This window comes from Ylistrum balloti, unplaced genomic scaffold, assembly GCF_031769215.1.
Source record: "Ylistrum balloti isolate Yb309-2 unplaced genomic scaffold, AGI_CSIRO_Ybal_v1 Utg370058, whole genome shotgun sequence".
In the NCBI taxonomy this organism is placed as follows: domain Eukaryota; kingdom Metazoa; phylum Mollusca; class Bivalvia; order Pectinida; family Pectinidae; genus Ylistrum; species Ylistrum balloti.
In genome coordinates this window covers 227,884-299,972 of record NW_026782107.1, presented here as the reverse complement: position 1 = coordinate 299,972, position 72,089 = coordinate 227,884, and the positions used below count along the sequence as shown (strand labels likewise).

The 72,089-nt window shown below is 34.3% G+C and overlaps 7 protein-coding genes across 12 annotated transcripts; 6 read left to right on the top strand and 1 right to left on the bottom strand.

The window, feature by feature from the left end:
* The first annotated feature begins 12,756 nt into the window (after positions 1-12,756).
* LOC132549440 (uncharacterized) lies at positions 12,757-20,660 on the top strand. Of its 5 annotated transcripts, none has more exons than XM_060213381.1 (4): positions 12,757-12,809; positions 17,440-17,488; positions 17,941-18,001; positions 18,487-20,660. In XM_060213381.1, the coding sequence occupies exon 4, from the start codon at positions 18,488-18,490 to the stop codon at positions 19,490-19,492; it is 1,005 nt and encodes a 334-aa protein (XP_060069364.1). In that variant the 5' UTR covers positions 12,757-12,809; positions 17,440-17,488; positions 17,941-18,001; position 18,487; the 3' UTR covers positions 19,493-20,660. The 5 variants fall into 5 exon arrangements, with proteins under 5 accessions (XP_060069364.1, XP_060069363.1, XP_060069366.1 ...); XM_060213380.1 differs by lacking the exon at positions 12,757-12,809 and adding an exon at positions 13,936-14,006; XM_060213383.1 differs by lacking the exon at positions 12,757-12,809 and adding an exon at positions 13,936-14,006 and having other exon boundaries at positions 17,440-17,513.
* Positions 20,661-22,790: 2,130 nt separating this feature from the next.
* Positions 22,791-23,935, top strand: LOC132549493 (uncharacterized). The gene is made up of 2 exons (XM_060213437.1): positions 22,791-22,813; positions 23,215-23,935. Exon 2 carries the CDS (start codon positions 23,216-23,218, stop codon positions 23,933-23,935), a length of 720 nt encoding a protein of 239 aa, XP_060069420.1. The 5' UTR covers positions 22,791-22,813; position 23,215.
* A 16,145-nt stretch (positions 23,936-40,080) lies between these two features.
* LOC132549458 (uncharacterized) lies at positions 40,081-41,052 on the top strand. The gene has a single exon (XM_060213402.1). The coding sequence runs from the start codon at positions 40,081-40,083 to the stop codon at positions 41,050-41,052; it is 972 nt and encodes a 323-aa protein (XP_060069385.1).
* Positions 41,053-44,179: 3,127 nt separating this feature from the next.
* Positions 44,180-48,253, bottom strand: LOC132549486 (solute carrier family 52, riboflavin transporter, member 3-B-like). Of its 2 annotated transcripts, none has more exons than XM_060213425.1 (3): positions 48,220-48,253; positions 44,804-46,116; positions 44,180-44,517 (listed from the first exon to the last, which is right to left on the bottom strand). In XM_060213425.1, exons 2-3 carry the CDS (start codon positions 46,046-46,048, stop codon positions 44,320-44,322), a joined length of 1,443 nt encoding a protein of 480 aa, XP_060069408.1. In that variant the 5' UTR covers positions 46,049-46,116; positions 48,220-48,253; the 3' UTR covers positions 44,180-44,319. The 2 variants fall into 2 exon arrangements, with proteins under 2 accessions (XP_060069408.1, XP_060069409.1); XM_060213426.1 differs by having other exon boundaries at positions 44,804-46,093.
* A 4,640-nt stretch (positions 48,254-52,893) lies between these two features.
* On the top strand, positions 52,894-54,546 carry LOC132549457 (clumping factor A-like). The gene is made up of 2 exons (XM_060213401.1): positions 52,894-52,973; positions 53,529-54,546. Exons 1-2 carry the CDS (start codon positions 52,894-52,896, stop codon positions 54,544-54,546), a joined length of 1,098 nt encoding a protein of 365 aa, XP_060069384.1.
* Positions 54,547-61,898: 7,352 nt separating this feature from the next.
* LOC132549494 (uncharacterized) lies at positions 61,899-62,785 on the top strand. Its single transcript, XM_060213438.1, has one exon. The coding sequence runs from the start codon at positions 61,899-61,901 to the stop codon at positions 62,772-62,774; it is 876 nt and encodes a 291-aa protein (XP_060069421.1). The 3' UTR covers positions 62,775-62,785.
* Positions 62,786-68,615: 5,830 nt separating this feature from the next.
* On the top strand, positions 68,616-69,494 carry LOC132549443 (uncharacterized). Its single transcript, XM_060213385.1, has one exon. The coding sequence runs from the start codon at positions 68,616-68,618 to the stop codon at positions 69,492-69,494; it is 879 nt and encodes a 292-aa protein (XP_060069368.1).
* The last annotated feature ends 2,595 nt before the right edge of the window (positions 69,495-72,089 follow it).

The window sequence follows — 72,089 nt, the reverse complement described above, 5'->3', positions numbered from 1 at the left end:
GTCAGACAAATGAATACACATGTGTAACTTAATGTCAGACGAATGAATACACATGTGTAACTTAATGTCAGACGGATTGATACACATGTGTAACTTAATGTCAGACAAATGAATACACATGTGTAACTTAATGTCAGACGGATTGATACACATGTGTAACTTATTGTCAGACGAAGGAAGACACATGTGTAACTTAATGTCAGAAGATTGGATACACATGTGTACCTTAATGTCAGACGGATGGATACACATGTGTAACTTAATGTTAGACGAATAGATACACATATGTAACTTTATGTGAGACGGAAATGTACAAATATGGCTGAAAGGAGAGAGATGCTTGACGAACCTTTCATATCATATACATTAACTGCCAGTACCTAATGTAGTAAGGTCTGTACACAGGTTTCTTGTGTTTGTAAAGGATTCTTAAGAAAAGCCAGCTTAACAAACTTGTTTGCTTATATTCACGAGCCTGTTACCAGCTACAGTTGTGTTTTATAGTACTACCAGGAGAATGCCTACAGCAAAGTCGAGATATTTTCCAAGGCGCTGGGATTCTCATTTCCAGCTGTAAATTACTAGCTGACTATCTCGAACTGTGCCGAAATTCTCATTACGAGTTCAAAGCTTTCAACAGTTCCAAAATTCTCATTAAGTGTCCAAAGTTTCGAAATTCTCTTTACCAGTTCTAAATTCACAATAGTTCCGAAATTCTCTTTATCAGTCTGAATCTTACACACGTTTTCTTATCAGTTTTAAGCTTACAACAATTCCGAAATTCTCGTAACCAACCTAAAACTTACAACTGATCCAAACTATTCTCCTTACCAACCCAACAAATTTCAATAGGTCCAATATTTTCGTACCTGTGCAAGGTTTGAAACTGTCCCGAAATGTTCATTCTCACCTAAAAGCTTGCAACAGTTCTAAAATTCTCATTACCAGCCGAAAGCATACAACAGTTCCAAGTATTATTCTTCCCAGCTCAAAGCTTACATCAATACAGAATGCCTCTCATTTCCTGCCAAAATCCTTCACCCATTCTTAACTTCCACCTCACTAGCTCAAAGCTTAAATAAGTACCGAAGTTCTCATGCCCATCTGAAGCCGAAAGCTTAACACCAGTTCCGAATGCCTCTCATATTTCCTGCAAAAAGCATACAGCCATTGTTAACTTCCACCTTACCAGCTCAAAATCCCAAAACAGCTTTAACAGTTTTATAATTCTCATTACCAGCTCAAAGCTTGCAACAGTTCCAAAATGTTCATTCCCTGCTATACGCTTACAACAATTGTAAAATTCTCCTTTATTAGGTAAAAACTTAAAACAGAGGTTAAATTCTCCTCACCAGCTCCAATCCCCGGATTGAAGTGAGATTTAATTCCAAACGAATGTTATCTTTCTATGTGCTAACATTAAGTTTATTACTGACGGTAGACACGTGCTATTAATTTTTTTTCAAACAATTTCTATTTGATTGCCATAATTACCAGCAACAGCAATTGGGCACAACGTATGACAGTATTATTTAAGCCCTTTCTCGAAACAAATTACAATTACAGCATTTAGCATATACACACTGCAAAGTAACATTGATCTCCGAAATAAGAAAACAAACTCAATAGTAAATTATAATGTATTACTAGACTTAATTTTTCACTGCATATTTCTAGATATAATTTCTTCAGTTATGTTATTACCGAGAAGCTTAGTGCCTCTTTATGTGTCCCCCTCTTTCTGTCCACACAATTCACAGAATTCTTTACCAAACAAGTATGTAGATTTTCCTTGGGCGTTTCAAATTCTCAAATATACACGCAGCTGGATGTGGAGATTTCTATAAGCTCGGTATTTGTTTTCACATCTTTTGTAACAGGATGGTGTTGGCTGAAGTATGTTTTAATCATATTTCTGCTCTAATGATTTGTGCGGTCTGTTGGAAATCAGGAAATGTCTAGGGATGGTTTGCAGGCCAGAGTCGAATACTTTAGAACAGACTCAGTCTTTATCTATCGTCCACAGAACATTCAGGCAGTGCGTATGAGCAGTAATGTAATATCTCGCAGAAGGGTTTGTCTCCGGCAGTCAAGATATAAATATCTTACAAAGATGTCAAAAGGCCGACATCTCACCATGAATATTTGTTAAACTGACATGTCTACATCATTCAAAATTTTTACAAGAGAAAACTTAAAAAAAATCTGATTGGAATTATTTACTATGAAATAAAACAAAAATAGATGATAGTGGCCTTTCATTTTATTTCAGATGTCACTCGATCTTTGATGAAGACAGGCCTTTTCTCACATTGTTTTTTTGATTGAAAAAGTACTCAAAATGAAAAATAAACTGAAATAAAACAATAATGTTAGTTATTGTGTTAGTTAAAACAGCTTTATCGATTGCGTTACCGAAACGGATCGTGGGCGTCATAATGTTATTCTATCATAGCTCTTTGATATATATATATGTATATATATACGCTGTTTTCTGTGATGGGGTTACCTGTCGTACCTTTGATGTTCACCTAGTGTATCTTTTATATATTCACACGCGAGATCCAACAGATGATGATATTATTTTTTTCATGTTTGCCCTCAGTACATCCGTGATGCTAGCCCAGCATAATTCTTTGATATATAGATGTTGTATTTCTTTGATAGATACTGGCTATGCCTGGTTCAGTATTACCTTTGTAACTCTTAATGTTTACCTGTTGTCCCTGTGGATGTTTAACCACCTTCTTCGATGTTTACATGTTGTACTGTTTTGGAAGGTACTCGCTATGCCTCTATGAGTTCTACCTATACTACCTATACACCTCTTAAATGTTTACCTGTTGTCCCTGTGGATGTTTAACCACCTTGCGTCTTTGATGTTTAACCACCTTGCGTCTTTGATGTTTACATGCTGTACTTGTTTGGGAGGTACCCGTTATGCCTCTTTAAGTTCTATGTATGTACCTCTATAATGTTTACCTGTTTTCCCTGTGGATGTTTAACCACCTTGCGTCTTTGATGTTTACATGATGTACTTGTTTGGGAGGTACCCGTTATGCCTCTTTTAAGTTCTATCTATTTACCTGTTTAATGTTTACCTGTTGGCCCTGTGGATGTTTTCCTGCCTTATGTCTTTAAAGTTAATCCGTAGTACCACTGCGATGATTTCCACCTTATTACCGTGATGTGTATTCACGCTACAGCTTTGATACTGTGCACCTGTATTTTTGCCAAATTTACGTATAAATTGTATCCTTTCTCGCTGTCCTGTTAAGTCGATATCTCGACCTCTATTTCTATCCAATTTCTGTAATTTCCAGATGAAAGAAAATTCATTGCGAATTGTGTAGTAATTTAGGCTAATTAAAGAGAAACCTTCAATTTATACTGTATAACATAATAATCAATAAAATCAATTTTACCTTTAATTCTAAATTCATATCAAGTGCGTCAATGATACCACTATGTATCCCATAATCGGCCCCTTCTGCACTGAATTCACTCATGAAATGTTTCTGTCATTAGTATAATATACCCTCGAGCGTTTTCCATTGGCTAAACAATAATAAATCGATTATGACGTCATAGCATGGACAATGACGTAAATCGCGCAACAAAGAAACTGCCTCCAATTGAGTTTGTCCTCTATGGTTTGGTTGAAAACTTGTAAAACATGGAAACTCGTCCTAAATTTTTAATGTTTGAGAGTCATGAAAACGAAATATCATATAACATGAGAACTCACATATTTATCATACCAGTGAGTACAATGTATGATAATTATATAACATTGTAGAAAAATATGATGGGATATTATTGCATTCAATATACTGACAGTTCAAACTTTTACGAGATGAATTATAGCCAACATCTGCCTGATGTTGTCCTACTTTTTAGACATTTGTGAAACATCAACCATGTAAAATTTTAAATGTGTTGTATGTTAGCTTCTATCATAAAATAGCGACGCTCAGTCTCAAATTTTTTCACCTTTCTTGCTATGTAATTGTTTTGCATGCTTTCTGCCTTACGAATTTTATAGTCCTATCTCAGATGTATTTATTCGCATTTATTGTAAACGTGGATGGTAACGGCATGACAACGGAATCCCAACACTTCAATCCCTGCCCATTTCCATCCTTCCCCGTGTTTTGTAATGGTATTAGGTTGGTGCCTTCCTCGCTGGTCGCTGAATATTTTACACCAAAGTTTGGCTGGAATATCCAACTGTACCACTCTATACAATTACAGGCTGAATCTGACATATGCTCTCTGCGACTAGCGTTGGAATTGATGGCCAAACCTCTTGTCGCACCGATTACCATTATAAGATTTCAAATAAAACCATTTCCCTGTTCAGACGGTGCCTTACGGGAATTTGACTGCAGATGCCATATCTGACAGCTAGCGCGCGCGATGTAACAGCTTTGACTGTGAGTTGTTATAACGTTTAAAGCAGATGACGGTTTATTGTTTGAACGCAGTAGCAACAGATACCTGGCAAACCAACGACTGCTTTTACTACCATAGGAATCACGGAGCCCATGTTTATCTGTAACTACTTGATGGCGGTCTTCTACTGCCATAGTTGTAGTGCCCTGCAGGTACGACATAATAATGGTCCCTGCTGCATCCATGCTGTGATATGTATGACGCGACTAAATTTTAGATCTGATCTTCTATCTTCGTTCTAAACAATTCTTTTGTTTCTAATGTCTCCTTTTACACCGACTCACGTTTTTATTCTTAAATTTAGCATTCGCCCTTTATGAGGAAATCTTTTGGCACTTTTCCTAGCTGAGATATATTTTTAAGAATTGTGCTTACCAATCCCCTCTGAAGCGATCGGCATTATGATAGATTAACGGCTGGTTTGTCTGTTGTCTGTATAATGTAAACGGGTGGGGTGTATTGCTTGAAGCCTGGGGCTGTGTATTTCAGTGTGGTAGCACTATAAAGTCGGCTTCCGTTCCGCATAAACACAAGGAGGCTTAAACGAATCTATCGCAGTCTCCCTCTGATACACATATTCCAAACATACACTTACGTTATCTTCATAAGGAGGCCCTCTTTAATATGATCATATATGTTGCCAGACGCTTAAGAATATGAAGCCACAAACCCTTATCATCGGGTTTTTATACCGTTACGGTAATATGTTTACCAAGGACGGATTGAAGATTTCATTAATCAAGTGTTGCCTATCATCATGATCTAGAATCAATTTTTAAGTGAGTCAAATTGTCTTCTCTAATCTCTTCTCGTTTCAGTCTGTCAAATTTTTGTAATGTTTTTTTCCCTTTAATCAACTTTCTCTCTTCTGTCTTTGCGTCCGTTATGTTCACGTCGCTACTTGCTTTTAGGCTAAACGTTTAGCTCCTGATTTCAGACCTACCTATGAACAATAAAAAAACTTTCAAAGTTTGTATTGTAAATCAAGACACATAAATAATGTATTAAGACTAGGCATACTCACAGTTTTGTTAAATAGTATAAATTTAAATTTTCGTTTCTCAATGCATTGAGCTCTTATTGTCTCCATCGCTGTCATTCTATTTTCTTTTCTCGGTTTATTGAACTTTATTGTCTCTAAAGCTACCAAAACTGTATCCATTTATCAATTAAAGCTTTATCCTTTAGCGACCTTCAGTCCAAAGGTAGTTTGTAAACTTTTTTTCAGAGACTTTAATAACAATGTATTGTTTGGAACACCAAAGGCGTTCATAACCCCACTTAGTGCATTGCTATTGATTCTCGTTAGTTCTCATTCCAACTTACCATCCGTTGCCCTTTCGCGACATATTCTAGGCGCATGCGCGTTCTAGGATGTGTGTTGCATTGGTTTGGCGCAGTGATTTACAATTATTGTAATTCCAGCAACTTCGTCAGCATTCATTTTACAATTCAAATACGTCATTCAAGAATTCTTCTCATTTGATGTCGTAACTAGGCAACCAAATCTTTTATGATTAGATCTGCCGAGATCTAATGATGCAATATGCAAAACATATTAAGATTTATTATTAGATTTAATTGTGTCAACAGAATGTCGTCTGACATTTGACGAGTAATCGATATAAATTTTACAATTTCTTAGCTTGAATTGAAGCTTATTTGACAGTCATTTTGCGAAAATATTTGTTCTCTTACAAATTTGTCTCCAGATAGTCTAGTGCTTGATTTGGCATTTTATTTTGCTGACGATGCCGTATTTTTGATGACTGCATTGTCTAGTTTAGTAAGTGTATTGAAGGTAATATGAACAACTGTCCCTGATTGTATTGCATTTAGCCATTGTCTGCCTCATAAGGTAAGTAATATCAATGTTCCTACGCATCGTGTTGTAGGTCTAATTGTACTTCCCCATGGTAGATTATAATGATTAGCAGAAACATTCATCTCCTTAGGGGATTAATAGAATCTCACTACACCGGAAAAGATTATTAAGTTGACAAAAGAGACGCTTGCTGAGTGATTGCCAACCTAATAATCACCCTGAGGACGGAGAATACCTAATCTTACCATCAAGGGACTGAATTATGACTTTTCGTTTGCTCATGTAGGTTCCTATAATGTAATGTTAACTCAATGCTTGACATTGGTGATTTGGGCGTCAAACCGTTGTCATGGCAATAGAGCCCCTTTCTCTCTCCTATCTCCCCTTCATGGAATCTCGTCCAATTAATACACCTGTCCAGGTTAAACGGACTGAAGATCAAAAAATCATGTTTTCTTGAATAACTAATTGGAAATCTCCTATAGATATTTATCTGCAATACGTTATCACTCCGTCCTCTATATAACTTATTGTATAGTCTTACAAGACATCGTTAAATAAGGTACACAAATGTGTATATATACTTTCACTGTTACGTATGGTTTTTAATTGGGTTTCAATTTAGACGTTACATATATAAAAATATATACCATCCATTCTTTGATGTTTCCTGACGGATCAACTTCTCAACGTATCGATAATGTTAAACGAAATTCAAATATAATGAAAGGTTACTAACACACATGGGGCCTAGATTAGACAATAGCGGAATTCAGATTTGATGCTAATAGAAAACTGAGCGGCAGTAAGTCATAAAAAATAAAGAAGAAAAGTGAAATCAAGTGTTTTAGGTATGGCTTGAGTATAGTTACGAAAGCTCGGTATAGATAGCGCTCACTTCCATTTGATTGTTTGGGGAACTGGTTATCCACTGAAATCTTCCATTCGGATTCTTTTGTCAATTTAGATTACAATTTTCTCCAGTATCAGCCAGCACATTTTCCTTCAGACTACCCAGCAAAGAGGTATATACATTGTCTGTTGAAAATTCCTCTTTGAAATATATTCACTTTCTTTCCTCACAAGATTATCAATTCTCTCCTTTCCTCACTATATGGAGAGAGATGTATCTATTTAAGCCAAGCGGATCTACTTTTTTTTCTACCCGCATACGTTGATAACAGATATTTATAGGTTGTCTGTAATGTCTTGGCTGTGATGGATTCCAAGGATTGGTTAACTTCCACCATTAGCAATATTTAAAAGATGCATTTGTTTCTAAATTTATGTACAGTCTATAATGTGTAGTGGCTACTAATGATCATTTCAGATGTGTACATTTATACAACCAAAGGAATGATAATCATATACCGCCTATTTTATTACCAAAGCTATTAAGCTAGCATTGTCTTTCCAGTAAGAAATTATCTATATTTCAAATTAACTTGCACATATTCCTAATGCATTCCTTACAGTCAGATATTCTTTTCAAGACAGATAGTTATCAACTATAAACAAATATAATGGATGTTATTTGTTTCTGAATGACAAAGTGATCTTTTTAGATAAATCGGTCTGAAAAGAACGGAGGTAGCTTTTAGAAGACCTGTTTCGTATTAGCAAAAGTACAGGTAGATGAAATGAAACGTTTTACAATTATATAACGATGTACATGAGATCATGCATTAAATAACACTGTTTAGAAATCATATGAATTTTTAGAATGAGTCATGGAAGGCTTTTTAAACACCATTAAATAGCACGTAAACTTAAGATAATACTAGTACATGTTTGAGGAAAACGAATTTTACGTTCTTAATGTGTCTTAAAGGCATCTAGAATTGGTGATTATTTAAATGTAACAAATTACAAAGAAAATTAGTGTATTGGAAGCTAGCATATTGATAAATTAGTGTACCAAGAAGTAGTGATAATAAATAGCCGTTTATTAACTGGTTAGTGTGTTAGATAGTAACATATTGACGTTGCATTAGTGTTAAGCAATTAAGGAATAAACATTTATCAGCACTGGGCTGGTTTATAGCTGGAAACTAACTCCCCGATAATATGTAAGTGTTCCATACAGATTTGGATGAGTTTCAGACCAAGAAACATTAATATTTCATGTTTGTAGTTAAGTGCACAGTTATTGTAGCCCATTCGAGGCCCCTTGAGGTGTGATTTTATGTCATAGGGCTTGCCTCGTGTCGCAGTCATCAGCATTTTAATTCGATTCCAGCTATTCCTAGGAAATAGACTTACATATAATGGATAAAGTAGTTCTGTTGCCAGCATGTCGCTACAACGAATCTTCTTCGAAATGAATATTATCTGTTTGTACAGGCCCGTAGATTTAGAAGTAATCCGAGTTGTCTATGCTTTTGGCGAAGTGTGTGTGTCTTTAATGCGTATATATGCACAGTTTTAACCTTACGCCCAAGGCTCTAGTATCTTAAACAGTGAACTGCATGGCGTTGGGATTGCCTAGCACTGATTATATTATGGGGCTATCCTTTTGAAAGTATGGAGGAAACAAGAAAAATCCAAAAGTCAAGGCCATCAGGTCAAAAGTCAATATCGACATTCGTATCTCGAAACTGAATACCATTTTGAGACCGCATGGTAAAACGTAGGATGTGTTGAAATAAATCAAGACTCCAAAAGTTCAGGTCTTCGTATAAAATTTGTTATCAAATATTACCACTTACTTGGTGAACGATTTTGACGTTTGATTGAGGCAACATCAGACTGAAGTTTAAAAAAAAGAAAATGATTAATTTCTGTCTCGGCTTTAGACCACAAGTTAAGATAAGAACTTCAGTAATGAAACCAATCGCATCATATTTCTACGTATCAATGTTTTAGTTCTTTGTAGTATGTGAGAACCGTGGGTACCGTACGAAAACTCAGAGTTACCCGAATATCGGAACAGACCAGAGACTTCGAAGATATTCGAGTTAAATGACTTGGACTTCACGAGGATTAACCGTATTTTACTTTAATTACACTTTAATATTTCCTTATTTGTTTTGATGTGGGATCAATAATTGATACAGTTAAGGAAACAGGAAAATATATTTCCCGTTTCCTTTCACAGTTGTGAATTGCTGTAACAAGCAATACGGCGAAACGTCGATCCTCTCTTTCTGTATTTAAAAGTGTTTTTAATTTAAAAGGCTTTCATATGACATAAAGTAATGCTTCCTTACTCTAATACTACATTGTATTAATGTGTAAATACCTTATGATTTTAAAGTCAAGTATCAATGATGCTGAAATTCTTCCGGCATATTATGCAATACCGTAGTTGCCTGAGATAGAGCTAATCATTTAGTATGAAATAACAGAACAATGTAAATACGTCATAATGGCATGGGAAACAAACTTCCCGGTTTGAATATCAAATGAAGGCCGACAAATATAACGAAGATCAGATTTCTCATTAATTTTGTATTTTTTATTTCGAGTTCACGCTATTGGTGGTTCTGGGTATCTTGTGTATTCATTAGTATATAATGCGGCCCCAATTTTTTTGACAGTGGAATGCGGATATACCAGGCTTTTGTAGAAAGAGCGTTATAAGCGCGATTCTTGCATATTTAAACTGTTACATACAAGGGAAAAAAACGGAAATCGTTTTACTGATTTCTACGAAAAAGTCATCATATTCTAGTTAGTAAACAACCTATTTAAGTTGTAAAAAACACAAACAACATATCAGTGTAAAATTACAGTCAGCAGATATATCATCTCCCTAATCGGTACATAGTTGAAGTAAAGGACTATATTTGGTAGTCCAAATAGATTTATTCATCTGTATATATGGAATATATGTACAATCATTAATTTTCGTGTTTGATTTATTTTCATCGAATTCATAGGTATTCTTAATCCATGGATTCTAATGTCCACGAAAAGTTAAAATAAGTATAAACTAGATTTATTGATTATATTATCCACAAATCAAGTGTCAATATTTTTGTTATAAAAAAAGATAGAAAATATTTACAGTATAAGAGAGAGCTCTTGTAACATATACTAATTAGTGACTATTCTAAGGATAACATGGACAATAATACAGAAAGCTGTCAATTCATGGTTGCCATGTGTATACCTCATTGATTGGGCTATCGAAATTATTTGATTATAGAAATATAAACCATTGAATACATTATCGTGGCAAACAAATGTCGTGTTCTCACTTTAAGATTGATGACGTCAAATAATGGTCACGTGACCAAAGGGTATCTCTCTCTATACACGAAACATTTCCATATATAATGCAATCGAATGTAGAGAAGCCATGATATAACATTATTTGTCGGTGAGAATGTCAAAATAAATTAAGACAAAAATCAAATCAATTTTGATTCGATGCCAATCATTTTTGCATGGAAAGACAATGTTGTCGATAGGAAAAATAGAAAAAGAAATTAAATCGATAGGGTGGGATCAGTGAAATCAACATGCGTCCTAGTTCTCCGTGAAACAGTATGATAACTATCAAACTGTCACAACGAGTTACTAAACATTCTTATTTTAACAGACAGCTCATTTTTTGTTGTCGTTCGACAGTGATAAATACGTTTCATGGATTGATTAAGATTTAGGGGTAAGACAAAATGGTACTCCCTCATTTCATGTGAAGGTAAATGTGCCACTCTTTTTTATTCCAACTGCTTGTTTGAACGTTCGGTATTTCTACGTATCGGGTTTTATCTGCATAGACAGAATTTTAAACATAGTCAAAGGTCTCGCTCCTCTCGTAAATTACACTCTCGTTTCCTGGTGAACCAGATTTATTACTTCAGGTTGATACAGTAACTGCGGGTAATAAAGATACCCAATTGATTTTACTGGACACTCTGCAATCATACTAGTATTTCTCGTATGGCGAGAATATCGAGAAAAATGAATTATGCATTCAGATAACAGATTATATTATATAAGTCGGTGTTTAATGAAATCTTAGGTAACTGCACTTTCCTATTGGTGTACGATCTTTGTATATTATTTATCTATGCTTATCAATATTATTTATAGTTTCAAAACGATGTATACTAAGAATGAATCAATGTTTTGTTTTTATTTATTTATTTTTTTTATTGTTTGACTCTCCACCAACCAGTATGGTCTTTGAGAACGGCTAACTGGTGTACCAGGAGGGTCTTCCATACCTCAAACAGGTTTATGTTTATTCAGTAAAATATCCTTGAGTAGCGTACAACCTTTCTCAACAGTTATTACTAGATGAACGATTTTTTTTCTTCAAGACAATCATATCTGCTTCAGATATATATATATATATATTTATGGAAAGCACATTTTCTACATGATATCAACACTGTGTTATTAAACGTTTTACAAAATCACGTGCTTTGAGGGAGTTTATGTTAGGTGATCCTAGACAGAGATATTTATGTCTCGTAATATGATACAGAGATATTTCACTCCGCACTGGACATATCATTGGAGATAAGTAATGGAGAAATCAGTGTGATAATCTGTGTGAAATTGATGGTACGTTTTGTAAGGATTAAACCCATCCTACTTACTGGTTTAAACCAACGTCGCTTTGTATGCAACGCGTTTGATCTTTAATCTTTGATATCTGTTAATCTTTTGAATATTAATCATTTGTATCTGATTGAGTTAACTTCGCTCTAGTAAACATTTTGTCCTTTTAGTAATCTTCTCCGTTTAAATGGTTGATATTTAATTCAAAGACGTTGTCTGACTATAAAGATGGTTTAGATTATTAATTTGAAATCCTATCTTTAAATGAATATATAAGTGCAAATTTAAATAGCTGTACACAAATAGCAAACATGATATACAATAGTATACAAACAAACACACAAAAGAATAGAACAATCAGATCAATTTACAAACGTTTGTTTACAATTTTCGTCGTGATCAGGCCCGTTTTAACATTGACACAGACGCATCGAAGAATTAATTACATACACATACCGATACACACAAGTGTAACTCATAGATATGACATGACCAGGTGAATTCTTGTGAGAATAAGTTAATTAACCTAAGCAGTTAGCCGGTGGTCAGGTGAGTGAATATATTGACCGTGTGAAGAAATGGACATTTGATAAGAGTAAGTTTGACTAAAAGATGACTTTATGAAGTAGGGCTTGTTTCACTATTACGCATATAGGTACAATTGACTTCCCGTTGTTAATTTCCGTCCGGATCATACTACACTAGATGTTTTATAGCCAAAGCTATTGAGTGATTGTGATGGTAGTGTATAACACAAGATTAGTTCTCAGGATGTTAAATCTGTGAATCACGATTAGATACACTAATGAATGGCTAGTGAACACGAAGCTGGATGATTGCCCTCCGTGTTGAGATATTTACTGGACGTGTTAACTCACCTCTTACCCGTTTAATATTTCAATACATACAGTCGGTGATAATGACAATATGTTAATGAGTGTGTATTATCTATTGAACAGGAAATATATCGACATCATTTAGAACTATAAACGACAATCCGCCAGCTATACAGGTACGTGATCTTTGTTTTTCACAGTCACTGTTCAGGGTACCTGTGTTTTATATAAATCAATAACACACAAGAGATGGAATGAATTCGTGAATAAACCAGTGATTTCCCTGCCGTGAAGCAGGTTTAGTAGATTTTTTCTGCATTTTTATATCTATATTACATGAAAGTGCATTAAGATCACATATTGACTATTTAGAGACACTTTGAATTTGCTAATATAAACTCGAGAGGTTACATTGTAAGGGAGACATATCGAGTCAAGTTAGTTTACCACGAAGAGAAACATTAAATCAACTATAACACATTAAAACCGATTAGTATGAATATTTGAGATTATTTTTATATTATTTCTTTTTTTTTTGCTGAATGAGATTATTGAAAACTCAGTGTAAGTAAATTTGTCTGGTAGTGACCATAGAGACACCAGCAGATGAAAGAGTAATATTGAATCTTATTGTTCCCCTTTCATAGTGTATCTTTATACCATGTATAAAGACATTGATGCAAACTCTTGACTATATACAAGTAACTATAGTTTTTTGTAAAGGGCAACGTTTAATGTTAAATCTCTAGATTGCATGATTAAATCAGTAATACTACCTCATCAAAATAAGATAGCCATGAAATAAAGCCACTTGTGCATAACTAAACTATTAAATTGGCAAAGAAAATAAGATTTACTAAAAATGTTCTCTTGGATATAAATTGAAATAGTCAGACAAAAGTGTAATTCAATTTTAAATTGATGCACTTTCCCATGAACGATCGGTCCCTTTTACTGTAAATTGTATCTAGAAGCCTGGTTGGGCGATTAAAATTGACTTGAATACTCATTAGGTTTTGCGATTTGCGAGTCATGTTGATGAAAATCGACAATGGCTTCAGGGTTTAGGTTTTTGCTCTATCCGGGACCGAGATGTAACATAGCAGTCTGTTAAAGACAGCACGGAACCCATCTTAACCTGCTGTACTCATCGACAGATATCTCCCTCACACACACACACACATACACACACATACTTGTATATATATATATCTATAAAACATCTATAGGTAGGGTTTATATACGTATGCATACGAGTTCAGCTGCTGAAACAAGGCCCTTTTCATCTTAGACAGCGGACGTGCATGCACGGATGGGCGATCATATTACAGGGAATGTTATACACGTGCCGAACAGAGAGCTCTTACAGATATGTATGTATATCATTTAACTGTTTTAAGGTTAGAACTAAAAGAGATTACGGATGAAATTGAGATTTTGTGGATTGCACAGTTATTAGGCCACTGAAGGCGAAGTATGTTTATGTTCAGCCTCGGTATATGTGTCCAAAAGGTAAGGTTATCATAACAGCAGGGTTTCCACATCACTTTTCACAGGTCTTACTTTCGTTTCTGTTTCGTGTAGGATTATGTAATGAGACTGTATTTGCTGATTTTTTCTTGGTATTCAACTCGGATAATTTTACCTATACACTGATAACACTGATTATTAACGAATGATAAGAATATAACACACATACATTCACGTTGAACAGTGCATTTATGTTTGGTACACCCACTTACAATTAACTTATCAGTGTGTTTTTTGTATTACATTAACTGTACATAAATGATACGTGCTTGTTTTATAGATATAAACTGATATCATCTCCGTAAAATTGTACAATCGTCTATTCAGTATATCGAACTCCGAACAAGGTCGATGTTAATACTGGTGATTTTTTGTATTTTTTATTTTTAAAAATTTTTCTACATTCATTATCATCAAATCATCAAAAAACAATTATTTCTACGTTCGTTATCATCAGAACATCACAAATCATTATTTCTACTTCCATTATCATCAGAACATCACAAATTTTTGGTACTGACTTGTGACTAACCTTTGTCATTTGCCGACTTAGTCATCGACAATTATATTTACTATGTATACTCGCTAGTTTGCCTGTTGATGCCATTGTTGTATACCTTGTTCTCATTTGAGAACGTGACATTACTTACTTGGATTGACTGAGATTTATATGGCAATGAAGCAGAAGACGTTTACTCTTCCGGAACACTTGGTCTTACTGATTGTCGTACGTTTTAGGTGTCTACGTGTTGATCCCTCTTTTGCTAAAATGTTTGCCGAGTTTTATTTGATACGAGTTTGGATTATCATTTTTTCTTGATATTTTCTTGTTGTATCTGTGTCATACATACCTCCTCTAATTATAACCCCACTGTATAGATGTTAGAAAATCGAACCTTTTTTCCTAGTCTTCGCGCAATCTTTAGATAAATCATCGTCGAATTTATAATTTAAAGATTCCTCCGACATTTTTCTCTACTGTCCGGATGTGTAAATGAAATAAAAGCAAGTGAAAAATATTCCAAATGATGTAACAAGCACGTATGTAATATTTCTTATAATTGACAATTTAGACTGATTGAAGGTTAGAAATGTATTGATAAATATACGTTTGACGTGTGTATAAGTATAATTATTCTCATGTTGATACTGTACACACACCCCCCACCCCACATATATATATATATATATGATATATAAAGTTTTTATCTTTTTTAATTATTTATATATATATTTAGTTTAATCGTTCTTGTCTATATCTATCCTCCATACACGATACACTAGAATGACTGGATCCACTACATATGTAACCTGATAAAAAACATATTGTGTGTGTTGTTTTAAACATGAGGCATTATATATGTAAAAACACGTGTACACTGCACGTGCGCACACATCCCTGACACGCAATTGCATTTGTGAACCATTAACTACACATGCTAACTGTCATGTAGAAAACGTGTTTGTTCATAACATAAAATAAAGGAACAGTAATGTCTAATTAACCCATATTAACGCAGGTTGCGTTACAGGTGCGATCTGTTGCTCTCAGTAATTGGTGCTGGGATTTGTATTTACAAATTTGTATTAACCATTTATAGGAGAATGAGAAAGAACCTGCTATATAGCAGACGAATAGTGAGAAATTAAAAGTGATTACTGTTCTGTGTTTGATGCCCTTTCTCAAAAGTATTATCTTATTATATTAAAGATTTAAGAAGTAACATGAAACCACAATTTAACGGTTTTTCATTGACTGCTTGATAGACTTCACAAGTGTCATCATGTTTCAATACTGTTAAGGTTGCTTGTCTGTTTGTGATACATTTTTTAATACTCTTTATCAACTCTGATGTTCTGCTGTACTTAATCCACAAATTTACACAAATTTATTTTTCCACATTCAGCTGATGTCAAAGGACTCTTTTCTGTAATAATTTTATTTTGTTAAGAAAAGAAATCCTGGTGTTTTAATAACTCTGTTTCATATCGATACCAAATTAAGTAATATATTTTAGTATCACACATGTTCGTACCCAACTCGGAACATTATCATTTTTTTTTTTAATTAATTTTCAATCTTGGTTACGAAAGTTAAATACCAAATATGTTGTAGTAGGGCTTCTCTTTAGACTCATTATTGTGTAAATATATTACAGATAATGTAACGCTTTGTTAGGTTACAAAACAACAAAAAGAGTCATTTTGTCTTCAGATTACATCGTTATATCAGCATTATCATCATTATTCTAGTATACGATTTCGAAGCCTGCAGTTTTGTTCAGTTTGGGAAAATAGAAGAATGACGAAGCTTAACGAGACAATTATACAGTTTTATTTCTTCCTTGTTCTTATTATTTATTACAGAATCCAGTGAAAGGGATTCTACAAGAGAATGTATAATAAAGTCAACTTGCTTTTAATCAAGAAAACGTTTTCACGTTCGCATGCCTTAAAACAGTTACTACTGACATGTAGATGTGCTTAGTATTTCCATAGGACTTAATTTGTATTACTTTAGAACTAAATTAACAAATAACCGATAAATTTGTAAGATAGAGAGTAAAACGTCATATTAGATCTGAAACTGTAAGTAACAAGAAGAATTATAGCTATTTATAGATGAATATATTTGAAGCATATTCATTTCGGCCGGGAACGCAAGTGTGGCTATATTCGTAACCACCTGTTTCATTGAGTTTGTTTTTAGATCTGAAACTGTAAGTAACAAGAAGAATTATAGCTATTTTATAGATTAATATATTTGGAGAATATTCATTTCGGCCGGGAACGCAAGTGGGGCTATATTCGTAACCACCTGTTTCATTGACTTTGTTTTTAGATCTGAAACTGTAAGTAACAGGAAGAATTATAGCTATTTTATAGATTAATATATTTGGAGAATATTCATTTCGGCCGGGAACGCAAGTGTGGCTATATTCATAACCACCTGTTTCATTGAGTTTGTTTTTAGATCTGAAACTGTAAGTAACAAGAAGAATTATAGCTATTTATAGATTAATATATTTGGAGAATATTCATTTCGGCCGGGAACGCAAGTGGGGCTATATTCGTAACTACCTGTTTCATTGATTTTGCTATATCTTTGTCTTTATGTCTTGTCAATATAGAATGTTTGTCTGAGAAAATAAATTATATACAGTTTTTAAGCGAACACTTATGCATGTGACATTTTAATAGCGTGGTGCAAAATATAGCTGATTTATGATGCATGCCTGGTAATGTATACATTAAACACTTTTTTCTCTATTCAAGGAAACGCAGCTGAGCATTCTTGAAGAAGGCAATATCTCGTCTCGATCAGGTTACAACATTTTGTCAATATAATTGTAACTATTATTAATTTTTGTAATTTGTAAAGTTGTCATTCCCTTTTAAAAACGATACAACTGTAATTATTATATGTAAGGAGAACTCATTGATTATATGGAATCCAAAATTTGATTTTCCTGAAGGTGTAATTAACGAAGAATTGATTACCAGCAGGTATTATAAAATATTTTCATGTCTCCAGTTCTATGAAAGCAGTCATTGCACAACACATATATATCATCTCAATTTATCAAAATTCGATGATCTTCTTAGAATAAGGAATGTTGTTCAGGAACTTCATTTCAAGGGAAATTTTATTCATTTAACCTTTTGTAAACGTTTGTAAACCTTGCTGGAGTTTACCTAACAAGTATTAACATGAGTAACGATATCATATGTCATGGTACATGAATGTATCATTACCTGTCAGCCTTTACCTTACAGGCAGTACCGACTCAGCTTTACAGGTCTGAAACGCTTTAGCCGACAGCCTCGTCACCGGAAGGTATATATGCCAAGTCTATCATTATACCATAATATAACAGTAGCAACATTAATTGATGTCGGAAAAGAATGGTTTCAAAATGATTTAATTTACTAAACAAGTGTCGAATCAAATTATGTTAAATGAACTTCGTTTCATGGTACATTATTCTCCGAGTTGCTCGGAATAAAACAAATAGGCAGCATGAATGAATATGGCAGACATTTCTAACATAACACCAATGCCACCTTAACTTGCATAGAAAATTTCTAATTGCTGGTTTATTATTTGCATAATCCAATTTCATTTTAGTGTCGTGGAAAAGATTGGATTAAAAACTATGAATCATATTAATCATTGACGTTTCTTTCTTCATATTTCATGTGTTGAATCACATATCGTTTCTGAAAATAGTTGCGTAACGAGGTCATTTAACTGGTCTTGTATGATTATTGGTATATTAACAATACTGTAAAGCATTATAAGTAAAATTACTTTAATTCCAGGATGGGGATTCTTTCTAAACTTAAGCACACCGACAACTGTACTCTTCCATCTCTAACCAAGTGCAAAGATGGTCATGAATGGTTCTCCAGTTTTGAATTCTACCCTGTTGCTGTTGGTAGTCGAAAAACAGTGTTCGAAGGCATGATGTACGTTCCAAATAATTACTGGAGTCAAACTCCAGCAATAATAAAATGTACGAACTATGGACAAGGAACGGAAGACGATGTCAAGGCTGAAGTGAGTGGTGCAATCAAAGCACAGGAATTCGGTGAAGGGTTTTCGAAAAAGTTTCCCCAATTTTCAATCAAATTTCAGCACCCTCTAGCGGCCGTGATGGACACTGTTTCAGTGTTCAATGGTATCTTTCGTTTCCTGAAAGGTTACGACAAAGTTCTCAGCGAAGGAGAGTGCGTGTTGTTGGAAGAGAAACTGGAAGGTGATTTTGTTTCTTTCATATATAAAAACGGTGTTATCACATCAAACTGTGAGGCTATCCTTCAGGCGTTCTGTCATTACACCTACTCCGCCAGTAAAGAGGAGCTTGTGGTGTCCGGACTACAGGGTGTTAAGAACGGAAACTCGTACACCTTATCCACTCCATGTGTTCACTCCCGTTCTCGACAATACGGCAACACAGACGCTGGAGAGGGCGGTATTTCCACTTTCTTCTCACATCATCAATGTAATGCCTACTGCAGCGAGTTACCGAAGTTTTCACCTACAGACTTATCCGCGTCGTCAAGTATGTCATACGAGAAGCCGTATTCATTCGAAGACACGTTTCCCTTACAATATCCAAGCGAAAGGTCAGGGTGTGATAGTCCAGAGTTTTCTTACAATGAGCGCAGTATGTTAGTAACGGCGGAAATACATCCCCCTGCTTATGAAGGAATTGACTCCCAGCCACCACCTCCATACGACTTTCAAAGTAAGGCTTGTCACGGAAAATCAAACAATGCTGGGTCGATGAACCCTTTCTCTTCGGCAGATGTTCGAACATATTGATTTTACAATCAAACATTCTTCATTTGAAAGTGTTCAAATGACTACGAAAAGCTACAAATTTGCCTCATCAAATAACTTGCCCTAAGAATGGTTTCCTGTGGTGATAGTGAGATAATGTGATACTAATCCTTGAAATCTGTCTTCTCTGATGTTAGTTTGATGTTTTTGTCTCCATTAATAGTGATTGAACTGTTGCTTTACTGGTATTCAAATGAAGCAAAAGCATAAGTTTTGTAGATATGATGTATTAACATGTTGTTACAAGTATGTAATGCACTGAAATATGGTGAATGATATTGTTCCGGCAACAGTATTAAGAATGAGTGAATCCCGGGATTTAATTCTATGTAACTCTTGAAAAGGTTAGGTTTCTTATACAGTTTTTAACACCGTTTTTTGAAATTAAACTATAAATGATACCTGTTTTAAGGGTAAATTGGCAAGTAGATGTCTCTTTAAGGCATATGTTCATATGTAATTTTGAAATTATCATATATGTAAACTCTATCGAATGACCATTGTGTGAAGCCTACCTAAATGATAACTTTATTCGAACTAGTATTTTCTAATCTCGAAGTGATATCACGACGAGTCATGCATTTCATCTCATAGAAATGTACATATTAAACATTTACACAAAGTAGTGAAATTAAAAATTTTGTTTCCATATCTCATTCAAGTCATTCAATTTCCATCAAGGGCTTTATTTATAAATCGACTAGAAGGACCAATCTGAATTATATTCCTTTTCATCATCATTAAGTATTTTGTCTACATCTCACATGTCATAACATACTATAGTATGACAGGTAGGAATGCCTAATATAGGAATATCTTATTATGTACGAAATGGTGACGTTAGGTCATTTGTATGGCTCACCTGGCTGTGATTATGTACCTTAAATCAAAGTTAAAGCAAAACAATATTTATCTCACAATCGGAAGGAAGTTTTGTAGGTAGGATTTCTTTTTACTTTTACTACACTTTTGTTTATTGAATTGATCTAGTTATTAATGTGATATAAGTTATACATCTATATCATTATAAAATGTAGATATTTATCTTTTATTTTAATCTAGAGCATAATTTTCTATTTTATGTGATATATATGGTCCATTATATAAAACATTTATTTACATTTATTATTTGAATTTATACACCTTTTCCCTTCTTTTTTCCCATTGTATACAAGACTGCTTTGTTGTAATATGTTTAAAGAATTAAAATTTTCCAGCAAATTTCCTTCTGTAATTTTGTACAGATTAATCATAAATCGATCCTTGCTTAATAATTAAAGCCAAAATATGATACATACTTTGATCTGATGTATTCAAGATGATGTTATCTGAACGAATTCATGTTTTAATAAAATTCTTTGTTTACTTGGATTTTATGTCTCTGTTTTAATTGTTTGTGTTATAGCAAACAAAATGTTACCTACTACAGTATCAGGGGTTTATATAGTAATGACGTCAACAAGACAATGAGTAGAATTGATAATGCTGTTAAACTGGAATCATACAGCTACTTTAACAGATGAAGGACGACAGTAATGAACCATTGAATATATCTGACAGACCCTTAAACAAAATGAAAGGACAGCATTCCTGAACCACGACAGAGGGGACCTACAAATACTCAAACAAACCGGAAGGACAGAATTCCTATACAAGATCTGAGGAAACCTGACAAAAGCCTTAATAAGAAGGAGATGGTCATGAACGACGACTGAGGTTGGCGGAGAAAGAGGGACAAGAAAAGGCTTGTCATGTTTCACGTAAACTGATTTCTAATTTTACAATATTTGATATTTACGTCAGGCACCATAAACTGTTAGTGAAACGGAAAGTTGTTCGTTTCAAAACGTTTTTTATTGATTTTTATGCCTCTAATAACTTAACGTATCTTATCAGAAGGTTTCAAAGCTTCAGGGATACTCTCACTATTTTTTATTGATCTGAAGTCAAATTTATTCGATTCTAAATTTTGTTGATGAGTCGTCTATGTAAATTGAAGGTTTAAGGGTTTTTCCATTGACTCGTATAATTCACTGATACAAAAACAAAGAACAAAAACCAAGTGTACAGGAAGAGTAAGCGTCGTCTGTTTCATAGACGACACCTGCCTTGTAAATCTGATATAATTAAAGTCGTCTCTTGCATGTTATATGTATTGATGATGGATTTAAGGTATCTTAACAATTCCTTCATATTCCATAAAACGTTCATATTTGATTGCTGCTGTATCCAAAACAGTTATTTTGTTGTTAAAAAAGGGTATCCTGAAATTTAAGAAGTGGTGGGCGTTCCCTCGGAATTCGCTGTTATTTTAGATAATGGGAATAATATAATGCAACAGCTGTTCATTTTTTAAACTTGTTTAAATTGTTATCTATCGTTTGTTTTGTTGGGAATTTCCACTCATAAATACCCTACCACTGCACTGTCGTGGCACTTTTTTTAAACATACGTATTACCTATATATACATGACAACTTACCTGGCAAAGCCAGTCTGAGGTAGGCGATATATTCCACAGGTAAGTGAAATTTTAAACAATTTATGTAACTATATGTTTATAATATCAAGTTAATTTTATTATAATGGACAATTTAAGAACTGTTTTATCTTATACGAGTTGATGAATTCGAAAGTTTCTTACGCAAAAAAGCAACTATTCAATATTGGACTGCAGTAATTATCACCATGAATTTAAGTGTCATTATCTTCACTAGATTAATATTGAAACATCTCATTTGGTTACGTTCAGTTTGGTGATCATTTTACTTACTGAAAATTTCCACGCACTAAGAATCCTACGTTGCGGCGCTACATGACAGTGCTGTCTATTGCGTTTTAGTGCATATATGTAGAAGTAGATATTGATATTTTTTTCTATGAATTCAAACACCACTGGGAAAGCCTTTACAACACCTTTGTAAGGTAAAGTTCAAAACTTTAAATCAATATTTGTAAAATCTGCTATGTGATTTTTTTTCTAATTGACAATACGAGAAGAATTAAATTAAACTATTACTTCACGTACATATGTTAGCTAATGGAATAATTGATGATAATTTGATATTTTTTATTTGTACATTATTTGCATAACGCGTAAGGAAATCTCGCAAAACCATCTATTTGAAACTAAATTCATCAAGGTTTTCCGATTATGCGATGATCCTACGCAGATATCAATTTACAAAATGGTGCATTTCCGCCAATTATCTATCCATATATCGTTGTCTTTACAGGTATTAAAACAACTCCAATAAAGGTCAGATACATCAGATTTAACAAAACTGACAGTCTTCACCAGAAGGTATATATTAATATATCAGCTTTTGTTGGGCAGTGTATCCATTGTAAAAGAGAATTTTACTTGGTAAACAATTATCATATTAAATTAATTTTGGCACGTTTTTAGAAAGAAAATTATTGTGATGGTAATGGATATACAATCATTATTAGGGATACATAAATATGCAATGAATACAAGAACAAGTTGGGATTGCAATTTCAACAATATTCTGCTAAAATTGATATCTAACTATATGGATATGATATTATATTTTCAATTCGATGAATCGAGAATGAAGCCAGCACCCGTTCATATTTTGCACCATGCATTGTATCAAATCTATAATTTAAATATATATAAATAATTTGGGTTAAAGAAAGGAAGTTGATTTCGAATGTATATCAATATATTAACAATTTTAGGATGGGGATCCTAACAAGTCTGATGTACATCAACAACTGTACACTTCCGTCTCTAACCAGGAGTAAAGATGGCCATGAATGGTTCTCCAGCTTTGAATTCTACCCTGTTGCTGTTGGCAGTCGAAAAACAGCGTTCGAGGGCATGATGTACGTTCCAAATAATTACTGGAGTCAAACTCAAGCAATAATAAAATGTACGAACTATGGACAAGGAACGGAAGACGATGTCAAGGCTGAAGTGAGTGGTGCAATCAAAGCACAGGAATTCGGTGAAGAGTTTTCGAAAAAGTTTCCCCAATTTTCAATCAAATTTCAGCACCCTCTAGCGGCCGTGATGGACACTGTTTCAGTGTTCAATGGTATCTTTCGTTTCCTGAAAGGTTACGACAAAGTTCTCAGCGAAGGAGAGTGCGTGTTGTTGGAAGAGAAACTGAAAGGTGATTTTGTTTCTTTTATTTACAAAAACGGTGTTACCACAGCAAACTGTGAGGCTATCCTTCAGGCGTTCTGTCATTACACCTACTCCGCTAGTAAGGAGGAGCTTGTGGTATGCGGACTACAGGGTGTTAAGAACGGAAACTCGTACACCTTATCCACTCCATGTGTTCACTCCCGTTCTCGACAATACGGCAACACAGACGCTGGAGAGGGTGGCATTTCCACTTTCTTCTCACACCATCAATGTAATGCCTACTGCAGTGAGTTACCAAAGTTTTCATAGAAAGACCTACTTGTATCGTCACGTTCTTAGTAAGAGAGTGAAACCAACGATCGCTATAAAGATGTTTTAATTTAATGTTGATATAAAGTAGTTAAATTACTTCCCTTCCCAAAATTTGTTTTGGAAATTTGATGGTCCGATAACCAAGAGCAAGACATGCTGAGACTTCAGTCTAAGCGATACGGAAGTTAGATTGACAGTTTTCAATAACAATGTCAGTTGTCGTGTCAATTATTTTTACTTGTCCTTTTTAGAGAGATAAAAATGCAGATATATGGGTTAGATAGGATAATATCAATGTGTGAAGGAATGTGATAGAATATGTTTCCACTATTAATAACGAGATATAATAATCAATCACCAGTCCTTGATAATTACCCTGTAATTCTGTCTGTCCATTCACCCGTTATATCTACTTAAAATACTTTTTGATTCCGTCTGAAATATCTTTATATCAGATATTAAATTTATACTTCCTTACACAATTTTATATAATGCGAATGACTTCCTTTTACGTCATGATAAATTAATTTGTATGTAAATGTATATCAAAACAAAGTTTAAAAAATTGTAGTAACTAGATAAAAGATTGACGAAGATTTACTGGTTTGTGTCGTTTTAGGGGAATATCAATCAATGTTTTATTTTTTTTCTCTCATTTTAAGATTTTGAGTTTGATTGTTTTTACCACAGGCACTCGAGGCCAGGATATTATTTTTTAAACATTGATTTTTGTTTTAGCACTCATGACTGACGTTATTTAAACGAAATATCAGCAGAATTCAAGTTTATGTGCCGGTTGACAAATCCGAGGTCCACGGTCATTAAAAATACACAAGGCAAGCAACTCCAGATTTTAAAAAATCGACCCCTCGCTTGGAAACTGGCTCAAAAAAAGTAGTTATGATAAGTTCCTTGTAAAACATATGTATCCGTAGGTAGTGTGTATATTTACCTTTTATTTGGTGCTTAACATTACAGGCAACGAGAAATTCACAATACGTACATGAGATTAACATCTCAATAACCGGAGATTTTATCGTCCATGTAATTATCTTTGACGGAAGTAACATGCCATTTCAAGGGCGGTCACTCCGACTTTTTGGGAGAAGAGTTCCGGATAGCACTATACCAGTGAACAGGTAAGAAAGTTTCCGATGTCATTACGCGCGTAACTTCAAAATAGATATTTTTATTTCTACAAATACATTTGCGGGGATGGAAAAATAATGGCTGGGCAAAGAAAATCACTATGGAAAATATAATTTAATTTCCAATTTCTAAGTTAATATATTCCCCCAAGATATTTTTCATAAATTGCGCCCTTTTTTCATTATCTGCATGATTTTTTTCTATTTTTTTTTGAAAAAAAATTCTCATTACCGCCAGCTTGATTGAAAGTTGATGCATTCTGTATAATCCCTTACCATGATATTGTATCCGAGTTGGCAAATGTGGACTTTCTTTGCCCAGCCATTATTTTTCCATCCCCGCAAATGTATTTGTAGAAATAAAAATATCTATTTTGAAGTTACGCGCGTAATGACATCGGAAACTTTCTTACCTGTTCACTGGTATAGTGCTATCCGGAACTCTTCTCCCAAAAAGTCGGAGTGACCGCCCTTGAAATGGCATGTTACTTCCGTCAAAGATAATTACATGGACGATAAAATCTCCGGTTATTGAGATGTTAATCTCATGTACGTATTGTGAATTTCTCGTTGCCTGTAATGTTAAGCACCAAATAAAAGGTAAATATACACACTACCTACGGATACATATTGTTTTACAAGGAACTTATCATAACTACTTTTTTTGAGCCAGTTTCCAAGCGAGGGGTCGATTTTTTAAAATCTGGAGTTGCTTGCCTTGTGTATTTTTAATGACCGTGGACCTCGGATTTGTCAACCGGCACATAAACTTGAATTCTGCTGATATTTCGTTTAAATAACGTCAGTCATGAGTGCTAAAACAAAAATCAATGTTTAAAAAATAATATCCTGGCCTCGAGTGCCTGTGGTTTTTACATGTCGGTATATTTTTGTTTTGTTTGTTTTGTCTTTGCTTTTGTGATATTGTATGAGTTGCTTGTGTTTATTGCCCTATGCCCTATCATTTCCTTGCAAGGTCTCACTAAAGAACATATGTGAGTCGAGTCTTGTCGCATGTGATTCAGAAAAAGTATCATAACGTTTGTGTCTTTTCCAAGTACACAACCACCTATGCACAGACCACTTCATTTCTCAGCCTCTCGTGAATCACAAACCGCCAAGATAGTGAACATCAAACAGCATACCTCGGACCTTGAGGTTACGTAGGTAGCGCTTTAAACGACCTAGGTGTTGAGGAACCTCGTAATATTGAAATAAAGCGTGAGAAGAAATGCATAGCTGCCAAACTGTAAATGCTTATAAATAAAACAAGATGAAAACGAAACATTATTTTGTCTTGTTTTACATACATGTTTATGTTATCTTCCGTTTCAAGTGCATCGATGTATAACATGAGGCTTCTGTCATGTTGTCTCACACATGCGGCCTCAACAAATATTTTACGCCTGATACCGTCATGCTGTCAAAATGCGACCTGTAAAATGTCTGTATTATTGAGAAGATAAAATAAAAAAAGCGAAACTCAAGAAAAAACAACAAGACAAAATGAACCAGTGTCAAAAAATGTTCTGGACGTATTTAGGCGTTCTATAACGTCATATAGTTTGACGTTACGTTTGACAACAAGACAACATTTTGGATGGAATTCTTTACCTGGAATTATATCATATGTATCATATATATCAGTTGTTTTCTGGTAGGAAAAATTACAAAACTGTGTTTATATACTAAATTAGCGGATTTGTTAAACAACTTATTCGATTTTAACACTCTATGCGTTTGAACAAGATAATTGGTAAAGTTTTATTATCAAAAGAAAGTTAAATAAGTACCGGTGATGATTTAAGATTTCTTTGAAGTTAATATAAAATATGTAAATTTCCATATAAGAGTGGCAAACATGTTATTTAAACGCAAAATTCCTGCCGAGAAATTCTTATTTTGATTTTTATGTAAATGCGGTACAGATGACAGAAATGACGTGTCTCTAAAGTTTACCTATACTGAACCTAAATATTTGCATAATTTTTGAAACCTATGTAATGGAAAGGAAAATGCACGCACAACAGAAAAGTGAAGAAACCAATTCTGGTGAATATAACTCTTTAATAAATTCAGCCTCCTATGAAAACAAAAACTAGTCAGCGAAGAAGGGGTAATTGATTCCCATTAGTATGTCAATACTCTGTATGAAAATCATACCACCAAACTAGACGAAGATGTTGTCAACCAAAAGCTCGAATTTAAATTTTACGAAATTCCCTTCAATATAGCTCACAACAGTATATTTATACCGCCCTTCACCTTCCTTGGAGAAGGAAGCTCTCATAACAAGAGAACGAGGGCGTTCTTTCAGAGTATTGTGGTGTACAGGGAGTGAAAATCAAATGCACTTAGAAAAGAAATGTTTTAGCAGAGAGTGTTGAAGATTGGTCAAAAACTCTTTGAAGTTCTTCAAAATCCACATAGTATTAATTCCACTTCTTAAGGAAACAGTATCACAATAAGACCAGATTTGAATCCAGATTTGATAGTACTTAGAATGGATGTTAGTAGATTAAACACATGCTTGGTTGAACAGCTAGCTATGAAACGTTGTTGATATGGGTTCTTGTGAAGTTTAGAGAATCCATTATAAACGGGGGATGTCCGTATCCTTATCATTAATAGGCAATCTAAATGATTGTAATACCGAATTATAATTGGCTTATATTTCGTCTTTTTGAAAGATTGCATAATGTATAAGTGGTGTTTTCTTATATCCACTGTTCATTACAATAAATGGTCGCATTAGCATATAATGTTTATAAATAAATGTCAATTTGAAACTCTACACGGAAAGATATGCAGGTCTGATTACATAGTGTAAACATATTGCCATGTAACCATGGAATGCTATATAATTCAATGAGGCCTATAAAGTCACCCCCAGCTTTTATTTCTTCTTATATTTGTTGCACTTTGTTGATTTGAAGATAGATATATAATCGTTACAAGTGAATTTAGTCACGTAGACAGGATAGCTTTACAAATGAGATAAATCATTTCACCATTCACCTGAAATTTGAACGTTAGTATATATGATTTTTGTTCTGTGGCTGATGCTTTTAATATTTTAACAGCTGGAGCTGGTAAAATAGAGTTTAAATTCATTATTCGAGTAACTCTTTGTTTCTAAATTTCCTATAAAAGGTGATATTTATTTTATATGTCTATCGTACCATCTAAGTCTGAACCCGGCATCATAGTGCTATCACACTGAAGTATTCGACTTGGTCACATCTCATCATGATGTGACTAGGTCGAACATCATAATTATCAGTGTAAAGTAAAGTTTAACGACCATTTTTAAAGACTTTGGAATGTCTCTGCCAGGACAGAATCAAAAACCTTCCGGAAAGGGACAAAAACTAAACTAAAGACGAAAAGTGATGTACTATCACAGGTAAATTTAAGAAAAACCAAATTAGTTTAGCAAGAAGAGAAAATATCAGATCCCAAATTTAGTCGCCTGTTATGACCTTACACCAAAGGAGGGACATTTGTAAACGAGCATATTGTTTAATGGGGAGACACATCCAAACTATAGCTTCTGCAAGGAGAAGTTCGCCTTAAAATGGGCATGGCTGTTCATTTATCTAAGAAATATATCATAGATAAATAAATTCGGCATATGACGTGTAGTTATCATTTAACCCTGTTTCCGCAGTCAGTGCTAAAAATAGAACACATGTATAACATTTCTAGGAATCAGATGTTTATTTTAATGTTCCCGTCATGTTCATATGGGCAGATAAGACGAGCAGATATGTTATATGCTAATTTTACCTGTTTTATATCTACTGCTTCGGTAACCGATTTGTTTACTATCCTATTTTAAATTTATCGATAAATGAAAAAAATCATAATAAAGCACTTTCATTATTGGTAAAAACACTCATAACAGGTTTATTAAAACTATTTCATCGTTTATTCTAATTGACATCAAATTTTGTTCTTTGGAAATAGTTTATCTGCTACAGGAAGGAGGTAAATATTTCATATACGTACATATTATTTGCTGTATTTGAAATATGTTGAAGAAAAAAAAAAGAAAAAAAAAATGATAATAAAAAAAAGTTCAAAAGCGAATGGGACAAAAGTGTACTGTCACCATTAAACTAATGTCTCTAAGCAACCGACTCTGAAAATATATATACAACATTTATCTAATATTGTGCATGTTTATAGTACTGGTGCAGATTTGTTATCGGGTATATCATCAAGATAAACTGATGTACCTTGTCAATGAAATAGACTTAAACATTCTTCTGAAAACTTAACCTAAGCTCGAGACACGGAGGTATGATGATAACATGAAGTATTAGTAAATATTATACCACACAACCCTGGAATGCTACATAATTCAAACATTCATGACAACATACATATACTCCGACCCCAATCAATTGATTCCGGTGCACAAAATTGATTTTATAATATTGACATTATGCAATCGGATAGTCAGGTTAGCTTAACGTGTCTTATCACTTCTTTCATGTCAATGTAATTCTATTACGTATGAATTTATTCGATGTCATTTTCATCTTATTTTTGTAACTGATTTTCGTAAGTCTCATTCCTGATATTTTGAAGATATTGTTAATTCTACAAACACACTAGAAATCAATATGCACGGTAACAAATAAATAAGTCTCAAATTGGAAGAGGATTTGTAAAAGCAAGTCCCCGATTTTAAACTGTTGTATCATTTCTAATTTATTCCCAGATGCAGTGTCATTCAAAGATGACCCAATGCAATCTAGTACATTCGTAACTTTGTTGACCATGGTGAACTGGTACTTTTCTGTTTAATGTAGAAAGATAAATAAGCCTCTAAATAATATTGGTGGTTCTTTTCTTTTCATAAATTGAAACATCGAATCGAACCTCACTTCGAAAGTTATATGTGTGGATATTTCTGCTATATAAAGTTTAAACAGGTTTGCTAAACTGTAACATCTGTAAAATTGTTAAAAAAAGAAAAGAAAAAAGTGAATTCATGCTTCGAGTTTGTTATTTCTATGGAAAAAGATTATGGTGCAATGCATATGACGAAATAATCAAACTCAGCGTAGGGTGTGTAATAAGCGAACAAGAATAGGGCGTGGTAATATAAGAATCTCTTCATATAGAGCTAACGTAAACATTTCGAAAGATTTTTTTTCCAGGTTGGTAATGCATATTAAAAAAGATAGTCCAATTTCACAACCAGTTAGAAAATTATGCTAGGCGTTGCGATGACATCAGAGAAATAAGCAGTGTGAAGCATATTTGCACTGAAGCTTACAGAGAACAAAATGGTGGTGAATAAGAGATGTATGTAGTATTATCTTGTGTACTCAAAAGTGAAAGTAGTGTGACGAAATGTCTATAATATCATAGTGAAAACAGGTCTGCTTTCGGTGATATCCCATATGTACATTAAGTAGTAAAAATGTGCTATCTTATGAAAAACAAGTTCGGCTATGCTCTGTTTAAAAACCTTCTCGTTAATGTGCGAGAGTATTTAGGCCCCATCTTCCAATATGCGTTTCATAATCCAGGAAAAAGGAAGATGACGTGAGCTGCGGCGATTTATTAAGCAAGTGTTCATCTGTCAATATTGGAGCTCCTCAGAGTTTTAAACACCACAAGACCATGGAGGAAATGATAAAATATCAAGTAACTATTGATACACAAATGTCTTTTTTTCATTTGTCATATATAGATATATCGCACTGACACGGAATATCGTGTTGCATGCTTTAGGTTATACAGTGTATTTAGAAGTTGGAAAATGTTTTCCTTGTTCAGTAGAATAACACCATTATGGGGTTGCTGCACCTCCCTGTCTAGATTTTGACTTTTTTATTGATCACTTTGGACTTTTGTTATTCCCCTCCTAGGCTTCAGATTTTAGGTCCTTAGCATCACTGACGAGTCCTAGAAAGACGAAACAGCTGTATGATACAGCCTTACTAACGAGTCCTAGAAAGACGAAACAGCTGTATAATGTAACATCACTGACGAGTCCTAGAAGGATGAAACAGCTGTATAATGTAACATCACTGGCGAGTCCTAGAAAGACGAAACAGCTGTATAATGTAACATCACTGACAAGTCCTAGAAGGATGAAACAGCTGTGTGATGCAGTTTAATTCATTGTGTGGCTCTACTTTATTACACTCTTAATTATGAGACAGTTGTCATCTTTCAAGGAAATTTTAATGTAGCTTTGTTATTGTTTACTTAACATTATCCAAACAAAATCATCATAATTAAAGAGGCAAAAAGTTCAAAAATATATATCTATATAACCAGCATGTCAGCCGGCCAGACACACCCCTGAAACTCTTTTATCTTGATGAGCTAAGGAAGTAGACACTACATAGATACATATGGACGCAGGTCAAGCAGTATTCTTGCACTTTGTGAGATAAAATGGGTCGACATGATGATATGCTCTATTAAAATGATATCTTTATGAAATAATTTGTGAAGACAAGTTTCTACATTACTACAGTTATTTTTAGCATAATTGCGCTCATAATGTCATGGACAATTTTCCGATTCCGTCAAGCCGACGTACAGGACCACATAATTCTCGAATTCTACCCTTACCAGCAGGACAAACCTTGTTGCGGTGTCGTTGTCACTGTCAGTCATGTTGACTGCCATTTCTGTTGAACTTATGACGTCACGAGTAGACGAGCCTCGATTTCGCGGAAATGACGATTCGGCTGATTAGGTCTGGGCGGACAGGTGAAAATCGACAACTTTGAGCTTTAATAACTCGACACTGGGGCGACGGATTTTGACGGGGTTTTCATTATTATCATTTTTACGGCATTCTTAACATTATATCTAAATATAAAATTACTCTCAGTGTACACTTTAAATGTCACAAAATTTTTTCAGCAAAATAACATTAAACCATTACTTCACAGGCGTTCATGAGACCGGAATTTAAAGACTGACCTCTGAAGCTAGATCTATAAACAGCGGAAAATCAGTTTCAAAGGCGTTACTTAAAAAACTGTAAACACATGCAAGAGAATGAATAAGCATCAATTCTGTTCAGGAACAGTGTTTGATATAGTTGCACTATCATTCGTTGGTTTTCGGCAGTAAAGCTTCATGGTTTGTGATCTTAATGGTGTTCAAACTGAACGTAATATTCGCCTGTTACTTCCATGTGGCCACCATGTTCAGTAGATGTTTGGCGTGGAGGACCGGGAAAACGTTGAATTGAAATATTTGTCAAGAACCATAAATGCAGTTCATTGTGCAAATATTTATCACAGGAAACCGGAATGTTAGTCTCTTTACAAGTATAATAAAAGTGATTTTTGTCTGCTCAAGTAACTTTTTTTTCGAGCCAATGTCTCTACGTGTGGTAAGCGACAGCTGTAAAAGTTACGTCCTGGTAACACACTATAAAACCAGTGCCATTATTCTGTTTATTTAGTATAAAAAATAAAATATAATTCAATAAATTTTTCATTTAAAAAATGTAACATTAAATCATTGCTTCTAAAGTGAATTAGTCAACAGAAGCAGCACATCAAACAATAGCAATCCACAATTAATAGAACATCGTTACTTGTTCTGGAATTCTGGGGTGTTGAGGACATCAGCAATACAATCTTATGTAGATTTTTTTTGTTTTGTGTAACTTTCTTTTTGCTTTGGTTATTGTTGAACAATCGATAACGATAAATAAAATAATGATATGTCACATGAAACGAAATTCAACCTTAAAACCGACGCATCAAGGGTAAATTTACTGGAAGACATCTGGAAAAATACAAGTACAAGAATAAGACCAGGTATTTCGGAAGGATAAGCGTTTTCATTTCATTGTAAATATTGATCAACCCAAAAACGTATTGTCAAGTTCCGAAATCAGTTCAATCTCGGCTACTTTGTTTTAAAACAAGGCCAGTGCTCTAGTCTTCTATTTGTCTTATTAGTAAATAATATTTCTAGCTTTTTAACACCACACTACAAAGTACTAAAAACCCTGTCACTGTGTGTGTCATCAGTCAATAAGGAAACAGAAAAATAAGGAAACAGAAAAATAAGTTTTATGTAAATAGAGAAAAGATCATGATTTAATTTCAACGCAAATCTGAAGTCTCTATATCTAACACTTGATGTCGTAAATTGTTTTCTTCACAAATATTTGAAACTTCACAAGGTGAGTACGAAAGGAGATCACTCAACACTATCAGTATCATTCGACAAAATTCATCAGAAAGAGATATATTCTATAAAGAACAGTCGTCAGAGATTGTACAAAATGCTTAAATCTAGTGGAGTTTAAACAAGGCATTAAACTGCATCATACATCTGTTTCGTCAGTGGTGCTGAAAGCCTAACATTTGAAGCCTAGGAGGAGACTGAGGCAAAACCCAAAGGAAGACGAAATCTAGATGGGAGGTGCACTAGTCCATAAATTAAATATCATTCCATATATCAGATAATTTTAAAACTGCGCCAATCATATGTATATGTACTGAACCATGCCACTATTGAAATAAAACGTGGCGTGCAGGTTACGGCAAACCACGGGGGCTTAAAGTCCACCACTGCCTACCACCTGCTATTCCAAAGATTGTATAAAAGTAAGATTAGATATCGCCTATCAACTGCAACCATATATTATGTTTCAGTATCTTATGACCAGTGTTGTCAATATAGACTTCCTTATAATGATGTTAAATGTGTAGGAGATGATTTATCTCAAACTTAACAGGTATGATGTTTATCTTGATTTGTAGAAATCACTGCTTAGTGTCTATCCGTTAAACCGACCACGTAATTGCATTATTGCTATAATAACGAAAATAAGTTTTTTTGACGTATCATATGATGCTTATTAAAAGATACTTATGGTGAAAGAGTGCATCTGAGGCAACATTTGTTTAGGTACAACATACTTTTTAAAAGGACATCATAATCAACTAGCTAATGTGAAATTAAAAACTGAACAAAAAAGAATGTAGTTGATTGAATAACTGATAGCCAATGTCGACTCTGAAAGAATCATGTCAGAGGAAGCAAATGTTTTTATATTGTAAACAAGACCAATACCTGTCATGATAACGATAGAAATTATTTCCTCATGATCTTATTGAAATAAAACATATTTAATTTTACAGAATTAAAAAGCTAGTGCATCTTCTCATCTACATTTTGACATTTCATTAGATCACCTTGGTCAACTCCTTGGGTCCAGAATTTAGGTCCTTAGTTTTACTGACGAGTGTGAAGGACGAAATAGCTGCATGATGTAGCCTCACTGACGGGTCCTAGAAGGACGAAACATCTGTATGATGTAGCCTCACTGACAAGTCATAGAAGGACGAAACATCTGTATGATGTAGCCTCACTGACGAGTCATAGAAGGACGAAACATCTGTATGATGTAGCCTCACTGACGAGTCATAGAAGGACGAAACATCTGTATGATGTAGCCTCACTGACGAGTAATAGAAGGACGAAATAGCTGCATGATGTAGCATCACTGACGGGTCCTAGAAGGACGAAATAGCTGCGTGATGTAGCATCACTGACGGGTCCTAGAAGGACGAAACATCTGTATGATGTAGCCTCACTGACGAGTAATAGAAGGACGAAACAGCTGTATGATGTAGCCTCACTGACTAGTCCTAGAAGGACGAAACATCTGTATGATGTAGCCTCACTGACGAGTAATAGAAGGACGAAACAGCTGTATGATGTAGCCTCATTGACGAGTCATAGAAGGACGAAACATCTGTATGATGTAGCCTCACTGACGGGTCATAGAAGGACGAAACATCTGTATGATGTAGCCTCACTGACGAGTAATAGAAGGACGAAACAGCTGTATGATGTAGCCTCACTGACTAGTCCTAGAAGGACGAAACATCTGTATGATGTAGCCTCACTGACGAGTGATAGAAGGACGAAACATCTGTATGATGTAGCATCACTGACGAGTAATAGAAGGACGAAACAGCTGTATGATGTAGCCTTATTGACGAGTCATAGAAGGACGAAACATCTGTATGATGTAGCCTCACTGACGGGTCATAGAAGGACGAAACAGCTGTATGATGTAGCCTCACTGACGAGTCATAGAAGGACGAAACATCTGTATGATGCAGTTCAGTTCATTAACTAACTCTAGTGTTTGTAACTCTAAATTCGTATTTAAAATGATGTACAGACAACAGTGAGTGACAGAATGAAGAGCACATAAACATAATTCACGATATCCGTGTGTTTAAATGATGTGACACGAAGTGAAAGCTACCGTTTATCTATATCACTGTTAGGCATTGGAAAGTACATGCTGTTTAGGCTGGTCAGAAATCACACTTTAGAGATATTTTTATCATGTTAAAATGAAAAAAAGAAAACATAATATACTTAAGACGACTTATATGGCATACAATTCTTTAAGCAATCAATTGCCATTTTTACTTTTGATAATTGATATCATCAATTCAAAATGATCAGATTTCTAATATACTTGCAACATGAAATATTACTATCGTTTTCATTATGAAGTTAAATTAGGAAGGCAACATCAGAGCTACCAATCGGTATAATATTGTAAATGTAATTACACATATTAGATAGATAACATTATGAAAACTGCTGAATTTGATTCTTTTTGATAATTTTACCAAACATATTAATGTAAATACAAGTATATTAAATATTTAGCTGGATTGCGTTTCAAGTGAAACAATTCAAAACCAACCCTATCTTAATTGCACATACGACTGTTTGAGAATCCCACTTACACATGTACATCTGAAGTAAATAATACTGAGTACTCACAAATACACTGTTTAGTCCCAATCAAGCATCTTAGGTCACCAGTTAAACATGTCTGGGGAATCTATGGCATATAGTCACGTAACACCGTCGATAATTCACAAGTCAGCATAGATCATATTTACAACAAGGAACGGCATTTTTGGCCTTCTGACAAACAGTTTTTCCTAGGTAGTTGTAGGTTCTCTCGACTCGTCCTAAGTAAGTATTTATGTCTGTCAGTATTTCCTTGGTCAGCCCGTTAGATATATTTGTTCTATATAAGGTATAGTTCTAACATCTCCAAACCCAACACTACTTTTCTGCGTAAAATATAGTTTTATGATCACGATGACTGCGACCATTACCATAACAAGTTCGTGACTATTACCTGAGAATACATTGTAAATGACTATGACACTGACAAAAACTATCACTTGAGTGACTGCATACTTGAAAAGACCACAAACATCAAAACTGAAGTGAAATTTAGGTAAAAAAACTCCTTTATACCTTTAAAATGTTTTGTTAAACATAATATATATATTGCATGTCAAAAGGTTATCACAGGACTAAAACGATGGGTCTTGATTTGGAAAAGCTTATGATATTTTTAACGTCATTTCCAGCTTTGCTGAATAATCCTTTAAAAAGTGATGTCTTTTGGATCCATTAGGTAGAATCTAGACCCTGTTATCGTTGTCTCAATTGCAGGATCATAAGAAGTGACAAAGTTTGGAATCTTTTTTTTCTTCCTAATGCATTTTTTCTTCAAATGCCAATACTATATCCAGCCATGGATCCACCCGACCTATTATGATATATTAAATTGATATTTGCTGTTCTGTGTTTGCCGTTCATCTTTAAATGAGAACTGCGAGCTGTTATCACGATAGTAAGTAGATTCCGACTCAGAACCTGTGTCATGCTACCGTTTCAAATTATTTTCAATCCTTACACCGTATTAAAAATTGACTATCAACTAAGAAATTTACAGACCTAACCATTTTTTCTATTTATGAACACTGTATACTGATTAATGTGTATATTTGCATCTTCCTGTATGAACGTTGCAGCTAATAACTACCTAATCCATACACCGATAATATCCAACTTCTTGTTTTAAAAACTGAGACGAATTGATATGAGTATTTTGTACCGGACTTTTGAGTTTCTTATGCAACTCAGCTTACAATTTGATTATGTAATCAGGTAAATAAAATACTTTAAACTAACCGGGTCATGAGAAATCTGTTTTTTTACAAATGTACAAGCATAAAATGTATATGATCACATGAAATTAGACGAATAAGAACAAAATAATTATAAAAACATTACATTCCTACCTAACCCTAATATCTAAACTCAAGTCTTATCGTCTAAACTCAACTACTGACGTCTAAACATAACCACAAGTGCCTAAACTTAACCACAAATGTCTGACCTTTAAGATAAATGTCTAAACTTAACAAAACATGTCTAAATGTACCCCCTGACGTCTAGAATAAACTACCAACGTCTGAACTCAACATTTAACTCTAGACTTAACCACAAATATCTAAACATACCCCCTGACGTCTAGAATAAACTACCAACGTCTGAACTCAACATTTAACTCTAGACTTAACCACAAATATCTAAACATACCCCCTGACGTCTAGAATAAACTACCAACGTCTGAACTCAACATTTAACTCTAGACTTAACCACAAATATCTAAACATACCCCCTGACGTCTAGAATAAACTACCAACGTCTGAACTCAACATTTAACTCTAGACTTAACCACAAATAAACATACCCCTAAACATATACCCGTCTGAACTCAACATTTAACTCTAGACTTAACCACAAATATCTAAACTACCAACGTCTGAACTCAACATTTAACTCTAGACTTAACCACAAATATCTAAACATACCCCCTGACGTCTAGAATAAACTACCAACGTCTGAACTCAACATTTAACTCTAGACTTAACCACAAATATCTAAACATATCCCCTGACGTCTAAAATCAAGAGCCAACGTCTGAACTCAACATCTAACGGCTAGACTTAATCACAAATGTCTAAACATATCCCATGACGTCTAAAACCAACAACCAACGTCTGAACTCAACTACTGACTCATTACTCCTATACTTCACTACTTATGTCTAAACTTCACTTTGATAGTCCAAACTTGTCTATTAACATGTAAAAGTATCCCCTAACATCGTTAATGACAACGGTATGATCCAAATGCGTTAAGTTACATATAATGCAAATTATCATATATAATCTTGTTGTTAAAACTGTTTCCATAATAACATTAAAAGTCAGAACATATAAGCACTTAATTATTTCTTAAAATAACGTCTTCTTTGAGTTATTTATATTTTCGCTGTTACAATGTCATTCTTAAGCCCGCCTAGGTAAATCAAGACATCAAAAATTATTCCACACTAAATTGTCTTTTTCCCTCTGTCCGTAAAATGCATTTTGAAATCTTTTATTATTCTGAGTCATCATCTGAGTTATTAGGAAATACTAGCCGAACATCTATTTTTATCTTACTTTGAATATAAATAAACTATTTAAATAAATCGATAATTGACATTTCAGTGATCCATAAAGATATGGATATTAAAATAGAATGACTTACGCAGACATTTACGTGCACAAAGGTGAGCTTTAACAAAATATTGATAGCTATGTAGTTGTAGTAGCTCTTGATTTACATGTGGTGTGTGCGTAAAATTTATTAATTAATCTATGGATGAAAATGTAAACTAATTATTTTTTATTAGAAATCATGATTACTGCTGTTTATACAAAAGGTTGATAGTTTTTACTATTTACTACAACAGACGATTATTATGTATAATAAATAGTTAAACAATCTCCACGTATTGCAGCTTTACTCATCCAGAACATGTATAGACACCGGATCTAGGTAAACCAACGGTAACAGCACGTAACATGTTTGAATGACGTACTTTTGGTCTATTTCGAAATATCAAGGGCTTTACAAGGCACTGTTTACGTAAATATAGAGATCAGGTAGTGGTTTCCAGTGCTATTTATAGATGTGATATTCGATATATAATAGAAGTTGGTGGGCAAAAGATTCGTTTAGTTTAAACTACCGACAAAAGCGACTCAACTAAAGCAAAAGACAGACGATTATATATTTATTTTCAATTTCTATTTTAAAGGTAAGTTGATTTTTACCAGTTATATTCATTTAATGCTATAGAGAGACAAAATCAACTGAAATAAATAAATCGTTGTTCATAATGAAATACCTTAGCATCTAAATAAAATAATACCTAGTCTCCATACTGAGTAGGTCAGAACCACAATCATATGCATGTAACATTTCATATAATTCCAACAGAGACCGATATCTATATATAAAAATATTTTTTCAAAGGATAACGCATCTTTTTTTTTCTATTGTGAACACGTGTTAGTGGTTAGAAATATGTATATCATAGACTGTAGATACACGTGTACCCTCACTGTGTACACATATAGGTCATTTTACCTAGTGTTAAGCCAGAATAACAACATTAAATCCCTCTTGAACGACTTAACGATTACATAACACAGTTTTATCCCCAAGATACAATATTGATCAGACCGTTAACTTACAACCGACATAAAACTAGTGTTCACTGGGTACTTAGGTAGAGTCAGCCAGGGCAGTGACCCTATAGGTCCACAGCGGGATGACAGGGACGTATTGTGTTTCATATACTTATTCATATTTGCAGTAACAGGTGAGTGAGTTTTGGATGTGAATATGATACCCTGACTTTGAAAATATGATCACATAAAAAGAGGGTAGCACACTAACTTCGACAGTCTCATTAAGTCACAGGCAGTACTTATTATTGGCATTGCTTCTTCGGGAACCGTTGATGAAGGGTAAAATTGTGCTGTTGCATTTCGTTACGTTGTCTTATCAAGTGTCCTCACTCAATGGTAACAATGGTTATAGTTGACCATACCGGACTGCTAGCTTAGCCAAATTTTAGATGCAGACAACAGCGCTTTTCCAGGGCAAAGGTAACACTTCAGAATCCCGTCATCAGAAATTACAAGGGAATCCGAGATTTGTATCAATGTTTTTCATTGATTTGGAATAGGTTATGGTTTCAATTATAATAGCTTTTCATACTTCTATTCCAGTTCCACACTGAATCCCACAAGGATGACGGCTTTCATCAAACTGAGTAACGAGACATATTCATCTACTACATCATCGGATGAAAGGTTTGCTAACTTCAGTTTTACACCGAAAGCTGTTGGAGGAACCATGATCGTTTTTAAAGGCCTAATGTCATTGGCCAATCCTATTGGAGCTGATCCAATCAAGGCTGCGGTGAAGTTTTATCGCAATAACAACGACAATACAGCGGGTGATATTTGGAGCCACAGAGCATCGGTTTATACCAAGAGTGCAGCGCTCGGAGAAGCATTTGCTGCAGAGTTCAAAAACATCGCATTCCCTCAATGTTTTATGACCACGATCGAAACGGTATCAACATTTAACAGGCAATTCAAAATGTCGGACGGTCATAACCGGAAATTGAGGAAAAACGAAATCGCTGTATTCGAAAGTTACATTGATGGACGTTTTCAAACATTTATTAATGAAGATGGTGTTATACAAAATGGATGCCCTGAGTATTTGGAGGCATTCTGTCATTACACTTATCATAAGTCACGTGGTAAACTGATCGTTACAGGCTTAAAAGGTGTTAAAACAAACGACAAGTTCCAGTTAACTGCTCCGATAATTCACTCATTGACAGGTACTTTCGGGTCTGATGACTGCGGAAAGGAAGCAATTTTCAAATTCTTTCTTGGACATACATGTAAAAGCAGCTGTAAAACCAGCTGGCGTCATCCACTATCGTCACTTCCTTCTCTGAACCTAGGTCGAATAACCAATATACTGTCAAGCAATCGAAACGCAGGATCAGCAACACCGCCACCGTCATATAAATCTGTGATTCAACTTGTTTGCGGAAACCAGTGTCACCGTTTCCGGATGGGAGATAACTCCGTTGTTGTGTTGCCAGAGCATTATCGTCAACATGTACAGAATGAAAGGGAGATGGATGTATCGGAGAATACGATCTGTGTGTCGGACGCCGTTAGTTCTCTTCAATGTGGATAAGTGTGGTTCAAACGTTAGAACATAGACGTATAGATATCTTATGTCATATTTACTCAACAATGATATAGACATCTTAATAAGAATATTTATTTTTTTACTTTTGATAATCGTAATTTTAACGAACTTAAACATTTCGATACATCGTTGAATATTGATATACCTGGTATTTTAAAGATTTAATTACGTATTCAAATGTCATTTGCTATAAATAATAATGATTTACACGATGTGTTAAAATGATAACTTCTATGTTACTTTATCAATGTTATGATATAAGCTTTTTGTTTCAATATTCTGGTCTCCGGGTGTAAGGATGGGTGAACTGTACTTGCTATCAACCGTGTCGGACTCAATAACGTGCAGCATTATCTTCGTTGGTTGTTCAAACTTTACTTTGTTACAAGGAAATTGTAATATAGAGAATGTACTGAGTTGTATTAAAATCTTAATTTCATGAAATAAAAACAATAAAAAACGAACTGCAATATTTGTTCTCGTTTTTGACAGTGTTTCAACTCCAAAGAAAACATTTGATGTTATTTTGCAGCCAACATTTTTCATTTACCGATAAACCACGAAAGTGGGGACGGTCCAGGGGTACAAAAACGGTCCCGTCGCAGTCGAGCAGAGTGACTGGGTTTTAATTCCTTATTCAGAGGTGGAAAGAAATGACCGTTTCCAGATTTACAAATTAAACATGTCAGTGTTGCCCACAAAAAGTGACTAAATATCTATCATAACCTTTTGAAATAGAGCTTTAAAGGGTAAAGACTCATCATAATCAATTTCATTTGTAACTTGTACACTCTGACACACTCAAATGTTCTTTTTTTTTCTTTTAAACATTTTAAAAACAAACAGCTCAAGATTTCTTCAGTATCGAAACTTGTCAAATAATTTCAGTAAAATTCTCACCCAACAGGTCATGGTATTGACCTACGTCAAGCTGACCAGGGTGACACAAATGTTTATTACCTTGTTTCATAATCATTACTGACGATCATTGTCGACGAATGAATGTTTAGGTCCCAATACTCCGATCTTACCGCGATCTCTTAGATACAGTGGAGTGTTACTATAAATGTTTACATGTTGACTATTTGGTGTATTGTGTAGTGTTTGGGATTTAACCCGATATTATTTGTACCTTGGGTCATAGAAAGTCGGTGAGTGTGGTTGTGCTTAACACATTTTCAACAAAAGCGTAATAGTATGGTACCTTGAACGCAGTAGATCATGTATTCATTATACTATAACGAATATAAATGGCCCCCTACAGAAGCCAGCTGTTACACACGAATTAAAGTATCTCGTAACATGATAAGATATAGTGAACTTATACGCTTGAGTCCATCTGTATAGTAAATATCTTGTATAATATTAGTGTGGACTTTCTTTTAATCACGCAATTGTGCTAAGCCTTTATAAAACTATTTTTCATGCAATTAATTAAAATGAAATAAACTAAATTTCTCTCAACCACTTCCGAGTAATAAAATAATTATTTAAATAAAGATAAGGAAAGTTTTTATTTTCTCTGTACTTCAAAATGTTCTTTGCGTACTTTGAGCGATTGGTTGACTACCATCTTCTATCACAAAGTTGCTTAATCCCGTATGGTCATCGAAGCAAAACTATATACGTTTTACATGAGAAAGGTATTCTCATAGAGTGTCACACGCTACTTGTGTCAGATGGTTTGTTCCAGGATTAAGGCTTACACTCAACATTACAGCACTAAAGCGTACGGAGCTGATATTTCGTAATTCACTATTTATACATTATCCAACTGAGAACTGTCTCTGATATCTATCCATGTTTTATGTTGGACGGATGTGTAGCATATTTAACATATTTAGGTCTTTACAAAGATATACCTATATATTATACAATACTGCGTAAAGAAACCACGGAGTTGAACCGTAGGATTTGTTATTCTTAGACAGCTAACTTTAAAATCCGTAGCCTCGGTGGAACATGTCAGGTCAATTTACGGTGTCTTGTGTCTGAAAATTCTGCGAAAAGACGACAGATAAAAATGCGAAATGAGGAAACAGAGGTAAGCCCGCCAAAGTTAGAAGACGAAAAAGCGAAATAACGAAGATATGTCAAAATGAGGTAAAAAAAAAAAAAAAAAACCTGCCAAAACATAAATTTAAATTGCGTTTTTTTACCCGGTTTATCGTCAGTTACTAATAGACAGTTTTGTCGCTCGCAGAGATATATGACGTCATTAATAAACGAAAATCAACACTATTGCACAATATCAACAGAGGATGACCAGACAGATATATGTGTGTTGTTGGTAAGTATTTATCGATCAGGGGTGGACCACTTTTTTCGAGATGATAGCTTTGACTTTGGAAATCTTAATGAAAACCACTGCCATGTGTTTTACGAAGTACACATGGCGTTTTTTTGGCAAAAAATTGAGTGAGACCGAATTCTACGTATACATTTGGTATCTACTGTACTGTGTTCTCTCTCTCTTAATAAATCACCTGTCACTGACTATATGGAGGTTTTTACAATTTTTGTGCGTGGTATGGCCCAGCAAAGAAAAATCTTCAATACACTTATACCTATGAATTTTCATTTTTTTAAAAATTGAAATTCAAGTCGAAAACATTAATACAATAAAGGTATATTTTTTCACAAGAGTCATGAAATGGACTTTTTTTTTCTTTGTTAATTTTCATTTTATCATATTTTTTTTATATTTCGTTCTGTCCGATAAACCTGAGAGAATTATAACGTCTAGCTAATAGTGGCATTGACAGTTAGTAGAAGTTAATCTTTAAATACATTGATCGTGTATTAAGCAGGTCTTCCGTTATCTTTCACATAATCTTCTTGTCATTCAACTAATTCTCCCATGTAAATTTTAGGTATATATTTACATAGTATTTTATACCCTGGGTCGTTTTTCATTGTCTGCACCAGTAAGCTATTTTAATGTAATTTGACTTAAACATACTTTTAATGAAATATTTTTACTTGTAATGATATGGACAGGGGCGTCATGTCATAAATTGATGATGGCGCAACAAAGAGGATGGATCCGTTTTATTCTGTCCTAAATCATTTTATTTTGAAGATAAACTCCCAAAACTCGTTCCACAAAATATCACTTGAAATGAAAAGATTTTATATTTATCAAGTAAGTACTACTACATCAACTTTGAATTTTAAGAAATGAATTAAACACAGCATAATTCAATCATTTTTACGTGATGACCTCGAAGCCTCTTCTAAAAGGTGACAACGTCAAGGACAATCAGGAGCACTTTGGAATATGTCAGTTTCATTTACCAGTATGTACGTAACTACGGCTCCGAAAGTAGATCCAATCTGAGTCACTACTCCGCACCAAAACAAAGCTTTTCTGCCTTCGCTTCTGAAGAGCGTTGCTATGGATACCTTTGAGTAGGTCATTGATAAAACCAATAAAATCCATGTGGTCACCTTTCAATGAAAATAAAAATATGTAAACAAACCAAAATCAAGAAAACGTGAAAAAAATCACTTAAAACATTTTGAATAAATTATCCAATCTGATTTTTGCTATATAAGTAAACTTTTAAAAAATCGAAAGTTATGAAATCATGTAGGAACAATTTAACGTTCAGTAAAGCAACACACTCAATTCTAAATTTAGGTGGGGGGTAGGGGATGGTAAATGAAACTTTTATTGAAGGCTATATTGTAGATCTGTGTTGTAAGTTATCAATGATCATTCCATTTTCCTTACCATGAGTCCCGGTCCTGCCGCACTGTCATACAAGACTGGGGTAGGGCTCTGTACCGCCGTGAGCATAATGAAGGCTGCCAAACAAGAACCGAGTAGAACGATACTACCGATTACAAGGGTTGACGACACCGGAAGTAGGAAAACAACCAGACAGGCGACAGGGTTTGCAATGCTGGACAGAGTAGCAGAAAGATGATATGCATTACTGCCATACGGAAGACACGAGTATGTTTGTATTGAGGGGAGAACACCGTTACCTAGAGCGTTGATCCAACCGATCATGATGAGGAGGAACACATATGTCTTCGGTTCAATTTTCCTTTGGTAAGGAACTGTTGGGTGGAAACTATCAGAAAAAATATCGAGAGTACGGGGTTTCCCTTTGTTGATCAACAGCGTTTGACTAGAACTTTCCACCGCAGATGGATTGTAAAGAGTGTCAGAAAATGTCGTGTAATTACGGGAAAAATCATTGTTTAAAGTATAGCTCTCTGTGAAGGTGTCGTCGTCTTCGACAGGCTCTTTAGCTGTAACATGTTCCCTTTTACAGTACGGTAGATAATTCAGCAGTGTGAACGCAGTCCCACTCATCACCAGCATCGCGAAAAGGAAGTAAAAGAAATGTTCCACCGGGAAAGAAGGATCTTGGTATACTGGTAGAATTTCATTGTGAGATATATTTGTAGTTGTATATATAACTGAGATGTTCTGACACGTCATTTTGCCGACCCCTTGTCCCAATGCTACTAGACTTGGTATCAATCCACTGAGACCCTCTCCAATATACAGACCGGACATATACTGAGCTTTAAACGTCGACATGAAGGGAAGAAACAGGACAGAAGACATGCAATCAACACTGGCAAGAAAAAACTGCAGGACCAGCAAAGCCAAACTGTGATTCGTCCCTGCTATATAAGAGGTATTCTTCCAGAAGAACACCAGGAGAAGGCACGAGGCTGCCCCTACAACTAATATTACATACACCAAAGTCTTCTCTGGGACAGTTGATTTGCAGCACACATACCAAATTGTCACGAGAATGGGTCCTATGTTTGCTAGTTGGGTTATCACTGTTAGATACGACGGAAGTTTCCAGCCCTCGGGTAAATGAGGAACCATAACAGGAAGCTCTACCCATAATCCATTCACGGCTAACCATGATGCAATACCAAACAGGGCAACAAGGAAGTACACGAAGATATTAACTTCGCCGAATCTGTTGCAACACTTTCCTTCTGTCATGATGAAGGGTAAAATTGAGTCTTACTTGTAGATGCTGACTCTGTCCTGAAACAAGTCACAAGGCGTACCTATACGTTAGACAAAATTAACAATAATTACAATTTTGTTTAAATATGTATATAAAAGAAAGAAAAGAATGAAAAAAAATGTAATTATTTGTTGTTTTCTGTCACAATATATAGGGCCAGATCAGAAAAAATGCCATTGGATAATTTTATTCAAATGTTTGTACGGAGGTGCTCGTTGTCATTTGAATGATTATCTGAGTTTTAAAGGGATTTTCTGCACAAGTTAGCGATTTTTCTGGCTGTTTTGTGTCTTTTTAGAACGATTTCTGGTTATTTTAAAAAACCATTTTCAACGACAAAATATTTCTCTTAACGTCAACTTGGACAGGCAAAGTTGGTTGGGAAAATAACGCGCCAGTGTAATATTAGGCTATCTATATATAGCACATTGGAGAATCCGGAACTCAATTACTGTTTGCATCATATATTTCTGCGAAGTATTGCGTAAATACATAAGTTTGTTCGTGATTACGTATAATATCTGCTGGGATCGGAATTCCGTTGCTTTCTTCGGCTTATTTCTTGTTGATTTTTAGCTATATTAAAATACACACAAATATTTCTCACCGTTCGGCTAAGTTCGGCTAATATCCGGTCGAGTCAACGCTTGTTTATCAATCTTGCTAAATCTATATAGAATTTCTTTAAACAAAATAATGTATGTTCGTCCATATGGTCAACTGGGGCGTACAATTTCTATAAGAACTTAAGTAGATCCTTTTGTAAAAAAACAATATGATATCCTAGCTTGTGCAGAATCCATCTATGACCCAGATATATGTATTCACTGGAACGCCCAGGATGTTTCGGTGAGATGTATTCCGGCTGTATGTGTCGTCTTAATTTGATATCGCATGAGCAGAGAATTATGTTAAAGTACATGAAAAGTAAAGTATTAAGACAGGGTATAATATGAGTAGAATTTGTTTAAATTTGTTAGAAGATTCAAAGTAACAATACACATTTATGTATGGGGCTTGATGATGATGGCGAAACTAACTTCCTTATTCACAGTCGTTAAAATTGGAAAAGATACATTAAATGTTTTACCGGAGATTTCTTGAATACAGGATAATTAATGATTACAATACGATAGTTAAGGTATATATACATTTATAAATAAATTAGTCAATATACAATACACTGTATTTGTTAACTAGTACAACGGGTACTAACATATCTGTTACACAATACACTGTATATGTTAATAAATATATCTGTTACACAATACACTATATGTTATGATTACACAATACACTGTATATGTTAATTAGTACAACGGGTAGTATATATACATAATTAGTACAACGGGTACTAATATATCTGTTACACAATACACTTTATATCTTAGTTATACAATACACTGTATATGTTAATTAGTACAACGGGTACTAACATATCTGTTACACAATACACTGTATATCTCAGTTAGTACAACAGGTACTAACATATCTGTTACACAATACACTGTATATGTTAATTAGTACAACGGGTACTAACATATCTGTTACACAATACACTGTATATGTTAATTAGTACAACGGGTACTAACATATCTGTTACACAATACACTGTATATGTTAATTAGTACAACGGGTACTAACATATCTGTTACACAATACACTGTATATGTTAATTAGTACAACGGGTACTAACATATCTGTTACACAATACACTGTATATCTTAGTTAGTACAACGGGTACTAACATATCTGTTACACAATACACTGTATATGTTAGTTAGTACAACGGGTACTAATATATCTGTTACACAATACACTTTATATCTTAGTTAGTACAACGGGTACTAACATATCTGTTACACAATACACTGTATATGTTAGTTAGTACAACAGTTTTTTGCAGAATACACTGTATATATTAGTTATTATCACTAAATACATTGCTTTATGGATAACTGGCATACAGTTAACTGATGATATAAATTCTTGTAGTGAAAGATACTGTGTAAATACAGTCATACAATACGTTTTGAAATGGTATGTCTGTCTGATGTCCTGATGTAACGTTACGATTTTAATTTTAAAGTTGTACAGAAGAAAAAATCTAGTTATGTTATAATTTTAAGTATGAAATATTTACCTTGTTTCAGTTGATGTCTGTGTCCATCCGAATGCTTGGCTTTGTATGTATTACTGTTATAATAGCACGTGAGAGCGACAAACGTACCGGAAGTTGGCTATTAAAGCTAGACTTAGGACTAGTCTGGGTTAATGCATTGTTTGTTTACATATTATTTACTTTGTTTATCACACGTGCGATAGTGTCATATAACTGATAATGTCTGTTTGGTCACCGTGTCGGATTTGAAAACATAAATTTACGACAAACGATCGCGATGCAGCATGTGACACCAGTTTGTAATCACGATTGAATTCATTGCGATATTATATTCAGTTACGGCATGCCGGGCGTACATTTATCATTTAAATTTCAAGCTGAATTATTGTTAATGTCAGTGGCCTCGACTAAACCCGACACGTTATAAAATTGATTATGAATGACGTCACTGACAATAACGTGCCCATCAAAGGTCAAAGGTCAATGTATTGAAAAGAGGAAATACATGAGTAAACATGATCGTTATATGCAGTGCAATGAGTTAAACTGCATCACATGTCACTGTTCTATTTCTGTTGTCGCTGCCAGATGGTCCCGATTATCTCCCCTCCCCTCTAAAACCTCTATAGCATTACTTTGCATGAAAGAAATATTTGCTCATCAATGGGATTCTGATATGTATTGTTATCCTTAACGCAGACAAGATTAACTTCCGGCATTATTACGTTTTGGCAGGCCGTATTTTAACATTTTCCATGACCTGCGTGCCACTTTCAAAAAATAGAACAGTGACTCGGTTCAGAATTTACACATGTACTTGACTTCAGAAATTATCTGATATAAGAAAATAAGGACATTCCTTGAATTATGGGTCTATAGTGTTCGTCCTCTCCTAAACTTCAAAAATTAGGCCCATGGGATCACTGACGAGTCTTGGAAAGGACAAAACATTTGTATGATGCAGTTAAATATATTATTTGGCACTCTTTTATCTTTTTGTCTTAAAAGGTGCTATTCATTTGTGTGTTTTTGTATAATGTTCTTGTACATTTCATGCTGAAATACAAAACGATTTTAAATCACAAAAATCTCCATGAAGCCTTCTGTGTAAGTAATCTTCAGGTTGCTTCTTTCATTGAAATCCTTTGTACATCCAGATTACCAAATTTCTTTAAGACTAAACTAGAATGTATAACCTATTACGTATATTCCTTGGTCCTTTTGTAACCAAAATTAGTCCATGTTTAATACAATGATGATAACTTTACTGCCATGGCGTCTATAACTTACTATCTGTGAATGTGACTGTCACATTGGTCAAAGTCACTGAACTTGTATGACTTAGTAAAGTTAATATGTGGTTATATCCTATTATTTAAAGCCGGGCCTAAATGGTGTCAGATTAAAGGTTATTTTATGGAGCGTCTCCGTTAAATGTCCGGCGAGGCTTGCTGGCCTGTAACGGTGTTTCTTGTATGGTATACTTAACCAGTGAAGGGAGAAATACGCCACCCGAAAACTCCGCAAACTGTGAATGCGAAACAAGACCGCGGATTTCCCCCATGTAGCTATGTCTGTCCGCTAAAAATCCAGATCAAATAAGGCTGGTAGTCAGTGAAAACGCAGTTGACATATGTTTCATTTACTTCCTGGTTGGTTTAATTCGGTTAGGCAGAAAGCAGAAGTTTTTCAAACCCAAAAGGACAAAAAATTATGACTTTATCATTATAGAGGTAACATCAGTATTCACCAATGAATTTGTATCCTTTTAGTTAACCGTTCTTTTTATTTATCTTTTTATTTTAATTTTTTTTAGATTCATCTCAAAAGTAAACCATTGGAGATAATATATTACAAAACTATACACGGTTAAAGTACTTTCTTCCTCGTATACAGTGTATCTTGTACAAGTATGACAGATTTTTTCTCAAACTTTTGTTACACAAATTGTGACCATGCATTACATTACACCACCGACTGATTTTCCACATATGTCTGTTCATAACAACCTTCCGACCAATGACAGCGGGTTTTGATCGTTTTTTTTTTTTTTGTCAGAATGTCGTATATAAAACCAACCGTCCCTGAAGTAATGCATTTTGTAACTGATCCATCCAGTTTTAAATATCTTATTAAGGAATTTGATTCAAAACCAATTACCTAGAATAGATATGCATAGCATGAAGAAAACTTTCCGCAGTTCTTGGAAACTGTCGTAAACAGATACTCAGTATCAGTTTAAAAATAATACTTGCAAATTGGAAGTCGGATTACGTCTTTTCGGGTTTAGTGACTAGATGCCAAACTCATAACAATTCGTTACGAGTTCTTTTCTGGCAAAATCTAGACAAGACTTTTACGGTGTATACATAATACTTGGAATTAAAAAATTGTTGATACCAAAGATCTAATTTAAAATTGAAATAAAATTATAATTAAAATTCAGCCAAAAAATTAAAAAAAAAAATACTTCTGTTTCCTTATCATTTATCATGCAGTATTGTACAGCGTGCAAATGGTTGGTTAGAAAGACGCTACAGTTAGATTTCCTTATTATTCAACACGAAATTACAATTTTTAATTATAACTTTGGTTTAAACTTTATTTTACTGAGGTAATAGCAGTTGTACATATAAATGATACTAATTATAGGATACAGAAACAAGTACATAGAACTTATATTTATCCGTCTCCTAATGTAGATATAAGCTATGGACCCATATTGACTATATTGAAGATATATATACAATCTGCAGGGAAAAGAAAGAGAAAGCGTGCAGGGGTTGGGATGGTGATTACTAAATGGCATCGCATTGGGCATCAAACTGTAAAAAGGAACAAGGAACAAACGCAGGTTGTGTACAATCCGAGTTCAAGATACATACTATATTTGATATAAGTATTGGAACTGTACATTTGTTCATATAAATATTTACTGTATATAGTGAAAAAAGGAAAACAAGAAGAAAGAAAAATAATTAGTCACTGATACAAGAAAGCAATAAATGCAAGTTTCTTCAGAAACGTTTTGTCTGTATGATAAAGTTTTGAACACAATCAATGATAAGTTCATTGGACTGAACAGATAATTCTGGACTACCATGGAGTAAAAGGTTTGCACTATAATTTAGAGGAAGGCGACTAAAACATTGAACTCTAAGCTGCTGGTAATTAGCACATTGGAGGAGGAAATGTTCAGTGGTTTCGGTAGACAGATTACATGAACACATTGGACTATCAGCTAAGTTTCGAGTAAATAAGTGAGCATTCAATGAGCTACAGTTCATTCTCAGTCGAGCGTGATGTATTTGGTCATGTCTGCTTCTGCAGTAGTAATAGTGTTTTGGGACAGCGCGAGTAGAGAGAGTGTCGGAGTTTAGAAATTTTTTGAGGTTAGTAATTGACGGATTGGATTTTATGCTTTCAGGAAGTGAGTTCCATATGTCAACAGAAGAGGGTAGGAAAGAATCTTTGTAGAGGTTTGTTCGACAGTTTATTTGACAGAAATTGTAAGCTGTTCTTGTGTTATGAGTATGCATATCAGAATGGCGAGCAGCTAAAACGTTATTTAGGTAAGGAGGGCACTGACCATGTGAAACTGAATAATTTTATGTTTTTTTCCTACGAGCAGTAAGGGGTTCCCAACCAGTTTCTGTATATAGTCTAGCGAGGCTTGTGAGTTTGCTAGCCCCAGTCGTGATTCTAGCTTCTTCAAGCTGTATATTTTCAAGCATCTGGCTTTGGCCTAAAGTTATGTTGTCCATACTATATCACCATATTCTAATAAGGGTCTTATGAAAGTATAATAAATAGTTTGAAGAGACTTCCTGTCGATACTAAATTTGAGGTTTCTAAGTAGACTAAGTTTTTTTAGAAGCTTTACTAATAATATAACTTTAAAGGAGATCTGCCTTACATATGTCCGCATAAGGTCTACATCGCTATGTACTGAGTTTAGATAAACGCATAATATGAATCTGTCCAGGCCACGTTTTAAATATTTCATTTTCAAGAAATACAGCTAATTATGTGTCGGTAGAAGACTGTAGTTTACTTACGTGATAGATAAGTTAATATATTCCGACCAAGATAGAGAAGGTCAGAAATAATAATTCACAGAAATGCTCTCTAATCTGTATTCCTCAAAAACAAGTGTCTTTGCATACGTAACAATACAAACAGCGAATTTGTTGTGTTATTAAATTCAATAAAACTGAAGTATGATTTTGATGATTTTATTACAACAAAAAACTGAAAAAAATAATGTTAAACGACTATTGAATATTTATAGTAGATATTGCACAGAAACAGAGATATGACCTTCAACTAAATTTAACCTTTCCAAGAAAGGGGCGTCTATATATATCACTAGATCTTAGATACGTATTTGTCCTATTGTTAGCGCCACGTTTGTGGAAATATACATATTGTCCATTTATGTTTTATCTATTGATCTATTCAGATTTACTCCAGCCAATCAGCTAGCTATAATAAAATGAATATAGAGACTTTTTGGAATTAACGCTCTTCTGCTTTATGTTTCTGTTCTGGAAAACCTGAAATATATCATAGTCAATCTCGTCATTCACTAAATACAGATCTTGCCGTGTACCTACATTTAGTCGACGCCTGCGACACTTTGGCTCATCAGCAGACCGTAAACATAGGATATTGGAGAAATCAACACCGACCTGCATGAGTTGCGGGATAGCTGGTTTCATGCAGCATACAGCAGGGACATTATACTCCCCGTCTCTTGCATGGTCGAGTGAACAGTAAATATGATGATAATAGGTTATATATCAATGAGAGAGGTATCCTTGTGGCATTAGTTTCGGACCCCTTAAAAAATATTTCACAGCGCTACACCGAAGAATTGCAACCAAATAAATAAAAGAGAATGCATTACATATATATAAGTTTTATAAAAAAAAAAAAAAAAAGATCAGTGATATACCAGCATTTTTCTGAAAAAAAAATCCAAAGATAGGACATCAAATTTGCTCACCTAGTATGACTGTTATATATAGGAAATGTTACTGAAATTCCTTTTTTAATGACATCATAGAACGGTATAGACGTTAGTCTACAGTGACAAAAATATTACATCAAACAGTGACACAGATATTACAACAAATAGTGACACAGATATTACATCAAATAGTGACACAGATATTATATAAAATAGTGACAGATATTACATCAAATAGTGACACATATATAACATCAAACAGTGACACAGATATTACATCAACTAGTGACACAGATATTACATCAAATAGTGACACAGATATTACATCAAATAGTGACACATATATTACATCAAACAGTGACACAGATATTACATCAACTAGTGACACATATATAACATCAAACAGTGACACATATATTACATCAAACAGTGACACAGATATTACATCAAATAGTGACACAGATATTACATCAAATAGTGACACAGATATTACATCAAATAGTGACACAGATACTACATCAAACAGTGACACAGATATTATATCAAATAGTGACACATATATAACATCAAACAGTGACACAGATATTACATCAACTAGTGACACAGATATTACATCAAATAGTGACACAGATATTACATCAAATAGTGACACAGATATTACATCAAATAGTGACACAGATATTACATCCAATAGTGACACAGATATTATATCAAATAGTGACACAGATATTACATCCAATAGTGACACAGATATTATATCAAATAGTGACACAGATATTACATCAAATAGTGACATAGATATTACATCAAATAGTGACACAGATATTACATCAAATAGTGACACAGATATTACATCAAATAGTCACACAGATATTATATCAAATAGTGACACATATATGACATCAAATAGTGACACATATATTACATCAAACAGTGACGCAGATATTACATCAAATAGTGACACAGATATTACATCAAATAGTGACACAGATATTACATCCAATAGTGACACAGATATTATATCAAATAGTGACACAGATATTACATCAAATAGTGACACAGATATTACATCAAATAGTGACACAGATATTACATCCAATAGTGTCACAGATATTATATCAAATAGTGACACAGATATTACATCCAATAGTGACACAGATATTATATCAAATAGTCACACATATATTACATCCAATAGTGACTCAGATATTATATCAAATAGTCACACAGATATTATATCAAATAGTGACACAGATATTACATCCAATAGTGACACAGATATTATATCAAATAGTGACACAGATATTATATCAAATAGTGACACAGATATTACATCAAATAGTGACACATATATCGGTATACAACGCAATAGTTGAATTAAAATTAGAAACGAGTCATTAGAAGTGACACTTTTAAAATCATCATTATTCCAATTCAAGATGTGCGTTCGTGGCCAATTTTTATTTTTATTTTTATTCATTTCACAAATGACAACAAAACACTAGCATCCGAGGATGCATTGATTGGTTTAGTACATATTTGGCAAATAATGACATTATAGGGATGAGTCAGCAAGTTTTTTCAACTTATAAACGACTTCTCCCAGAATAATATAACATCGATTTATTTAACAAAAGTCATTTGATGACTATTAATTGGGTGAATAATTGACATATGAAAATACACCAAATTTGTCAATGAAACGTATACCTATATTTTATAATAAATTTATTTAATCACATTATTTTTTTTCCTTTCAGTAATTATGACATGTTATATTAACCGAAATCAAATGGAATATCCTTTATCCGTTTTATAGGAAGGTCTCATGTGATGACTAACATAGTTCTCCTTATCGCTGTTACAGAATCTGAAATAAAAAAATGTGGAAGTATTTGCTAGAAAGTATTCTAAATCTGCGGTCTTGAATGCGGTAGACAATTCTCAAATGATTTGTATTGATTATTTAAAAATAGGTCATCAAGGTTAAAAAAAATATTGAACAAAAAGTGACAAGTGTTAACATGCCTTGTACTTATATTGCTCGCTGTCTGACTATTATATTTAGATACCCTGACAGGCACACGTTGTAAACAGGCGATGTACACACGTGTGAGAAGAAACGAAAGTGCTTCAATGATAAGAGTTTCGTGGTTGTTGTGTTACTTTGACGTGTATTTCTATAAAGACATCTCAACATAGAGGAATTTCCAACTATTTTCACACATTATGAAATGCTATATTTACACATTACCAGGCTGGAAAGAACATTTATAAAATAACGAAAATGGATTATTTGAGATAACATTATCATGATAATACACCTTTGAAATGATGATGAATATTGGAATTTTGCAAGTGCTGATTATGGATGTGTATAAAAATAATCACAATAGTTATAATATTCCAGCAGAAACTTCAGTAAGCCTAACACATTTTGATATTTTCAAATGCTTTTTCACTGTTATATTCAAATATAAAAAGATCGCTTGATTGATCTCAAATGGATACTGTGAGACGTGAAAGCCAAATTATTTCAATAACAAAAGCATTATTCCTATTATCAACTATTGTTATTTCACCGATGACCTCATTTTAGTGAATCCTTACGCATACCCTAGAGATATACCAGAGTACTTTTCTGTTGAGTAATAATTTTTTTGGTCATTTCATTCCAATTCTTAAATACTCAGTAAAATTGGTCCTTAACTGATATATCAGTGACCAGTGCCTCAATATAACATTACGAAAGATATTCTCGCTATCACGGAAGCAGGATTTCAAGAAATATCCGGCTATGCAAGGTGAAAAAAAGTATCAAGTGAACTTTTCAAGTCATAGGATACATATTAATAAATAGTTATTAATTTCATTTCCTTATGCAAAAACTCAATTAATTTTGACTTCCGTATACAATCTTCCGCGAGTTGTTTCAGTTTCATGTGAGAATCATTTCTATAATTTGTGTTATAAACGACCTACAATTTCAAGTAAAAAAAGAAAACAAATTTGTGCTGCAAATGCGAAAGATTGTCTGTCCATACCATGTTTTTCTGATATTACACACATGTGTCATAACATTCCATTCAAATTAATCACTTTGATAGATATGATGTCATCTGATTCATACGTAAACATAAGAACTGTAAATATATAGCGCAGTCATATGATACCAGGAGTCAGAGTTGGCACCTTAAACTACACCTGTGATAACAATGTCCTCTATCCGCATTGTGCTTTATACACGCAAATACAAACATATCGTATGACATTGAATTAGACCTGCTGGAAGACTTAGCAAAGACGAGTTTCCAATGTGACAACACGGGAATGACGATGTATAATGCATCATTGTTTGTATACATGAAAATGACTAAAAAAGGTTTTTGAATTGTTCACTTTTCTAAAGCCGTCCTGCTTTCTTCATTTCATCTGTTAAAAAAATTCACGAGAAATTATGTATTTTCTATGCTCTCAGGAGCTGCTATGAAATATGAATGGAATGCAGTGATGTTGTCTGGCCAACATTTTTCCTAGTTACAATGCATTGGCGACATGAACCTTTGATTTTTTTTAATTCCAAAGCCCTGCTTTCGGTTTTCTTTTAAAAATCGAACGACCTCTTGCAGTTTATCAAAACATTTAAATATTCATATTTTTGTCAAACACAACCGACATTACAATTATTTCCATGAAATTGTCTTAAACCACTGTAACGTGAGACAAATTTGATCACGCTTGTTGTAAGGACTGCTATGCAAGGAACGATATTTCTGTTTCTGAATGTTAATCAATCTTTAAAAAACATGAATATTGCATCATGCAAACCAACCTGCATGAATCACAGATATAAAGGAATACGATGGATCATTCAATGGAATGAGAAATATGTTTGTACAGTATGAAGCTTGTGTCTTTAGCAAAGCATAATGGTTTTTATGGCGAAGTTTTAAATTATTATTATTATTTATGATATTACTCGTGGTATCTGATTCTTATTGGTATTCAAAGAAAATGTTATTCACTTGTGTGTTTTGTGTACAACCTTCTTGAATTCAGCGCAAAAATATCTCTTTCTAACCCGTATGTGTACTTAAGGATTTGATTTTTAAATATTAAGGCTATTTGATTTCTAGGACCAACTAGTAGTTAAAACCAATTTTAACAAACGTCAGGTGATGTTCTGATTAATTTCACTACTTACTGCTACCAAAGTAACCTGGTGTGTATTTCACCACGTACATCTATCAAATGACAAATTAATTATTTTGAATGTTTATTGGTCGACCTCATATAAAAAATAAATATATCTATTGTTATGAAGTTATGTAATTAACATGATGGCTGTTATAACCTGCACAGTTGTGTCTAGTTAAGAGTAATGGTAATACTAGCCTTAAAGACCATACTTGTTTATTATCCCAAGATAGTCATTAAAGGCAAGACTGGACTTGATCTACATTTGTGATTTGTGTTGTAGGATACATAAATAGGTGAGATAAGATAATACATTCCTGGAAATTAAATAATTTCTCTATTTATAGTTTAATGTGTATGCGGACTCATACATGTGCAAGTATAATATTGGACTAATACCCTGTTTTATAAGGTGACTGATACCTGATCTAGAAACATTCCCAAACACTACAGTCGCTTAATTCCATAGTGTATAAGAATAATTCCTTTGTTATTTATCTCTTGTATAACAATGTTTCCTTTAATGGTAAACAAGACAACATTTCCCGTTATAAAAGTTCTATTGCTATCGTGCTATCTTGATATCCCTGAACAAAACAAAGCTATTATATGCATTTTATTTGCTTGTCTTTATTTATCTTTTTAACTGTTATGATATTGTAACTTACTAATAATATGAAAAAAATAACTAAATACGGTTTATTTCGTAGATTAAAAAACCATGATGAAAACATCTTTGACAAGTCAGAAAAAGAGAGGAAAACGAAGAAACAAATCATCTCCGACAAAGTTTCAATATCAGCTTATTTCAAACAGATATTACTGTGTAATAAACCTCGCTTTCATTCAGTACAGTACTGCTAATGGAAATATCAATAAATTATATGTATTAACGTCAATCATATTTATTACATGAAGTGGTAAGTTCTATCTTAGTGAATGTTTACATCTATTCTATATGGATGCTTTGGCGACCTTTTACAATTATGACATCACAATGAGATGATGACGTTATATTATAATGTCAAAATCGAACGTTTGTCAAATAAAATGCTTTCATGATATTGAGGATCCTGCCGTCGGTTACCGTGACCCCGAGGTATGGTGTATACTCTGTTCTTTCCAGATATGGCAAACACAAATTCGAATGCAAAACAGAAATAGAAGAAAGATTTACTTGGAGACTCCTTAAAAAAGTACAAAGAGAATAAGATCAGGTATTCTGAAAGAGTGCGCGTCTTTTGTGTCATCAACGGCAAAGCAATCTTAATCTAGGTCTACCCATGTAAGTGATTTCACTTTCCCTAATGAGAACAAGGTATACAACAATGGAATTATCAGGAATACTTTTTGCGTATCAAACACTTTCAGCTTCATTGTAGGAAGGTCGGTGGGAGAATGGTTATTCTACACTCTGGTGTCGGATTATGGTACAGAACCTCGGCATTGTCTCAATTTTATACTATCGGTTAATATAGCACATGCCTTCATACAAATGTATGCGTCACTCTTAATAGACCATGTCCTATACATGTTATAATAAGGAGTTTTCGTATACACGTGTAAGTAAAATAAGGTCGGTGGTTAATCATTAGCTTTTTATATTTGTTATGTAATGTTGACGTGTGATTTGATAAAGGGTTCTAAACATAGAGGGTTTTTCCTACTTGTCTCATATCAGATTGAAATGCAATATATATAGTACGATAATGGAAAAGTAGTAAAAAAAGAAGGTCACAGAATATATTTCCATCAGCAAAAATAATCGCTTGTAACTTTCCCCATTTACTATATGTAATCTAGCTTGGTCCTCGAATATGAAGGCACTTTCTAAGATTAAGAGAATATCCATTCTATGGACATGGATTACAACATACGTTTGGCTGGTCAGCTCGAGACTTTCCGAGGGTCGAACAGTCCCTGTCCACGGCAAAGAAATATGTTTATTTTTCGTACATATTTAAAACATACTACAAATTGTAAATAATCGTGAAACCCATTCTTATCTCCAACATCAATGTTGAATGAAAAGTTCATCGAAAATAATGACGTTATCAATTATGTGACTTGGTTCCATAATTTAATGATTACAACACATATCCGATTGAGAATAATGTCATAGTCCGTTCGACTGTCTCTCTCTATCAAGTTATCCAGTCCCTAACACCCATGGGATCGCTTGTGGAAAAATAGGAGGACATCGTATGAAAAGTAAACATTCGATTTATAAAATCAATAAAAACATCTTTTTAACAGTCGTATTCAAATGCCGTTCAACCTTTGCATTTTGAGTATTAAAAGTTGCTTATATCAAAACTGGAAATGTTTGAGTATATATAAATCCTTATCATTTAATAACAATCTTCATTTTGCTTATGATCACTTATTCAAAATGAAGATTATACCTCGCCAGGTAATAGGAAACGTTAATGTTACTTGAAGTTCCAATTTCATACGGATGAGTTTTTAGACAAGACCATACCTAGTGTACAAATGATTCAGTGCAAACAAGTGGACAGGAGATTGTATGAAATAAAGATAACAACTGAAGCATCATGTTGTATAGTAAAGTGAATGATGTTTTTGATTGTTAATAAAACCACGACCTACACTTAGTTTAAACTGTATTTTATTTTGTGAAATGAGTACAGTACAAAAGCAAATATGCATTTTGGATTCAGAAACAAGTACAATGTACTTATATTAATCTGTCTCCGTGTCTAATTACATGAGCAATGGACAGCACTGACAACATAATGTAATTAAGTAGGTGCATAAGTACAGGGAAGGGGAAAAGAAAGGGTGCATGGGTTCAAAGGAGGAAACCGTTGTAGGATGACGAAGCAAGAGTTTAGGACTGCTATAGATCTATATTTGATTGTGGTTCACTCAACAAAGTACAATATACCACGACCAGGCCAGTACTGTAATTGCGATTACTTCGTAGTATACACAAACTCACTAGTTACGCTAGAGCTTAATTAAAACGTTTAGAACGGTTAATAAAGTTTTGGACACAGTCAAAAATATTTTCATTGTACTGATCTGGCATATCAGGGTACCATATAATAAGGTATTAACATTAATGTCGGGGGGTATGTTACTGAAGCATTGCATTCTGATATGATGGTAGTTAGGGCACTGGAGGAGGAAGTGTTCTAGTTTCGTCGGACTGGTTACATGAACATAGAGAGTTGTTTACAAGATTACGAGAATATAAGTGTGCGTTTAGTGAGCTACAGTGCATCCTAAGTCGAGCATGGTGAATCTGGCCGTGTCTAGATTTACAGAAGTAATAATAGTTAGGAACAGTTGTTATATCAGCATTTAGGTATCTTACACTTATTAATATCTCCCCATATACAAAATCTTTACAGTGAATTATGTTGAGACCGACTGAATATGCGGCAACTCTAATCTGAAGATTTAGAATTACGAGGCATGTTCTAACTCTCACATCAATACTTAGCATGATGTCAAATCAATATTAAAGTTATCAAAGCTTCAATATGTAACATAAAGCGACAAAGTCTAATTCTCACATCAATATGTAACATAAAGTGGCATTTTCTAATTCTCGCTTCAATATGTAACATAAAGTGGCATTTTCTAATTCTCGCTTCAATATGTAACATAAAGTGGCATTTTCTAATTCTCGCTTCAATATGTAACATAAAGTGGCATTTTCTAATTCTCACATTAATATGTAACATGAAGTGGTAAAGTTAAACCCTCCTGTCAATATTTAATGTTTTGATATGTGCTTTGCTTTTAAATCAATATTTCATATAAATTAATATAAGAAGATATAGGCATATCTGAAATAATCTCAGACTTGACATCAAATACGTTTTATTCTCTAAAATGGTCCTGGTATGTTTGCAGAGATTGTACAAAAGACAGACGAGTGAATAGCAATTTCCAGTACACATGAATAGAATTGAGAAAGATATCTGAACAGCAGAGAACACTAAGAATATATAAAGAACAAAAGTGTTGGATAAACTAGAGTGCTATGTTTATTTCCATGAGTACTCCGTGTGTACATGCTGCGATCATACACAGACAAAAGCTCATAGCATGACTTTGTGTTGTCACTATAAATATCTCTAAAAAGTTTCACGGTTATTTTTTATAGGGAAATTACGATGTTTATTAATAGAACAATGTAATCGGCGCATGTCAACTACACATTTTGTTTACATTTAAAGCCAAAACTCTCAGTTTAAAGCTTATAGTTGTTCTGTCGGCTTGTCTGTTATTCCACCACTGCAAATGTAAGTATTTTACTCTGTCAAATATGCTTAATTTCGACTTAGTTTATTTAGGTCTTTTCAGATGCATAATATATTCTTAAATATATATTTAGATATATTATTTAAAGACCTTCACGTCTATCTAGACTATTGATATGCCTTTAGCATTACGTTTGACAGTAAGGTTGATATTATATAAACGAGAATTGAAAATAAAACTGTATTTTGTAACTAATGAAGCGAACATAATTATTTTTTCAGACTTCGATTGTAAAATGGGAAACCAAATAGGAGAGTTGTTTCAAAACGAAACATTGAATTCTGAATACGGGCCGTGTGCCATCTTTAACTGCCGACCGTCTTCTTATGGTCAACGACTCGTAGTCTTCAAGGGTATCGTAACAGAGTACATGACAGGAAAACAAGTTATTAAAGTGTTTAGAGAGAAAACTAGATATGAGCCGGAAACGCCTATTCAACGCAGTAGGTGTTACATAGAAAACAAAGAAATCGCACAGATGTACTTAAAGAAGAACGGAAGTAACAAAATATCTTTTCTCGACCTTCGCAAAGCGGAAATGGACAAGGTATCAATGTTTACAAGTCAAATCCGTACCAGTGACAAATGCCATAAACGCCGTCTTTGTGAAGATGACGTTGTAGTTTTTGAGCAGGATCTCGGTAAAAACTTTAAAACGTTCATAGAACGTGATGGAACCGTGAGCAGTAACTGTTGCGGAAAACTTCAGGAGTTTGTTCATTTCGTTTACAACGAGTCAAAAGGGCAAGAAATTGTGACAGGTTTAAAAGGAGTAAGAGTAGGTCAGAACTTCAAACTTACGTCACCATCCATGAATTCTGTAAGTAAAAAATACGGACCAGATGACTTTGGAGAAAAGGCTATGTTGAACTTTTTTACCTCTCATGTATGTACCGACGTCTGCACACAATGGCCAAAACCAACAGTTCTGCATCCATTCCATTGTTTAGAGACAGTCACAAAAACTCAACATACACTGACGCCTACCAGAGAGAGTGACATGCCACCTCCTGAGTATGATTCAAGATGGCGGCTTGATTTCGAGAAATTCAAATCACGTTCCTTGCAAGTAGAACCATCCGCGCCACCAGCTTATGAATTAGTTACTTGAAAAATAATCCCTGTCGCTTCCATTTACCTGAAGGAAACAGCACCATGGCAGGTGCTCTATAGATATCGTTTCAACGATTGTGCCGACGAGATGCGAGACGCAGGATGCCTTTCCCGGATAGCTTCATGTACACACTATATTACTGATAACCAAATGCAATAGATAATCGCTATGGACTGACGATAACATTGTTAACTTTATGAACGTGATAACATTTCTTCATATTTTAAAATACATGCAAATACCTGCTGTCACCAGAAGATCAATATCAAAGTCTACATTACGATTTATGTGTGTTTGATAGCGTCAGTAACATCGTAACATATATAAAGCATGGTTAAGAGACCATATGGCTTAGAGGTATTTACCACTGCCTTAACCAGAGTGTGGAACTAAATAAAAACTTATAAAAAAAACATCTACTTGTTATGTCATGTTTTTATCTGAGTCAGACAAACGATTCGTAAATTACACGTAAATCATTATCTCACAAACAACGGAGACTGTGAATGTATAGGATGAGATCACAGTCAAGACTTGATACTAATTATATGTTATCCATTCTGTTAATATTTAGAATACAGTTTGAAGTCATAAGAAGTTCAGGAGAATCTAAACCTTATCGAGCTAGCAAGGAAATGCTTCAGGGAGAATGAAAGTTGAATCGATATGAATGGTATATTTAGGAACAATGTTATAGTATAATTCAATTATCTTTTGATATCGTACATGGAGTTATTATATATTTTAAAGATCTGCGAGTTTCCATATATTTATCCCGGCTTTCTCTATAATTAGGATTAGAACTGATTCTAATCCAAGTTATTTTTAAACAATCTAAGGCAATTTGATTGTGTAGTTACTACTCATTAGTGGAGCAGCTAATTCTCATACATGTGACAGGAAATTCTCTAACGCTCAGTTAAGGGTTTTCCTATCCATTCCCGTTTCTAGTAACCTTAAAATCCAAATAATTACATAATTTTTTCACGATCACGTACAAGACAAAATACAAATTACCTGTGTGTCTCCAGCCTGATTATGCCAGTGTCTGGTTATTTTTCTGTTGTAATGCTAAATAAATTTTAAAATGTCCTCCTTAATGTGTAACGATATGTTTGAAATTATGTTTTGTTGGTTAAATCATCTTTAAAAATTCGTTGAAAAACAATTGTGGACTGAAATATTGGTTAATAATCATTATAGAGTATTATTTTTCCTGTGATTCTTGGAAGAAGAATGCATTAGACGGGCAAAGAAACGACATCTGTTACCGTTCTACATCTTGACGACACTCTTCTACATCGTATACTTCCCGTTTAAGACATTCCCACCGGACTCCTTTGCGCCTTCAGTACTACTCAAAGTGTTTCCAATATGGAGCCTTGTTTATTTCGTTCGAAAAACTTCCAAATACCAACACCATAATGCGTTTGCGAAGGACGACTTTTCAGAATTTGTTACAATGGGATTGATGGTGTCGAGTATCGAAGACATTTTACTTATAATGAGTGACCAATTTTTCATTCCAGGCATGCTTGCGTTTATGATTGCCCACATTTGTTACTTACATGCCTTCGGGACCAACGATGTGCCAGGAGTAAAGACGAAAGCGACATACGCCATGGTCGGTATTATCCTCTTCCTCTTTATCTCAGATATCATAGACAATTTCGTGACCAAATTGATGGTTCTGGTTTATCTGTCCGTGATCTGCTTCACGGGATGGACAGCGCATGCGTGCTACGAAGAGGATATGACGTTTGCTTCCTTGTTCGGTTGTATCGGTAACATCTTCTTCATGTTCTTTGACGCCATGCTTGCAATATCAAAATGGAAGCTCAACTTTCCTTGTCACGAATTTATTGTAATGACCTCCTACTACGTGGCCCAGTTCTGTCTCGCCTTCAGCGCACAAACAGACACTCAATAGGTTTGAAATAAACATTGAAATCCCATCAGATGGGCAAAGAAAGGACATTTGTATCCATCTTGGGCGCACTCTCCTACATCACTTATTTCCCATGGACTTAACATCAGGTTTAAAGAAACAAACCGACACGGGTAGGAAGCGTGGAACGACTCTCCTCGGTTTGATCTACCAAGCTATAACTGCCCCCTCCACCAATGATAACACGTTACAACCCTACCTTGTCCTATCGCTGCACTGTCCTGCCATGCTGTAACATTCACAACTTATCTACCGTCTGAACCAGAATTGCTGCTGGTTCCAAAGTCTTTACAGAAGGCTGAAATGTTAAACAGTGTGGTGAAAAGTTACAGAAGGTTGGAATGTTAAACAGTGTGGTGAAAAGTTACAGAAGGTTGAAATGTTAAACAGTGTGGTGAAAAGTTACAGAAGGTTGAAATGTTAAACAGTGTGGTGAAAAGTTACAGGAGGTTGAAATGTTAAACAGTGTGGTGAAAAGTTATAGAATGTTGGAATGTTAAACAGTGTGGTGAAAAATTACAGAAGGTTGGAATGTTAAACAGTGTGGTGAAAAGTTACAGGAGGTTGGAATGTTAAACAGTGTGGTGAAAAGTTACAGAAGGTTGAAATGTTAAACAGTGTGGTGAAAAGTTATAGAATGTTGGAATGTTAAACAGTGTGGTGAAAAATTACAGAAGGTTGGAATGTTAAACAGTGTGGTGAAAAGTTATAGAATGTTGGAATGTTAAACAGTGTGGTGAAAAATTACAGAAGGTTGGAATGTTAAACAGTGTGGTGAAAAGTTATAGAAGGTTGGAATGTTAAACAGTGTGGTGAAAAGTTATAGAAGGTTGGAATGTTAAACAGTGTGGTGAAAAGTTATAATCAAGCTGATATTTCTGAACTTCGTGATTAATAAAGTATTTTGGAAGAAATAAAACGTTGATTTCGTTGCCCTATAAAATGATAGTTTTGTGTTTCTCTTCTGCTATGTCATGATCTGTTTAGGGTAAGTTGTTTTTTTATAATCACACGTCTATTTATTGTAAATGACCGTATACAGTCATATCACAAAGAGAAAAAAAGCTAAGGTGTGTTTGACAGTGTTCTTTTGTATGTGACGTTGATGGTGTGATGTTCTACATTATATACATGTATTCTACCTCAGGAAATTGTATCTCTTGTCCTAGCTGCAAGAGTTGACTAAATTTAGAGTCTGGTCGTTTCACTTCTTTCTTAAATAGTTCTTATATTTACAGGATATTATTTTTTTGTAGCGTTTACTGCAGATTCGATAATGATTTCCGGTTTTAACACCGAAAACAAATAAATATTTCTCTTTATATTAAAATGAATTGATAAATCGTTTTCTTGAACATGAAAGGTGACCGACATGCTATTTTGGACGTAGGAATGATTGTCATGTAAACCTAATGACTGTTCATTAGTATACCAGTGATAACATCATGGAAATTATTCAAGGATAATATCTGTATTTAAGCAGTATAATTAAATGCGGTCGCATTATCAAGTTGGTATCAGTCTGCACCATCACAAGAAGGTTTTAACAATTTTATCCCCCTTTCCTCCCACCCCTATCAAAAACCAGGGAGGGCAACCTTAAAAAAGTAAAATCAGACCATATCTTCATTTATACAGTCAGTCTCTAATCTCATTTCAACGTATACAGCCGATTTTTCAAGGTATATTTCATAGAACTGGAAGCAAACAGCCAAAATTCCGTCAGTCCTTCAGGAAAATGTAAAAATGCAGATCATCATTATCACGCTTCACGTGTAGATCGAGTGTTTACCATTTGAAACACCGGATACAATAGTTTTAAGCACAAACGTGTCAAATGATGTATGTACCTGGTATAACATATGTATTACCTCGCAGTTAGATCGAACAATATTCCTAACACATGAATCAAAGTCAGTGTTAGTGCTAAAGATATGCAGTGTTAATATTAGTACCTTGTAACTCACCCCCATACACTCAAACACACTCCCCCCTCCACCCAACCAACCCTCAACCCCCACACCATACTCCCCCGCCCCACCCCTACTCGCATATACACACAAAACACAATCACACACACACACACACACACACACACACTCACACTCACATCCCCCAAACAAACACTCACACCCACATCCCCCAAACAAACACTCCCCCCCCCCCCCCGTTAGTCTTGTATCGAACTCCCTTCAATCTCATACAATTTCCTCTCTACTCTGTTTGATATTTTCTCTGAAAAGCCGGAAGGTCGTAATAATGGACATGAAGCTCGTTACATAGAATAAATAAATAAATAACACGCATCCTCGCATACACACAAAAAAGAAATGTGTTTAATTGACCGTGTCCAGGATATACTATCTTATTACGGCAAGTGTGTATGTTGTCTATACATGGTTTGAATGATTTAATTACTTCCCTATTCCCAGCAGTTCGGTTATTTTCCATAACATACCTCTTTATATGGAGTTGTTCTTAATATAACCGAGAGGAAATCACATTTTGGAAAATTTTTGTTTTGAAAACGAGTAATGTTTGTTACATTTAACTGATGTGAAAAGACATCGCACATTATTGTACTTTCCGTGTATCCACTTATTTGGATGTAGCCTGCAGACTGGACAGCTGCAAGATATCAAACATACTTAGTAAAATGTAAGTTATCAAATACACTACACTTAAGCTTTAAAAGATATGTGCTTACATCTATATATCAACATATATTTAAATACTTAAGGCATATACACGACAATACATGTCATTTTGACGTATTGTGTTGATATGAACACGAGAATTATCATACATAAATTCTATTTTTTCTCTTTTTTCTGAATTCCCTTGAAAATTTTATTCTGTATTGATTTTTTATTTTTTTATTTGATAAATCATATGCTGAATCTTCTAGGATTGGAAAAGTAATTTACGTAACCAACCAAACAGATATATGTTTAAGAACTAACAAAAACATGTTTCAAAGACAAAATCAAAGCTTTGAATATACATGTATTTAAGTTATATCTATTTTGAAAATGACTTGGCGTAAATAGATTTTAAAATTTATTTTTATACTTAAATTATCTTTTGAAACGGCGTGTATAATGTGTTTCCGCTGAAATTGCCTTTCATCGCATTGAAATGTACACGTGTATATATGTATTCTAATCTGTGTGTATTCTATCATATTCATAAATTTGAATAACTTAGTATACTGAAATTTACAATGATAGTTTTTTTTATGAATTTATCCATCTAATGTTATTTACGCAAAATTTCAGGGTACAATGAATATATTTTCAAGTGATCGTAGTATAAATTTTTACCTTTTGAAAATGTACAGAATGCAAATTTACGTTTACGTCTTCAATCAATATTTAAAGACTAATATGAAGTGAAAACGAGGCATTGTTTCATTGTAATAACGTATTCTTGCACATTAAACTTTACAGTGTTAAAAAAAATATGTTATTATTTTTTCATTTTTGTTGTAAACTTTGCCTAAATTTTATGTATGTGATACTTAAGCAAAATCTGATGTATCGTAAGATTTTTGCTTAACAAATATGATGTTAATTCGGAATGTTTAATTGATATGAGGTTTTAAAAAAGTGTGTAAAAACCAATTATATACATTATGATTGTACTATTCCGAATGAACGTCACGTAATTTGATGATAATCATACGTTTTACATTAAAACTGATAAAGGTTATAGCATAAATCCCAAGTTTAGAATATAGATAAAAAGTCAAGATGTTATGTGTGTTGAATCAGGTGAAATTTCTGTATTTCTATCAGATATTATTGAAGTATTTTCTGATATGTGACAGCTGATTGTGTGCTTTCTTTGATACTGACGTCATGGTGTATTTCAGAGTGACGTATCCATATATGGGTAACTCTCTTGACTCCGTGTTCGAAAATGAAACCTGGTTCTCTGATGGTGGTCCATGTGCTGTATTTGATATAACACCGTTCGCTTCTGGTCAGCGGCTCGTGGCCTTCAAGGGTGTTATAACACAACCAATGGCACGCAGTCACGTGATTAAAGTATTCAGAGAGAAAACAGGACATGCTTGGGATTCGTCGTATCGACGCTGTTTAAGTTACCTGGAAAGTAGAAATATGACCCAGAAATATCTAGAAGATTTCGGTGAAAATATGTTAAGTTTCCTCGACCTTCGCTCGGCGGAAATGGACAGAGTATCGCTGTTTACAAGTCAAATCCTTACCAGTGACAAATGCCATAAACGCCGTCTTTGTGAAGATGACGTTGTAGTTTTTGAGCAGGATCTCGGTAAAAACTTTAAAACTTTCATAGAACGTGATGGAACCGTGAGCAGTAACTGTTGCGGAAAACTTCAGGAGTTTGTTCATTTCGTTTACAACGAGTCAAAAGGGCAAGAAATTGTGACAGGTTTAAAAGGAGTAAGAGTAGGTCAGAACTTCAAACTTACGTCACCATCCATGAATTCTGTAAGTAAAAAATACGGACCAGATGACTTTGGGGAAGAGGCAATGCTTAACTTCTTTGACAGCCATACATGTACCGACGTCTGCGCACAGTGGCCAAAACCTATAATTCTACATCCGTTTCCTTGTTTAGAGACATTCAACAAAACACATGATGAAGTGACAGCTACTACAGATAACGGGATGTTCAACGGTGACATGCCGCCTGAGTACAATCCAAAATGGCGGATTGATTTTGAGAATTCGTTTTGCAGACAAGAACCATCCGCGCCCCCAGCCTATGATAATGTTACATGAACTATACCACGCTGTGTTCTCAGTCACTTCACAGAAAAACTTACAGGTGCTTTATCTACAAATTTGTTCCACGTGTCTAAGAGATCATCTGTTTAAGCGACTGCTTGGCCGTTAGTATGTGATCGGATGAGATTCCCAGCTGGATGTCCTGGGCAGCGTATTTCAGTGATGTAGCACTATAAAGTTGGAATCCGTTCGGTGCTATTATAACATACGGACATACTGCAGTCTCCTAGAACACCATATTAACCATACATGTTCATAGGACGTTGAAAAGCATAAACTAAACCAAATCAATTTGTATGAACCGGGATTTATAAGTAGGTTGAAAGGACGATCAATCGCATGACTATTCCTTCTAATTATAGAAGAAGACCCCAAACCTACAGAAAAGGACATTGTCATACATGCAAATCAAAACTTGAAATATTGTAATGTGTAAATATATTGATATTTTTTGCACACGTTTATGAAAATAATAAACATTCATTGTATAAATAAACTACATCTCGTTTTTTTCCTGAATGCTTCTTTACGCAAATTTTCACAGTTCGCTTGCCTGCTCGTGACATTACCGTGACCCTCCTTCGGTTGAACTTTACTAAACTCTCTTTAAAGTTAATCCGATTGATTTTTAATTGTACAAGAGGTATGCAGGAAAAAAGTAATTCACTTTCTGACTTAAATGAAACTTAAGTATTTTAAATCTTGCATATCCCTGCTCTGAAATAAAAATTCGCATTAGTGAAAGCCGTTGTGTAAGGCAACGTACAGTTGTAACTCTGTGAAGCCAGTCGGTTTGATGTCGCGAGACAAGTAATATTATGCGAGTATGTCTAATGACTCGACATAAGTACAGTCTAACAAGCAAGTCAAATGCAAGAGAACTGGCAACATTCAACGAGAAGGTTACGAGATCTTTCTTAATGACTCGATATTTTAATCATTACACTACCAAGCCTAATGTCACGAAATAAACTACATAGGCAGTTACAAAAGGTTATTGTTTCTACATCATCTAAATGTTTTCTAAATTATATGTAGCATACATTTATAAACATGGTGCTGGGTATTTCTCACCCTGATCAGTGAAAATATTTCCCCAACACGTCTTTTTAATTTCAACTTTTTCGACATTACACTTCAATTGCTAACAAATTTCCTTTAGTTTGCCACCACAGTGAAATGTCTAATTTTAGAACGACAGCTTACTGGAAATTCTCAGCTATTATACCTGTCGAAATAGGCAACAGGTGTGGAAAAATACAAGTGACATAGTCGAGCTGGTCGGCACATCATATGTTGAAGGTACCCTGTTACTAATGCATGCATGTATATATTGTGTGTAGTTATTAAGATTGGAGATCAATACATGTGTGATAGCGCACATTTTCATAGTAAGCAATACACACGCACACTCGCACGCATGTACGCACGTACAACCCCATCCCATCTCCAGAGAGAGAGAGAGAGAGAGAGAGAGAGAGAGAGAGAGAGAGAGAGAGAGAGAGAGAGAGAGAGAGAGAGTAATATATCATTTTTTTTGACATAACAATACATTGTTTAGAATAGTACATCCGCTGTTATCGATAGAGCTTTTGAAAAAAAATGGAAGTACATATTGTGTTAATAGATATGTTATTTACTAAAAACACTATGTCAATATGGCTCAAATCAACGGTACCTATATATTATTAATGAACTATTAGTGATTTTCCATCAGCTTGGTAAGAAAACAAAACTTCCTGGTTCACCTTAATTATGAAAAATCCCCCCAATCGTTGCATAGATCTTTTTTCTGTATTGAATAATTACCTGTTACACGGACATTTAAATGTTACTTTTGTGTATGAGGGTAGTCAGGCATGCAACCGTTAATGCATAGCCGAGGTATTGAGACCGATATGGGGAGACTTAGTCTACTATAAAACGTGGAGTGTTATGTTTGAGTGTATATGATTCTTTTTGTCTATTTGTATGTATAGTACATGGTATGAGTGTGTTACCTACGCCTTCACATTTCGGATAACTCACTCGGTAGTCTAAGGTATCACCTCAGTGTGAAAGTCCTAGGTTTGAAGTTAGATTTTCTACACTTCTACATCAGCTGTTTATCTCGATTTTTCCCAACGAACATGAACAGTTTTCCATCACGCTGCATGATAAACGTGATGATTTCAATTTCCCTCTTGTGAATTTTCCATTTCTGGATAGAAATATCCCTGCATCCCCATTCTATGATTTTCACATATCACAACTGATTCGATATTCAAGGGCCTGTTCCTTTTATGACGAGCTTGGTGCAAGAACTCGTCAACTGACGGACAAACTCGTTACACAAAGGTTCAAAGCTGTAAGTTGATAAAAATTATGGTTAAATATTATGATTCTCATAGTGATCCCTTGGAGAAATATTCTACTTCTTTGCTGGCTATGAAGCTGAACGTGTTTGATGCTTGTTGATTCACCTGCTGGTTCCGATAGTGTACCATGCTCTCAGTTGAGAACGTGACATTGCTAACTTGGATTGACCAAGGTTTATATGGCGGGTCGCCTGTAAAGCAGAAGACGCTTTTTCTCCTGGAACACCTGGTC

Bases quoted from the DNA above. Each gene is read 5' to 3' on its own strand.
- LOC132549440 (XM_060213381.1), top strand. From the start codon at position 18,488: ATGGGGATTCTTTCTAAACTTAAGCACACCGACAACTGTACTCTTCCA.
- LOC132549493 (XM_060213437.1), top strand. From the start codon at position 23,216: ATGGGGATCCTAACAAGTCTGATGTACATCAACAACTGTACACTTCCG.
- LOC132549458 (XM_060213402.1), top strand. From the start codon at position 40,081: ATGACGGCTTTCATCAAACTGAGTAACGAGACATATTCATCTACTACA.
- LOC132549486 (XM_060213425.1), bottom strand. From the start codon at position 46,048: ATGACAGAAGGAAAGTGTTGCAACAGATTCGGCGAAGTTAATATCTTC. The intron at 44,518-44,803 runs GTAAGGAAAATG...TTTCATTGAAAG, and splicing joins CGGCAGGACCGGGACTCATG to GTGACCACATGGATTTTATT.
- LOC132549457 (XM_060213401.1), top strand. From the start codon at position 52,894: ATGAGTTGCGGGATAGCTGGTTTCATGCAGCATACAGCAGGGACATTA. The intron at 52,974-53,528 runs GTAAATATGATG...TACATCAAACAG, and splicing joins CTTGCATGGTCGAGTGAACA to TGACACAGATATTACATCAA.
- LOC132549494 (XM_060213438.1), top strand. From the start codon at position 61,899: ATGGGAAACCAAATAGGAGAGTTGTTTCAAAACGAAACATTGAATTCT.
- LOC132549443 (XM_060213385.1), top strand. From the start codon at position 68,616: ATGGGTAACTCTCTTGACTCCGTGTTCGAAAATGAAACCTGGTTCTCT.